Below are 65,896 nucleotides of genomic sequence, written 5' to 3'. Positions count from 1 at the left end.
CACACTCACTCCTGGTATTTGGGAGAGCACACGATGGCGATGGACTCCGGCAGCATCATCTGGTAGGAGCAGTGGGTGTGCAGGTCCACGCTGGACAGGAAGGCTGTCTGGGTGGGGTGGGTCTGCAGCAGGGACAGGGGACAGCACTGAGAGGCTGGGAACCCTCCCAGGGGATCCCGTGTGCCAAGGGAAGCTTGGCAGAGCAGGCACAGCTCCCTGCAGGGCACAGGGGACACAGCTGGGGTGTCATTCATGGAGCTGTGGAATGCTTTGGGTTGGAGGGACCTTAAAGCCCATCCAGTGCCACCCCTGCCATGGCAGGGACACCTGGCACTGCCCCAGGCTGCTCCAGCCTGGCCTTGGGCACTTCCAGGGATTCAGGGGCAGCCCCAGCTTCTCCGGGAACCTGTGCAAGGGCTTCCACCCTCACAGGGAACAGTTTCTAACCAGTATCTCATCTAAACCTCTCCTCTTTCCTCACAGGGAAGAGTTCCCTCAGTATCTCATTTAAACCTCTCCCCCTTCCTTCTCAAAGGCCTTGATGCTTTAGGAAGGGACCCAAACACGGGGCAGGCCTGGATTTCCCCAGCAGAGAAGTGACCGAGGCTGCTGCAGAGAGAAGCAGAGGCTGCTGCCCATTCTCTGCCACCTCCTGCAGTAACTCCTGCTCCAGCAGCCCTTCCCCTCGGGGCTGGAGCCCGGCGGTGCCAGGGCAAGGAGACTCACGTGGATCCAGCCCAGGGTGACGAGGCCGTGCTGGTCCTGGATGACAAAGAGCTCCTCCTCGCTCTCCGTGGTGCAGGAGTCGGGGCCCCCCAGCTGCTTGGGGACGATGACGTGGGTGACGGTGAACTCGTTCCTCATCTGCAAGGCAGGGCCACCAGGGGCAGCTGTGACCCCCAGGTGTGAGGGACCTTCCTGAGCCTTGGGAGCAGCCCATGGATGATGCTTTTCTCTTGGAGCTAGGAGCTCTGAGAGAACTTGTCACACCTGAGAGTTCAGCTGCCATGAGTGGCGTCAGATGAGCAGGATGGCTCTCGAGGTAGTGTTGGAAACAGGAAAGTTTTAAAAAAAGGCAAAATAACAAAGCTCTCACAGAGAAACACTGAGCTAAGGGCGAGAGCTTTTTGCTCTTGCTAAAACACCCCACAAAAGGGATTATTTCCACAGTTCTCTTCTTTTTCTGGTGAATTACCTAGGCCAGAGCTCTTGGCCTCTGCCCAATCAGGCAGCCCCAAGTTTGAAGTGAAGTCTCAAAGGTCTTATGAGGTGTCTTTGTACCAAACTGAGGGGAAAAACTTCTGGGGTTCTTGCCTTTTGAAGGAGACAAAGAATAATTCGGCTACTCCCTCAACAGAGGGCACATTCCTACACGGGGATGCATCCACCACCCATCTGCAGCTGCAGCTCCACGCAGTTCCAGGATTTTTTCCTAAGGAGTTCCAGGATTTTTTCCTAAGGAGTTCCAGGATTTTTTCCTAAGGAGTTCCAGGATTTTTTCCTAAGGAGTTCCAGGATTTTTTCCCCGTTTCATTCTCCCTGCTGTGCAGAGCACCCCCAGGAGCTCAGAGAAGCCCTGGACACCCCCAGACCCAGCTCTCCACTCCAAAGGGACCATGCCTCATCCCTAAAGCATCCCCAGAGTCTGGAAGCAGCTGGACTGCAGGAAGTTGCTCCATCAAACGATTCCATTTCAAAGCAAACTTCTGGGAGTGGCTCGGGGCAGATGGGCTGGAGCTGCCAGCAAAACCCGGGCACGCAAAGTCTGGGGGGGACACAACGTCCTGTCAGCCTGAGGGCCACCAGCTGGGACACCAAAAGGACAAGGAATGCCACCAGTGGGACAGAAGAAGCTGAATGGGGACTCAGGGTGGAGAAACCCTAACCCAAAAATGAGGAAAGGGAGAGGCACATCATCCCAAACATTCCTGACACCACACTGAAGAACCCAGGACAAAAACCAGGCTGCCTGAGCCACTTCCAAAGCCGTGGCACTGTGACAAGAGCCCCTGTGCCACTTTTGGGTCCCCACAGGGGCTGTTTCCTCACAAGTGACAAGAGCCCCTGTGCCACTTTTGGGTCCCCATGGGGGCTGCTTCCTTACGAGTGACAAGAGCCCCTGTGCCACTTTTGGGGTCCCCATGGGGGCTGTTTCCCCTGTGCCACTTTTGGGTCCCCATGGGGGCTGTTTCCTTACGAGTGACAAGAACCCCCTGTGCCACTTTTGGGGTCCCCACGGGGGCCGTTTCCTTACCAGCTTCCCACAGAGGATCCCACAGGTCTCCACGCCCCGCACGGTGTTGGCATCAGCCAGCTGCAGGAACTTGTGGCACAGCTCCCTGGGGACAATGACCTGGCGAAGGACATCCACAGCTGCACCTGCGGGGAGCAGGGAGCACGGTGAGCAGAGGCAGGAACGCTGCAGGAAAAGGTCCCTCAGGGCAGGATCTGAAGGGATGACACGGGGAAAATCCACCCGGGGTGACAAAGTCACCTTCCAGTGGTGGCCTCAGGGAAACGTGTCACTGTGACACGGTGTGACGCTTGGTAAAGGACGGGTGGCACCTCTCAGAACAGGGAAAGGGAGGTGGAGAGGGGCAGGATCCTCTGGCAGGGGGTTAAAAGCAGTGTTTGGTTACTAAACATGAAACCACACACGCTCAGAAATGGTCATTTCAAGCAGGACGTGTCACGGGGCAGCACTCAGCCCCTGGACGCGCCTGGATCCGTGGTTTGGAAGCACATTTAGTGGGATTTGGTCAGGAGGAGGATTCACTCAGCCCAGCCAGGAGCTAAACCCCAATCTCCAGCAAGTATTAGCATCAAGGAGAGGCAGACAGGCTGCAGACCCTGCAAGAGCAGGGAGGACAGCACCCAGTGAGCCAGGAGAGCAAACCCCCACCCATGAGCAGGAAATTCCAAGAGCTTCCCAGAGAAGCTGGCCGTGTTTGGCTCAGCCCCAGCAGGGAGAAGAGCTGCCCCAAGGGGTACTAACTGTTCTCTGTGCTCCCCAAAGCACTGGGCTTCAAAGATCTGTCCACAACAGGAGGTTTGGACGGCACAGTCCTCGCTGATGGACTTGCTGGGTGAAGCGGAGAGACCGGAACCTTTGGGGCTAAATCTGTCGGGGGCTTTTCCACGCCAGGGATGAGGGGTCCATCCACAGACTCCGGCTCTGGCTTCCCAAACTCCTGCACTATCCTCAGGCGCTCCTTCTCCAGCTCCTGCTGCCGGATCATCTCCTCGAAGGCGTGGAACTGCTCCTGCTCTGCCTGCTGCTGCTTCATCAGGGCTACCCGAGTCTTCTCCTCCTCCAGCTGCTGCTGCAAGGCCAGAGGGTGTGCAAATTACCCTTCCCCCTGCTGCTGCAAGGAGGAACACGCCCAGGGACAGCAGCAGAGAGAGGGACGCCAGCCCAGGGCAGACCCCCAGCCATTCCCAGGTTATTCCTAAAGGACACCAGCAAAGGAAACTTCAGCTTGCAGGGCACAGATCCAGAGCCAGCTGCAGCAAGGGCAGGAAAAGCGCTGCTTTACCCTCCCTCTTCCAGGGAATTACAATCCCAGGTCGAGTTCCCTCTATCCTCTCAAGTCAGAGCCAAACTGACTGCACAGGCGACTGCTCTGCCCACACAGATCCCAGGGTTGTGGTGGAATTACAGCCCCTCCACCCTTCCCCTTTTTAAATTGAATTTCTGCTCCTAGTTTTTCATCACGGGGCAGAGAGAACAACCCAAGCCCACAGCCCCAGCTCAGGCTGCCTGGGGATGCACGGGCAGCAGAGCCACGGCCAGCTGTGCCAGAGCCACCTGCAGTGACATTGGGGCCACCCAGACTGGACATTCCCGAGCACCCGGGGAGCCCTGGAGCTGCTGAACCCTGCAAGGCTGAGGGGCTCCAGGGGAGCACAGTCTGCTGTCACTCACCTCCTGCTCCTTGTACTTAGCATAGTCCTGGGCGTACCTCTTTAGCAGCTCCTCCTTGAGCTCTTCGGCTCGGGGAAAGGCTACTTCCTTCAGTTTCTGGAGGAGGAAACTCAGCATCAGCCTGGGGCAGCCCATAAGGCAAGGAAAACAAAACCTGAGCGGCTGAAGAGTCCAAAAAGCACCACCAAAATCACTGAGCAATGGCTGGGGCGGTGCTGTCCTTTCCTCCTCTGGCTGCAGCTCCTGGAGGCTGGGAGGGATCTCCAAGGATTCCCTCGGAGGAAAGAAAATCCCCAGCCACCGCTCGTGGTCTGTGGAAAGCAGGGAGTTGAACAGGGAAGGAAGGAAGGACACCCCAGCTGGGCACCACAGCCAGTCCAGTGCAAGTGCAACGGGGTGAGAACCCCCCAAAGGGTAACTCAGACAATCCTGGACTTGTTTAGGTTACAAAACACCTCCAAGATCATCCAGTCCAACCTTCCCCCAGCTGTCCACCACTAATCCATGTCCCCGGGTGTCCTGGAACACTTCCAGGGACAGTGGAAGCCAGGGACAGGACTGGACAATGCTTTGGGGGAAGAAATTTTCCCAATACCCAACCCAAGCCTCCCCTGGTGCCAGGTGAGGCTGTGTCCCCTTCTGTCCCTGTTCCCTGGGAGCAGAGCCTGACCAGGAGTTGTGCAGGGCCAGAAAGTCCCCCCTGATCCCCCTTTTCTCCCTCTGAGCCCCTTTCCCAGCTGCCTCAGCTGCTCCTGTGGCTCCAGCCCCTTCCCCAGCTCTGGACATGCTCCAGCCCCTCAATCCACAAGGGACTTTTTTGGAGTGAGTGGCCCAGAACCAAACCCCCGAGGGCTCAGCACTGCCTGGCCAAGCCAAGGCTCCTCAGCATTGGTGTGGATCCCTCATCCCAGAGGCAGGGAAGCCCCGGGCTGATGCCCCTGACCACGCTCCCACTTACTCTGACCGTCTCCCTCTTCTCAGGGATGGCGGCGTTTTTGTAGTCGCGGTGCTGCGGCAGCTTCTCGATGAAGAGCCTGGAGAGAGGGACAGAAGCTGCAGGTCAGGGGGACCCCTCTGCTCCCCCCGTGGGGCTGCAGGAAGCCTCCATCCCTCAGCAGCCCCTGGAGCTCTGCATGGCTCTCAGATCTCACCCAAGCCCTCTCAGGCTCTCCTTGCACCTGGCCTCTGGAGGTGACCCTGGGGGACAAACGTTTCTGTTTGGAAGGGAACCCTGAACGCATTTGTTTGGAAGGGAACAGACAGTGCCACAGAGAGCAGAACAAACCAACCGAACAAAACCAAGCAGGAAAAACTCAGGAGTCACAGAAACCCTGCAGCAGACCAAGCCAGCACCCCCGAGCCCTCCAGGACTCTGTGTCCCCCTGGATGCTCCCGGGGAGGATGCAGGATCAGCTGGAGGGGAGGATGCAGGATCCCGGAGAGGATGCAGGATCCAGGGCACAGCTGGAGCCCTGCAGAGGCCGTGGCTGCCCCCCAAAAACCCCAAAAACCCCAACCCCAGCGAGGTCCCACTGCCAGCTGGGGGTGCCAAGTGGGTCACGGTGCCCGAGGAGACACAGCGAGGCCCCGAGCCCTGCCAGCAGCCCGGGAGCCAAAGGGAAGGGATTCATTAGGCAGGATTAAGAGCAGATGCTGGCCTGGGCTGGATGGAAAAACCAGCAGGGACAGCTGGGTTTCCACAAGTCAGGAAGTGGGGAAAAGACGTGGGCAGGAGGAGGAGAAGAGGAGGGCTCAGGAAGGCAGAGGAAAACCCCGGGGCAGAGGAAGGGCTGGAACAGCTCCTGGCTCCTCTGGAGAGCCCTGCTGGGGCCTGGCAACACCAGAAGCTCCCACAGCCAGCACTTCTGGGCTGCTGCAAAGCCCCGGAGCCCAGCAGAGCAGCAGCTGGGGAGCAGCCAGAGCCAGGACTATTTTTAAGCCCAGTTCTGGTGCCCAGGCCAAGCCGGTGGCTCTCGAGGCCCTCGAGACACCCCCACGAGTCCCTGGAGCTGATCCGAGCAACTGAGGAGCCTCAGCATTACAGAAAACTCCTGTCTTGTTCCTTTTTTCCTTCTTACTTGGCCCAGAATTGTGCCTTATTCCTTTTTTTCCTTCTTACTTGGCCCAGAATTGTGCCTTATTCCTTTTTTTCCTTCCTATTTGGCTCAGAATTGTGCCTTATTCCCTTTTTTCCTTCCTATTTGGCTCAGAATTGTGCCTTATTCCCTTTTTTCCTTCTTATTTGGCTCAGAATTGTGCCTTATTCCTTTTTTATTCCTTCTGATTTGGCTTCACCAAGCCAGCCCAGTGTTCCTGCTGGTGATTCCAACACCCTTCTGGATCAAGGCAGGAGAAGCTGCTCAGGACCACAGGCAAGGTGTTAAAAATCCTGGAGATAGTTCCAGAATCCTGGAACGGCTGGGATGGGATGGGAAGGGACCTTAAAGCCCACCCAGTGCCACCCCTGCCATGGCAGGGACACCTGGCACTGCCCCAGGGGGCTCCAGCCTGGCCTCGGGCACTGCCAGAGCTCCAGGGGCAGCCCCAGCTGCTCTGGGAATCCCATCCCAGCCCTTTCCCACCCTCCCAGGGAGGAATTCCTTCCCAAAATTCCATCTTTGGGCAACCCAGGGCAGGAGCTCACACTGGGCAGGGCTGCGGAAATCCCACCAGGGCAGGGGTTTCCCAAAATCCCATCCAATCCATCCCTGCCCTCTGCTGGTTTAAAACCATCCCCCGAGCCTGACACTCTCTGCCTGTGTAAAAATCCCTCTCCCTCCTTTTCAGAACCCTTCTCTGGGCAGTCAAAGGGACCCTCAGGTGTCCCCAGAGCCTTTTCTGCCCCAGGCTGAACCCCCTCAGCTCCCCCATTCCCAGGGAAGGGAGAGCACTGCAGAAATCCCACCAGGATAAAGGTTTTTCCTGGTGGAAACGATAATTTCCCTGGTGGAAACAATGATTTCCCTGGTGGAAAAGATGCTTTCCCTGGTGGAAAAGACGATTTCCCTGGTGGAAAAGATGATTTCCCTGGTGGAAACAATGATTTCCCTGGTGGAAACGATGATTTCCCTGGTGGAAAAGATGATTTCCCTGGTGGAAAAGGTTTCCAGCCAGGCTGGAGATGCCAGCAGCACCATTTGAAAGCAGCTGGGGACACAAGCCAGCACCTCAGGCTGCTGCAGTGACCCAGGCACCAGCTCATTTGTTTAGTTAAAACGTTTCTCCTCCGGCCCGGGCTGCGTGAGGGGCCTGGAACCCTTCCCAAAGCTTTGCTGGGAACCTTTCCCGAAGGTTTTCCACTCCCCAGCTCCCGGAGCAGCCTCCTGGCCTCGCCGCCATGCCCATAAAAGCTCAGCAAGGGCGAGGCAGGGAGCAAAGCTCATCGGAGAAAAATGCGATGGGTTTGAGGGGCAGGCAGGGAAGGTGCCCACGGAGATGCCAAACGGTGCCCGTGGAGGTGCCAAACGGTGCCCAGGGAGATGCCAACCCCGCCCGGGAGAGTGGGCACAGCACAGAGCACGGCAGGGGGAAGCAGGAGGGGCAGCTGAGGGGAAAGCCGACAGGAAGAGCCCGCTGCCCCCTCGGGATCAGAGGTTTTATCCTTTTAAACACCACAGCTGCGCTGAGGGGGCAGGGAGCGCCTCCCTCGGGAGCAGGGGCCTTTTGAGGATTTATTGCCTTTACAACTTTTGGGTTTATTTATTTTTACGCCTCAGCAGCTGAGCACCCCAAACCCCTCAGGGCAGAGCACCCCAAACCCCTCAGGGAGCAGATCCCTGGCAGACCCCAGACCCACAGGGCTCTCCCACCTCTCCCAGCCACCCCAAACCCCTCAGGGCAGAGCACCCTAAATCCCTCAGGGAGCAAAGCACCCCAAAACCCTGAGGAGCAGCAGAGCACCCCAAACTCCTCAGGGAGCAGATCCCTGGCAGACCCCAGTCCCACAGGGCTCTCCCACCTCTCCCAGCCACCCCAAACCCCTGAGGAGCAGAGCACCCTGAACCCCTGAGGAGCACCAGAGCACCCCAAACTCCTCAGGGAGCAGATCCCTGGCAGACCCCAGACCCGCGGGGCTCTCCCACCTCCCCCAGCCACCCCAAACCCCTCAGGGAGCAGAGCACCCCAAACCCCTCAGGGCAGAGCACCCTAAACTCCTCAGGGAGCAGATCCCTGGCCAAACCCCAGTCCCACAGGGCTCTCCCACCTCTCCCAGCCACCCCAAACCCCTGAGGAGCACCAGAGCACCCTGAACCCCTGAGGAGCACCAGAGCACCCCAAACTCCTCAGGAGCAGATCCCTGGCAGACCCCAGACCCGCGGGGCTCTCCCGCCTCCCCCGGCCCCCGTCCTTACGTGATGTACTTGTGGTAGAGGATGAAGGCGTGCTCCAGGTTGCCCTCCTGGCAGTAGACCGTGGCCATGCGCAGCATCTCGACGCCCGAGCGGAAGTAGCGGCGCGGGGGCACGTCCTCGCTGACCTGCACGCTGCTGCCCGCCCGCACCAGGCGCCGCACGCGCTCCTCGGGAGCCAGGCTGGCACCGCCCGCGCCCGGCATGGCCGCGCCGGGGACGCCACCGCGGCTGCGGGGACACGGGAGTCAGGGTGGGGATGGAATGGGGAGTTGGGGATTGGGGGATATGGGAATCACTGGGTCAGGGAATGTCAGAAACATAGAAATCGGGGAATCGGGGAAATCTGGGAATCACTGAATCGGGGAATTGGGGGATCTGGGAATCACTGAATCGGGGAATTGGGGGATCTGGGAATCACTGAATCGGGGAATTGGGGGATCTGGGAATCACTGAATCGGGGAATCGGGGAAATCTGGGAATCACTGAAACACAGAAATCAGGGAATCAGGGAATCGGGGAATCACTGAATCAGGGAATCAGAAAAACAGAAATCAGGGTATCAGGGAATTGGGGAATCAGGGAAATCAGGGAATCACTGAAACACAGGAATCGGGGAATCAGGGAAATCTGGGAACCACAGAAAAATAGAAATCGGGAAACCGTGGAATTGGGGAGTCGGAAATCAGGGACTCACTGAAACACAGAAATCAGGGAATCAGGGAATCACAGAAATCACTGAATCTGGGGATCAGGGAATTGGGGAAATCAGGGAATCATGAGTCACAGAATCAGGGAAACACAGAATCACTGGGTCACAGGAATCACTGAATCAGGGAATCGTGGAACTGTGGAAATCAGGGAATCACAGAATCACTGGATCACGGAATCATGAAATCAGATAATCACAGGGCTCCAGGATCCTCCCAAATCCATCAGGATCCTCCCAGATCCACCCTGACCCAACAGGATCCTCCCAAATCCTCCCTCCACAACGGGGCAAGGGGAGCCCCAAAAGGAATTCCCCTGTTCTGAGGAGAAGCATCCCCCAGCCCTGAGCAGATCTCAGCAGTTCCTGGCAGAGATGGCGCTTAGAAATTAATTTAGGCTAGAAACTAATTTAGGATTTACGACAGGAACCTAAAGCGAAGGTTCCCACAGCCAGACCCCCCCTCCCCGCGATGGGATCCTCCTTCCTGAAGGGAATATCGCCCCGCCGGAACGCCCCGGGGCGGGCCCCCCCTGCTCGAGGGAAGCTCCCAGCCTCCCCTGGCCTCCCCTGCCCGCGCCGCCATACCGGCCCCCCCCAGACGGAGCCCTCCTGCCGGGGTCTCTCGGGGGAGCTCGGCACGCCCCAGCACCGCGGCCCTGGCGCCTCCCTCGGTGCTCAGAGGGCCCCCCCGGCAGCGGCGGGGACCCCCCCATCCCGCAGGGCCCTCCCAGCCCGGCCCGGCCCTGACCTGGCGCGGGCGGCCGCCGTTTCCCCTCAGCACTTCCGGGTTCTTCCCCACCTGCCGCGGCCTCGCTCTCGGCTGCCAATCAGAAGCCGCCTCAACGTCCGGGTACGCGGCTTCCGCTTCCTTAGGGGGGAACGCCGCGCGTCGTGACGTCACGGCGGCCGCTCTTAAAGGGGCAGCGTCCCCGAAAAGGGCGCGCTCCGCCCAGCCCAAACCCGGCCGGTTTCACCCCAAAACCGCGCCCGACCCCCGAAATCAGCGCTCCGCAGCCAGGCTGGAGTTTGCACAGCGTGGAAATTTACTTTAGCAAAAGTAAAAATGTTTTCACTTGAGTAAAAACGTTGCTGAGTTACCCACTGGCAAAAAATGGGTAAAAAGGAGAATAAAAATCAGAGTTTTCATGGTCAGTCCCGTTCCTTGCCCTGAGAAATCAACAAAAACCCGTTTTGTTGAAGGTCCAGGGATACCTGAGGACGTTTCCTTAGGATAATTCCAGCATCCCTCACAGCACCAGATTCAAACGTTCCTGCGAAAGCCCCAGAGCTGCGAGGAAAAAACACTAAAAACCAGCCCTGGTTTTGTTAAAAACCTGCTGCCTGGCAGCTCCTGCTGCGCCCTGAGGGGCTCTCCTGGTGGAAAAGCACCAGAGCTGTGGGCAGCGAGAAAAATAGGATTAAAAACGAGATTAAAAATGGGATTAAAAGCGGATTAAAATCGGATTAAAAGCGGCCCCGCGCGGCTGCTCCCTGCAGGGCTCTCCCGGTGGAGCTCCCCCGTCAGGACACGTCCCGCTGGGCTCTCCTGGGCTGGGGGCTCTGGGGGGGACACAGCTCCCGGGGCTGCTGCTTCTTCTTCTTGGGGGGTGGGGAGAGGCAGCAGCTCCCGGGGGTCCCCACGCTGGGGGGCAGCTGCGGGGGCTGCTGCTGCTGCTCCAGGCAGCTCTGCTGCTTCTGCTTCCTCTGCTCCACAGGATCCTGCTCCTGATGACCCTGCTTCCTCTTATCCAGCTTCTTCTGCTTCCTCTGCTCTACAGGATCCTGCTCCAGATGATCCTGCTCCACATGATTCTGCTGCTTCTGCTTCTTCTGCTCCAGATGATTCTGCTCCACATGATCCTGCTTCTTCTGTTTCCTCTGCTCCACATGATCCTGCTTCTTCTGTTTCCTCTGCTCCACATGATCCTGCTCCTGATGATTCTGCTTCCTCTTATCCAGCTTCTTCTGTTTCCTCTGCTCCACATGATCCTGCTCCAGATGCTCCATTTCCAGATGATTCTGCTCCTGATGATTCTGCTCCTCCTGCTCCTGATGATTCTTCTTCCTCTGCTCCTGATGATTCTGTTTTCTCTGTTTCCTCTGCTCCAGATGCTCCTGCTCCTGGAGCTCCAGCTTTCTCTGCTTCCTCCCCTCCAGATGCTCCATTTCCAGATGTTTCAGCTTCTTCTGTTTCTTCTCCTCCTGATGCTCCACCTCCAGATGATTCTGCTCCAGATGCTCCAGCTTTTTCTGCTTCCTCTGCTCAAGATGTTCCACCTCCAGATGATTCTGCTCCAGATAACTCTGCCTCTCCTGCTCCAGATGTTTCTGTTTCTTCTGCTTCCTCTCCTCCAGATGCTCCATTTCCAGATGATTCTGCTCCCGATGCTCCTGCTCCTGATGTTTCAGCTTTTTCTGCTTCCTCTGCTCCTGGTGCTCCATTTCCAGATGATTCTGCTCCAGATGCTCCTGCTCCAGATGATTCTGCTCCAGATGACTCTGCTTCTCCTGCCTCAGATGTTTCTGTTTCTTCTGCTTCCTCTGCTCCTTCTGCTCCATTTCCAGATGCTCCAGCTCCGGATGATTCTGCTCCAGACCATTCTGCTTTTTCTGCTTCCTCTGCTCCTGGAGCTCCATTTTTTCCTGCCTCCTTTGCTCCAGCTGTTCTACCTCCAGATGATTCTGCTTCTTCTGCTTCCTGTGCTCCACATGCTCTCCCTTCATTTTTTTCTGCCTCCTCTGCTCCTGATGCTCCATTTCCAGGTGATTCTGCTCCAGATGTTCCAGCTTCTTCTGCCTCCTCTGCTCCAGATGTTCTACCTCCAGATGATTCTGCTTTTTCTGTTTCCTCTGCTCCAGAGGCTCCTGCTCCTGGAGCTCCAGTTTTTTCTGTTTCCTCTGTTCCAGATCATTCTGTTCCTGACGTTCCAGCTTTTTCTGCTTCCTCTGCTCCAGATGCTCCACCTCCAGATGATTCTGCTCCAGATGTTTCATCTTTTTCTGCTTCCTCTGCTCCACATGATTCTGCTCCAGATGCTCCATTTCCAGATGTTTCTGCTCCAGCTTTTTCTGCTTCCTCTGCTCCTTCTGCTCCAGCTCCAGATGATTCTGCTCCAGACCATTCTGCTTCTTCTGCTTCCTCTGCTCGAGATGTTTCAGCTTTTTCTGCTTCCTCTGCTCCAGATGCTCCACCTCCAGATGATTCTGCTCCAGATGATTCTGCTCCAGCTCCTCCAGCTTTTTCTGCTCCTTCTGCTCCAGTTTTTTCTGCTTCTTCTGCTCCAGATGATTCTGGTCCAGATGATTCTGCTCCTTCTGCTTCCTCTGCTCCAGATGTTCCGGCTTTTTCTCCTGTCCCTGCCTCTGCCTGGCACTGCCAGCGTTCCTGCAGGGAAACTGGGGATCAGCACCCCAAAAAAGGGCTGGGGGAGCACCCAGAGCCCCTCTGGGAGCACCCAGAGCCTTTCCTGCAGCCTGAACTCCCAGAGAGGCTCACTCCTGATTTCCGACAGGATTTCCATCAGGAATTATTTCCAATCTCCATCAGGGACTGGGGAGGAGGGGAAGGAGCCACAGCTGTGCCACAGCTAGCACTGGCTCCCAGATGTGTCCTGCAGCTGCTTTGGGAGCTCCCCCAGAGCCAGGAGGTGCCAGAGCTCAGACCCCAGCTGGGGGAAGAGCAGCCCCGTGCCCAGCTGGCTCCCCTGGCACTCCATTCCCGGCGATTCCCGGCTGGAAAATCCAGCTGGGGTCGCTCCCAAAGGGAAGGAGCGGCTCCTGGAGCAGGGGAAGGGGCAAACACCTACCTGGGCACTGCCAGGGTGGGCTGGGGGTGCTTCCCCAGCTGCTTCTGGGGCTTGGCTGGGGCGCTGCTGCTCTTCCTGAGCTCCGAGCCCGAATCCTTCAGCTCGCAGCGGCTTTTGGAGGGGATTTGAAAGAGAATTCCAGATGTTCCCAGCGGAAAACACGGAGTTTTTCACCCGCTGAGGGATCCCACCAGCTCTTCCACACCCTGAAAGGAGGCCTGGGGGGGGTTTTTCCATCCAGCTCCAACCCCCAGAGTGGTTTGGGTTGGAAAGGATCTTAAATCCCAGCCAGGCACACCCTCCCCCAGCCCGGGCTGCTCCAGGACATTCCCAGGGATGGAGCAGCCCCAGATTTCCTGGGAATTCCATCCCAGCCCCTTCCCAACCCTCACAAGGGGGGGATTTTCCCCCTCAACCCCACCAGCCCTGCCCCTCTGTGAGTCCCCAGCCCCAGGGGCTCTCCCGTTTCCCCTCTGGAGCCAGCCTGGGGGTCAGGAGCTGCTCCAGAGCCCCCAGCTCACCCTGCTAGCCCTGAACCCCAGCTCACCCTGAGCCCCAGCTCACCCTGCTCACCCTGAGCCCCAGCTCACCCTGAGCCCCAGCTCACCCTGGGCCCAGCTCACCCTGAGCCCCAGCTCACCCTGAGCCCCAGCTCACCCTGCTCACCCTGAGCCCCAGCTCACCCTGAGCCCCAGCTCACCCTGAGCCCCAGCTCACCCTGAGCCCCAGCTCACCCTGAGCCCCAGCTCACCCTGAGCCCCCAGCTCACCCTGAGCCCCAGCTCGCCCTGAGCCCCAGCTCACCCTGAGCCCCAGCTCACCCTGCTCACACCCTGAGCCCCAGCTCACCCAGCTCACCCTGAGCCCCAGCTCACCCTGAGCTCACCCTGCTCCCCAGCTCACCTCGGGGCTCTCCTCTGCAGGTCTCGGATGTAGTTGGGTCTCTCCATGGGGTGCCCTCGAGATGTGTTGAACACTGGGGACACACAGAGTTACCCCAACAAGAGTTACACAAACCCTGTGGCTGCTGAGAGCTGAAAATCCTCCAAAAATTCCATTTTCACTTCATTTTTAGTGAAATAAAACAAAAAAAAAAGTCCCCTGAACTCTAATTTTTCTTTTTCTTTAAATTGTTCAAACCTACTCTAAATTAAAACCCAAAAAAGCACCTACAACCCACCAGAGCCTAAACCACTGCACTCCAACACCAAGAAAATAATAATAAACGAAGCAAACCAAACTACAGCCCACAAACAACCTTCTAAATTTAAATTAGCTCCTCTTGAAAACAACAAAAAGTTCTATTGTTGAACATTATTCATTTCTCATAAACACTTTGTTAAATCAACAATTTTCCCACTTTTCTCAAAAAAAAAATCCCAAATAAAAAGAAAAGCCACTTAAAGGTACTTTTTTTTTTTTTTTAAAAACCTGTTTCAAAAGTTTCCTCCTAAAATTTTCCCTGCACATTCCGCCCCCCGCAGCAGGATGCTCACACTCTATGGCAGCATTTGGTTCCATGCCTTCAACTTCAATCAGGTACCTGAAAGAGCAGCAAAAATAAATTAATTAAATAAATAAATAACATCTCTAATTAATAAAAACATCTCCAATTAATAAAAACATCTCCAATTAATAAAAACATCTCCAATAAAATCAGGGTTATGAAAGCACTGCTGGGTTGGTGATGATTCAAACAATAATAAGATTGGGGAGGTTTTAATATTTTATTTATGGAGAATCAGCTTTTAATGCTGGGTTTGGGGATGAAAAATGCCCCCTGAGAAAAGCTGGGGATCCTTGCAAGGTTGGGGTCAGAAATCACTGCACGATGGCTTGCTCCTGGAGTGCCACCACGGAGCCCACCGGGGCAAGAACACACCTGGAGTGCCACCAAAACTGAGCAGGAATTGCCACCAGGAGAACTGATCTGGAACTGCCACCACTGAGCCCACCTGGGCAAAAACGAACTCACCTGGAGTGACACCACTGAGCCCCTCTGGCAAGGAGAGCTCACCTGGAACTGCCACCAGAACTGACCTGGAATTGCCACCACTGAGCCCACCAGGGCAAGAACTCACCTGGAATTGCCACCAGAACTCACCTGGCATTGCCACCAGGAGAAGTCACCAGGAATTGCCACCGCTGAGCCCCTCTGGGTAAGAACTCACCTGGAATTGCCACCAGAACTGACCTGGAATTGCCACCAGGAGAACTGACCTGGAATTGCCACCACTAAGACCACCTGGGCAAGGAGAACGCACCTGGAGTGCCACCAGAACTGACCAGGAATTGCCACCAAAACTCACCTGGCACTGCCACCAGAACTGACCAGGAATTGCCACCAAAACTCACCTGGCATTGCCAGCAGAACTCACCTGGCACTGCCACCAGGACTGACCTGGAAGTGCCACCACTGAGCCCACCTGGGCAAGGAGAACTGGGAGTGCCAGAGCAGAACTCACCTGCAGAGCAGGTAGCCAGTCCTGTTGAGGCCGTGCGTGCAGTGCACCCCGATGAGTTTATCTGCAACACACACAGGGCACCCCGAGCTGCTGCTGCTCCCCAGTGTCCCCAGAACGAGCCCCCGTGCCCCAACCCCCCCGGTGCCACCAGCACAGAGCAACACCCTCACACACCCCCGTGCCCAGCTCTAATTAACACCCAGCTCGTTAATTCTGGCTCAGTTGGGGGGGGAGGGACCCCAAAGCCCTCCCAGGTGGGTTCTGCCTCCATCCCTGCCCGGGAGCAGCAGAGCCGAGGGAATTCCTTCCAGGAAAATGCAATTGATTGCCTGGAGGAGGCCGGGAGAGGAGGGGGAGAGAGCCCAGCCGGGCCGGGAGGGGACGTGCAGGCTCACCGTTGTCCTTGTTGGCCATCAGGAACCTCCTGACGAGGTATCTGAACCTCAGGAAGGTTTTCCTGTTGGGGATCTCGTGGCCCATGGTCAGGATCTTGCAGTAACGCAGCGTGGGGGGCAGCTCCTGAGGGGAAAAGGCAGTCATTCCCAAAAAAAGCACAAAATTCTCATTAGTTACACAATCACTGGGAGTAGACCAGAAAAAAACAGTTTTTCTCACAAAAAAATGCTTATTAGTTAAAGAATCACAGGAAATAAACCAGAAAAAGATGAGTTTTCCTCACACAAAAAAATCCTTATTAATTACACAATCACTGGTAGTAAAAGATGAGCTTTCCTCACACAAAACTTCTCATTAATTAAAGAATCACAGGAAATAAACCAGACAAAAAGCAGTTTTCCTCACACAAGGATTCCCATCTCTCCAGTTCTGAGCTCTTCTCTCAGGAGAGCCCAAAACCCCACCTGAGCAGCACCCCCAAACCTGGGCTGCTTCAGAGGATTTGGGGTTGGAGAATTGATCAGAAACACCCCACTGGCCTGAAAGACTCCAGCTCAGCCCCTGGCAGAGGATTCCAGCCCTGCCCCTCTGCAGGGAGGTGTTTTTGAGGAGAATTCCCCAGTTTTGAGCACTCAGCTCTTCTCTCAGGAGAGCCCACAAACCCAACCTGAGCAGCACCCCCAAATCCGGGCTGGTTCAGAGGATTTGGGGTTGGAGAGCTGGATCAGCCCCTGGCAGAGGATTCCAGCCTTGCCCCTCTGCAGGGAGCTGCTTTTGAAGAGAATTCCCCAGCTTTGAGCTCTTCCCTCAGGAGAACCCACAAGCAGCACCCCCATTTGAGCAGCACCCCCAAATCCGGGCTGGTTCCAGGAAGATCTGGGGGTCGGAGAGCTGGATCAGCCCCTGGCAGGGGACTCCAGCCCTGCCCCTGTTTCTGAGGAGCGTTCCCAGCCCCGCACCGACCTCGCGGCCGTAGTAGCGCGTGGTGTAGGTCAGGTCGATGATCAGCCCCAGCTCCTCCTTCCTCTCCTGCACCTTCCTGAGGAGGTCTCGAGGGGAAAATCTCTCCTCTGGCAGAAGGTTCTGCTCAAAGCTCTGCAGGAAACCATGGCTTGGAGGCTGCTTCCTCTCTCCTGTCCCTGTCCCAACCCTCCAAGGAATAAATCCCTGCTGGTGCCCACCCTGGGGCTGTTCTCTCTCTCCTGTTCCAACCCTCCAAGGAATAAATTCCCCCTGGTGCCCACCCTGGGGCTGTTCCCTCTCTCCTGTCCCCATTCCCTGCCCCTCCAAGGAATAAATTCCCCCTGGGGCTGTTCCCTCTCTCCTTTTCCCTTTCCCTGCCCCTCCAAGGAATAAATTCCCCCTGGGGCTGTTCCCTCTCTCCTGTCCTGGTTCCCTGCTCCTCCAAGGAATAAATTCCCCCTGGGGCTGTTCCCTCTCTCCTGGCCCCATCCCTGCCTCCCAGCCCCAGCTCTGGATTCTGGGATCAGGAATTCCCCAGGCAGCCCTGCCCCCGGCCCCCTCACCTTCTTCAGGGGCACCTTGAAGGCCACGAAGCGCGTGCCCGGCATCCTGCGGCCCAGCGGGGTGTACTCCGTCCACCTGAGCCCGGGGGGGGTCACCCGGGGCAGGGACCCCCGGCCCGGCCCCCCCAAAGGCGGCAGCACAGCTCCCCCAGCCCGGGAACCCCAAATTCAGCAGCACTGACAGCCCCCAGCCTCCCCCTGCCGAGACGTCCCCCATGGCCAGGGACCCCCCCCACCCAAATCCCAGCCCTGGGGACCCCTCAAACCCAGGGACCCCAAATTCCTGCCAGTCCTAGGGACCCCTCAAACCCTGTCAGCCCAGGAACCCCAAATTCCTGCCAGTCCTGGGGACTGTCAAGCCCACCCTGGCCTGGGAAGCACGGCCCTGGTCTGGGGACCCTCAAACCTCCCCCGGGCCCGGAATTCCCAAATTCCCCCTCAAACCCCCACCGAGCCTGAGACCCCCCAAATCCCCCCAGGCTCAGGGACCTTCAACTCCCACCCTGGTCAGAGATCCTCAAGCGTGCCCAGGCCCGGGGACCCTCACACCGTGTGGCCCCTCACACCGTGCATCCCCAGAGCCCCTCACACCGTGCATCCCCTCACACCGTGCATCCCCTCACCCCCTGCATCCCCTCACACCGTGCATCCCCTCACACCGTGCATCCCCAGAGCCCCTCACACCGTGCATCCCCTCACACCCTGCATCCCCAGAGCCCCTCACTCCCTGCATCCCCTCACACCGTGCATCCCCTCACCCCGTGCATCCCCTCACACCGTGTATCCCCTCACACCGTGCATCCCCTCACACCCTGTATCCCCTCACACCGTGTATCCCCTCACACCGTGCATCCCCTCACACCCTGTATCCCCTCACACCGTGCATCCCCTCACACCGTGCATCCCCTCACCCCCTGCATCCCCTCACACCGTGCATCTCCTCACCCCCTGCATCCCCTCACCCCCTGTATCCCCTCACACCGTGTATCCCCTCACACCGTGCATCCCCTCACACCCTGTATCCCCTCACACCGTGCATCCCCTCACACCGTGCATCCCCTCACCCCCTGCATCCCCTCACACCGTGCATCTCCTCACCCCCTGCATCCCCTCACCCCCTGTATCCCCTCACACCGTGTATCCCCTCACACCGTGCATCCCCTCACCCCCTGTATCCCCTCACACCGTGCATCTCCTCACCCCCTGCATCCCCTCACCCCCTGTATCCCCTCACCCCCTGTATCCCCTCACACCGTGCATCCCCCCCACCCCGCGGCCCCGCGCTCACCGCTCCGGGACGCGGCAGGCCCCCCTGCCCGCCATGATGGCGACGCCGTCGCGCCCGCGCGTGACGTCACTTCCACGTCCGCCGCACGCCGCCGCGGAGCCGCACTAGTCACGCCCCCCACGGTGAGACCACGCCCATCGCAGAGAGGCCACGCCTCCCCGCGCGGCGCTTCGGGGTTCTCGCGCCGCGTAGCGGTCACGGGCGGTACTGCAGCCACAGAGCGACACCGGGCCGGGACCGGACCGGGAACGAACCGGGAACGAACCGGGACCGAACAGGAACCGAACCGGAAACGAACCGGAAACGAACCGGGATCGAACCAGAAACGAACCGGAACCGAGCCGGAAACGAACCGGGATAGAACCGGAACCGAGCCGGGAACGAACCGGGACCGAACCGGAAACGAACCGGGATCGAACCAGAAACGAACCGGAACTGAGCCGGAAACGAACCGGGATCGAACCGGAAACGAACCGGAACCGAGCCGGGAACGAACCGGGACCGAACCGGAAACGAACCGGAAACGAACCGGGACCGAACAGGGACTGAACCGGGAATGAACTGGGAATGAACCAGGGCCACCGAATCGGGGCCACCAAACAGGGGCTACCCAACTGGCACCGAACCGGGACCGAACCATTGCCACCACACCAGGGTCACGGAACCGGGGTCACCGAACCAGTACAGAACCAGCATCACTGCCCCGGTACCAGAACCAGCATCACTGCCCCGGTACCAGAACCAGCATCACTGCCCCATTCCCACAAATACCCCATAAGTGAGACCCCATAATGGCCACATCGTCCTGGTGCACTTCAAACACAGCTGGGAGCAGCAGCTGTCCCACGGGCCAGGAAGAGAGAGAACAAAAAAACCCCAAAACCATCCCAAAATCATCCCAAAATCATCCCGTCCTAAGACTAGGCAGGGTGGGGTGGCACGCAGGGTCACTCACTGGTGATGCTCCATCCCTTCCCCTTGGACATAAAAATCACCTCCGGCCCCAAAAATATCCTTGTTGGCCCTGCAAAACATCGTGGGTGTGGGGAATCGCGGTGGGAAATCGTGGTGGGAGAGGGGGAATGATTGTGGGGATGGGAAATCATCCTGGGAATGGGAATGAGGAATCCTCGTGGGGATGGGAAACGACTGTGGGGATGGGAAATCATCGTTGTGGGCATTTAAGTCAAATGGGAATGGGGATGGGAAATCATCGTTGTGGGCATTTAAGTCAAATGGGGATGGGAAATCATCGTGGGAATGGGGATGGGAAATCATCGTGGACGTGGAAGTCACGGTGGGACGAGAAATCCTCGTGGGAATGGGAAATCCAGGCTGGGGGTTAGGAAATCACCGTGGGAACGGGAAATTTTAGGCCGTGGTTGGGAAATCACGGTGAGAATGGGAAATCGTGGTGGCAAATCAGCCCTGGCATCCCTCACTGCCCAGCACCAGCCGGGGCTCCCTTGCCGGGCACAGAAACCCTGAAGAGCCCAGGATTTCCTGGCCTGGCACGGGACAAACCCAGCCGAGACGGGATTTTTCCATCCCCAGCACCCCATTCCCAAGCGGGTGGTGGGGATGAGCCTGGAAAAGAGCCGGCGGCGCCTCCAGCTGGGCGGAAAGCCCCTTTTCCAGAGGCGGGGGGGCAGCGGATTAGCATCAACGCCGCGGAGACCGGGCGTGGGCAGCGGGCGGAGGGGAAGGGCCGGTCCGACCCGCCCGGCCGAGCCGGGTCGCGGCTCTCGGGATGCCCCGCGGCCGTCTGGGCACAGCGGGGCCGCTCCCCCCGCGCACACCGAGAGATCAGGTTGGACCTCCTGCGCTGCGAGCCCAGCCTGTAATTAGAGCCCGAGCCGTGCCGGCGAGTGGGATCCGGGCCCTGGGAAGGAGCCGCGGGGTGCGGGACAGGCGCTGGCTGAGGCTGCAGAGCTCCTCTCACACCCGCCTGGGCCCCTGAGCCCCTCTCCGCGTGCTCCTCCTGATTCTGTCGCCCTGGTGCTGCCCCAGCTCTCGGGATGCTTTTCCAAAGCGCGATTCTGACCCCCCGGGTGCCCCATCCCCACACGAGCGTCCCCCCGCGAGGGCATTCCCGCCCCCCAGGCGATGCCCCAAATCCCAAATCCCTCCTGCCAAGCTGTGGTGGGGTCCAGCCCAAGGAGAGGGGGTTCAGCACCCCCCCGTCCCCCTCCCCAAAACCCCGGGGAGGCTTCGCCGCGGCTTTGGGGACATGCCTCGACAGCGGGGACCCCGCGGCGGTGACTCAGGGATGCCGGGGCTTGCGAAACAAGCCCGGGATGATTTGGGAGACGCCTCCGCGCAGCCCCGCCAAGCCCAGCCGCCCCGGGGAGCCCGTCGGGGGGGGGGGAACAAGCCACGGCAGCGTCTGGGCTTTGCTGACCCGTCAGGCAGGTTTCCCGCAGCTGCAGCCCAGCCGGAGCGAGCCGTGCGGGGCCGGCGATGCCGCTGCTGCCGCTCGCAGGCTGAGCGAGCCCCGGCTGCGCGCTGGCCACCGCCGGAGCCATGCGGGCGGCCGGGCTGCTGCTGGGCTGGGCGATGCTGCTGCGAGGGGCCGGCGGGCAGCAGTGCCAGGCGGGCAGCCCCGCAGGGGTGCTGCGCTTCACCGACAGGCACGCCGAGATCCGGGTGCCGGCGCTGCACCGCGTGCCCAGCTCGCTCGATCCCCTCTACGGGCTCGTCCGGCGCTGCCTGGACCTCATCCAGCAGAACCCGCTGCCCACAGGTGAGCGCCGAGCCGGGGGAAAGGACTCCGGGGTCGTCCAGTCCAGTGGGGCTGCGAAGAAACGGGATTAATTCGGCCGCGTCTTCTTCCTGAGGTTGTTGCTTGTAGCCGGGCCACTCTGAATGGCAGATAAATAATGAATGGCAGATAAATAATGAATGGCAGAGGGATTCGCCCCAAAAGAAATGTTTGTGATAGGTCCGTGAATGTCCCCGTTCCCTGCCTGGGATGTGGATGGGTTAAAAACGGGAGGATCGTTGAGCTAATGGCAGATCTGGAATAATCCAGAAAATTGTCCTGAACCAACTGCAGGGCACTCTGTTTACCAGGGGAAAAAATACAAAGTGAGCATGGGCTGGATAAGGATTCCTCACCTCAAGCAAAGCAATCCCACTGCTGCCAGGACTGTGGGTGCTCTGCTGGCTGCGATCCCCACATCCCAGAGCAGCTCCAGGGGTCCCCAGGGTTCAGAAGAGGGTCCTGCCCCTGTCCCAGAGCGGCTCCAGGGGTCCCCAGGGTTCAGAGGAGGGTCCTGCCCCTGTCCCGGTGCTGCTGCCCCGGGAAGGTTGGGGATGCACCGGGTGGGGCCTCCTCTGCCTGTGCCGTGATTCATTTTTTTGCAGAGCTGCTCAGGACAGCCCTGAACGACCCCGGCTCGGTGCGGACATCGCAGGTGAGCCGGGCCGTGGGGCAGGGGATGCCACGGGGACGTTTTCCGCCTGGCACGGGGCGCCTGGAGCTCGGTGCAGAGGTGCCAGCGAGGCTCTCCCGTTGGCAGGTGGTGCAGTACGAGCTGGGCTATGTCGTCTGCGCCGCCGTGGCTCTGCTCTTCACCGTGGCCGTGCCGGTGGCCGGGATGTGCTTCTGCTACTGCCGGAGCCGGCGGCGCTGCGGGGGCCGCCTCCGCGCCCACCGGCGCTCGCTGGGCTGCCGCCGCCGCTGCCTGCTGGCCTGCCTGTCCTTCACGTCCCTCGTCATCCTGTGAGTCCCCCGAATCACCCCCAAAACCCGCGCCGGCCGGGGGGAACCGCGTCCCGCCGGGACCGCGCCGTCACCGCCCGCTCGCTCCCCGCAGGGCCAGCGTCACCTGCGCCTTGGTCACCAGCCAGAGGGTGAAGGGGCAGATGGAGCCGGGGCTGGGGGCCGTGCCCTCCACCCTGCGCACGCTGCGCCAGCACCTCGCCAACGTCCCCCAGGTGGGTCCCCGAGCGGCCTCGCCTGCCCAGGGGTGGCCGCGTCCCCCTCAGGGGTTGGTTTGGCAGGCAGGAGGAGGTGACGTGGCTGCGTTAACAATGCGTTCCGAATGGCAACGCGAGGCTCCCTCCCCTCCCGGCGGCCGCTGCCCCCGGCTGACCGGCTCCTCTTTGCCGCCAGGGCGTGCAGATGGTGGTGGACAAGTTCGAGGTGCCCCGAAAGCAGATCATCTCCGACCTGGCCGGTGAGCGCGGCGCTGCAGCACCCCGAGCTCGCCCCGGGGACGGCCACGGTGCTGACGGCGCCGCGGTGCCTTGCAGGGCTCAGCCGGAGCGTGGGGCTCTCCATCCACGCGCAGCTCAAGGCCATGACCTACGCGGCGCTGGCCGACCTGCAGGACAGGGCAGCAGGTACGGCCGGAGCGCCGCAGTCACCGGCACCGCCAGCGGGGCCGAAGCTTCGCCGGGGCTCCGAGCGGAGCGGCGTTTCCTAGCCCTGGGCTTTCTCTTTAAGACCTACAGACCTCGCTGCACCATTTACAGATCGCGCACAGGACGGCGCGGGCGCTGGCGGCGGCGCGGGCCGAGCTGGAGCCGGCGCTGCGGGAGCGGAGGCGCAGCGTGGTCGCGCTCCTCGACGACCCGCGCTGCACCTCCTGCGCCAGCGCCCTGGGCAGGGCACAGGGCCTGCAGCTGGGCGCCGACTACGGCAAGGTGGGCACGGGCTCCCGGTGGCCCCGGTCACCTCCCCACGCCGCCACCCCGGCGCTCACGGGGTCCTTTCTCCGCCCCAAGGTGCCGTCGGTGGAGAAGGTGTTGAAGGCGCTGGCCGGTCTGCCCCGAAGTGACTTTGCGGAGATGATTCGCCAGGTTGGGCGGTCGGGGTGAAGCATGGAGGGGGGTCCAGCACCCGCAGGAGCTGCTCAGCACCCCCTCTTTCCCTGCAGGGCAACGGCACCTTCAACTCCATCCCGGAGCTGGCCGTGGAGAGGATGGCGCGGCTCCTCCAGGGTGAGCGGGGCTGCCACACCGAGCGGGGACATCCCCCACGCGGTGAATCCTTCTGGGGACACGGGGAGGGGTGCGGGGACCACCCAGCCCTCCAGCCCGGCCTTGGCCCCGCAGATCTGCGGGCCGATCTGGCCCGCACGGCGGAGAAGGTGCAGTCCATCGCCGACGGCTTCCCCCTGCCCGACTACACCCGGCCGGCGAGCGAGGCGCTGGCGGAGGCGGAGCAGCGGAGCCAGCCGTACCTGCGGGAGGCGGAGCGCTTCGAGCGCTACAGGTGAGCCCGGGGGCAGCAGAGAAGGGCCCCCGGTGCCTCAGCCCCGCAGCGTCTCGAGGCTGTGCCTCGCCGCTCTTCTTCCCCGCAGGTGGATGGCGGGCACGGTGCTGTGCTCCATCATCCTCCTCATCCTCGCCTGCAACGTGACGGGGATGGCCCTGGGGGCGTACGGGCTTTCCAAGCGGGAGGACCCCAGCGACTACGAGTGCCGAGGAGAGGCCGGCGCCAAGTTCCTCCTGGTGTAAGAGTTTATCGGGGGGCTGCTCCATCTCACACACCCCCCAGAAAAGCCCAAGGGAGGGACTGGGAGAGGTCCCAGCGGAAAAGCTTTTGAAGCCACCGCCTGCGCCGGCAGCTTTGGGAGAAGCTGCTCCTCCCTGGGAGCTGGCAGCTCCCGCTGCCCGGCACTCCCCGCTGCCAGGGCCCTGCCCAGCCCGGCGTGCCCGGGCTCGGGAAGGAGCCGCGGGGCTGCAGCTGGACGGGCAGGTCCCTTCCTGCCCGCTCGGGGCTGCGAAGCCACCGGCCGCGCCTCCTCTCCCTCTTCCAGCGGCGTGGGCTTGGCTTTCCTGTTCTCCTGGCTCCTCATCCTCCTGGTTTTCGCCACCTTCCTGGTCGGGGGCAACATCCAGACGCTGGTTTGCAGGAATTGGGTCAACCAGGAGATTTATAAGGTGGGTGGCCACGCATCCACCCATCGCCCTTGTAAATCTCTCCTTCCGTGCACCCAAACACCTCCAAAGGCTCTGTGTCCTCCCCCTAAACGCAGCTGGAAAAGCCCGGTCCTAGAGCAGAAGATTCAGTTCGGGATTAGCTCCCCGGATTTGCATCATCAGCTGGGAATCGCCTTTGTGCTGTTAATTCACTTCCCAATTGCTGTTCCCCGGTCCTTGGGCACCCCCGGGGTGCTCGGGGTGGGCAGATGGGGGTGATGGGCATGGGAGGGGGATTGGGGCAGTGGGACTGGGGTCAGGACTGTCCCCATGGCAGCGCCACACACGGGGCTGTCCCTCCAAACGCACCTGGCCAGGCTCGCAGTGGGAAATGTCCAAATAACCCCAAAATTAGTTCAGGCTGCCATGAGCTCCCCCAGGATACCCCTGCGAGGGCAGAGCACCCCCAGGATGCCTGCTGGGAGTGCCGCTGCCTTACCCCGGCCCTGTTTTTCCTCCCTTTTGTCGCAGTTCATCGACACCCCCGGGAATCTGCCCCCGTCCATGAACCTCACCCGCCAGCTCAACCTCCGGAGGGACTCCAACCTCAGCTCGGCGTACCGGTGAGCGCCGCAGGAGCCGCCCCGTGCCGCCAGGGCAGCTTTGGGGTCCCTCCGCCGACGCCCCTCTGCCTTCCAGGGAGTGCAAGAGCGGCGCGGGGCTCTGGGAGGTGCTGCAGCTCGACAGCTCCTACGAGCTGGATGAGCACCTGAAAACCCCGCAGGTGAGGCCCGGCTCCAGCCGGAGCTGCTGGCGGCGGCAGGGGGACGCAGGGGCTTTCCTGGGGTTCCTGGGAGCCCCGCAGAACGCCCCGTCCCACCCTGCAGTACACGGCTGACTTCCAAAAACGCCTGGGAGACTTCACGGCGGACCTGGGGGACGTGCGGCTGCTCCGCAGCGAGGGCAGGCAGGACCTGGAGACCTTTGCCCACAGCGGGGTGGACGAGGTGGACTACGGGCGCTTCCAGGAGGAGGTGAGGGTGCTCGCCGTGAGCCAGGCCCGCTGCGGGGCGTGCGGCTGCATTTTGGGCAGCCCCCGACTCCGTTTCCCCGCAGATGAAGATCCCCGTGGTGCAGACCAGCCTGCCCGGCTTGGCGAGGAGCCTGGAGGGGCTGCAGAAGATGCAGGTGAGCGGTGGGGCGGGCAGAGGGGGAGCCCTCGGTGGCCACGGGGCCGGGCTGACCCCGCTGTGCCCCGCAGAGGAACGGCACGGTGGCCGGGCGGCTCGCAGCGGAGGCCAGGGCGCTGTGGCACATGCAGAACTCCACGGTGCAGTCGCAGGAGGCTTTGGTGGTGAGTCCGTGCTGGGCTGGTGGCACCTCCTTGAAGGGGACAACGAGGTTTCTGAGCCTTTCTCACCTCCCCGTCCCGCAGGCAAAGCTGGAGGAAAGCGTCCAGTTCCTCTCCCGCTTGGCACCGCACCTCAAGGTACTCACGCGTCTCTTCCAGCCCCAAAAAAACTCGTGGTGCTCCATGGGTCCCATCTGCCAAAAAAAAATACAGCTGCAGGGTGATGGGAGAGCCAGGAGAAACGCCAGCCAGGAGAACTGGTCTCCTTCAGGGATTAGATTTGCTGCCACAAACCAGAAATCGCCCTATAGAGGGGTTTTCCTGCTCAGGGCACATCCCCTTTCCCTGCCGGGCACCCAGACCCAATTTGGGGCCGCTCCCTGCGCCCCTCGGGCTCCCACCCCGCTGCTCTGGGCCCTGAGGATGCTCTGCCCTCGCTGTGCTTCCCCAGGAGCGGGTGAGGAGGACGCTGGCCACCACGGCTTCGGTGGAAGCCCGGCTGCCCCTGCAGGCCCAGCAGATCCTGCGGCAGGTGAGGCGCGGCTGGGCGAACCGGCGGGGGCCGAATCCCCCGCAGCCGGGAGGGAAGAGGGAGAGGAGGGCACCGGGAGCCTTCAGCCCCCGTTTGCCAGCCTGCGTTAGCCCGGAGAGAGGCTGGAGCTGGGCTGGGGAGTGCGGGGATGGGGAAATGCGGGGATGGAGCCGGGATGGGGAATGCGGGGATGGAGCCGGGATGGGAAAATGCGGGGATGGAGCCGGGATGGAGAAATGCGGGGATGGAGGAATGCGGGGATGGAGCCGGGATGGGGAATGCGGGGATGGAGGAATGCGGGGATGGAGCCGGGATGGGGAATGCGGGGATGGAGCCGGGATGGGGAAATGAGGGGATGGAGCCGGGATGGGAAATGAGGGGATGGAGGCGGGATGGGGAACTGCGGGGATGGGGAGTGCGGGGATGAATCGGAATTGGGAACTGCGCGGTTGAATCCGGGCTGGGAAGTGCGAGGTTCCCTCCACGCTGCCTTCCCTCCCCCTGCCCAGGAGCTCGGCTGCTTCACCAGGAAGGAGCTGCGCTATTTCGCCCAGTACCTCAACTGGGTCGGGCAGACGGTGAGCGCTCCCCGTCACCCCGCGGGGATTTTTGGGGTCCAGGAGCCCCCACGGATCGCCCCCGGGAGCAAAATGCACGCCAGCAGCCCGGCGTGATGCTCGTGTCCTCTCCTCGTTGCAGCTGCGGGAGGACGTGGCTTCGTGCCAGCCGCTGGCCACGGCCCTGGACAACGGGCGGGTCATCCTGTGCGACCGCATCGCTGAGCCCTGGGTGAGGATCCCCCTCCGCGCGGCTCCGGGGAGCGGCTGCGGGACAACCGGGGCTCCCCGAACCCCTCCGGGGCCCCGGGGCTGCCCCTCAGCCCGGTGGCTTCTCCTCGCAGAACGCCTTCTGGTTCAGCCTGGGCTGCTGCACCTTCTTCCTCATCCCCAGCATCATCTTCGCCGTCAGGCTCACCAAACACTTCCGCCCCATCCGCAACCGCCTCATGTGAGGGGCGGGCGGCGACGGGGGACACCGGGGACGGGGGGGACACCGGGGGCGAGGGGGACACCGGGGGCGAGGGGGACACCGGGGACGGGGGGGACACCGGGGGGACGAGGGGGACACCGGGGGGACGAGGGGGACAGCGGGGGGACGAGGGGGACACCGGGGACGAGGGGGACACCGGGGACGGGGGGGACACCGGGGGGACGAGGGGGACACCGGGGGCGAGGGGGACAGCGGGGGGACGAGGGGGACACGGGGCAGGAGGAGAAGGAGGTGGGAGGACACGGGGAGCAGGGGGACACGGGGACGAGGGGATGGGGAGGACACGGGGCAGGAGGACAAGAGGACGGGGAGGACCAGGGGACACGGGGGATATGAGGACGGGGGACAAGGGGATGGGGAGGATACGAGGGTAGGGGACAAGGGGATGTGGAGCACATGGGGCAGGAGGACAAGAGGATGAGGGGGATACGAGGATGGGGAACGAGGGGTTGGGGAACAAGGGGATGTGGAGGACACGGGGCAGGAGGACAAGAGGATGAGTGGGATACGGGGACGGGGAGGACACGTGGATGATGGGGACAAGGGGACGGGGGTGAGGATTCCTCCCTGACCATCCCTCTGGGTTTCTCCTCCTCTGCAGCTCCACGGGGTCAGAGGAGACCTGTCCCTTCCACATCCCCCGTGTCACGGCGCTCAAGCTCTAGGACGAGGCTCTGCCGGGTGCGGCGCCCCAGGAGCTGCCACAAACCCAAAAGCACAAACCCCAAACCCGTGCCAAAGCTCCGGATCCCTCCGGCACCTCTCAGGGCTTTGGATCCCCCTGGCGTCTCTTTCTCGGTGTCCTTTGGGGTCTGGCACCCTTCCCGGGCGTGGGGCACCCAGAGATTTGGGGTCTCTGGGGGGCTCCTGGAGCCTGGCTGAAAGGGGAGGCTCCCCCACCCCTCTCACACCCCACAGCAATCCCCCACTCCCGGCACCCCTGGGCGGTGTGGGGCACATTAAAACCCTCCCCAAAAATCTGCCCCCGGCTCTTTTGTTCGCACCCTCCATGCTCCCGTTATCCACGGGGAACGGTTCTGAGGGGCTTTGGGGTGAGGGGGCTGTAGGGCCGAGGGGATTTGGGGTGAGGGGAGCCCCTGGCTGAGGGGCTTTGGGGTGAGGGGTTTTGGGGTGAGAAGAGCCCCCAGCTGAGAGGTTTTGGGGTGAGGGGGCTGTAGGGCTGAGGGGATTTGGGGTGAGGGGAGCCCACAGCAGCGGGGCTTTGGGGTGAGGGGGCTGCAGGGCTGAGGGGACCCCATGGGTTTGGGTTTTAGGGGGACTTCAGGGTTGAGGTTATGGCCCAGGGGGCTCCAGGACTGAGGGGGGGCCATGGCTGAGGGGGGCTCTGGAGTCGGGATTGTGGCCAAGGGGGTGACAGGGACATGGGGGGGACAGGGCCAGGCCATGGGGGCTCCAGGACCAAGGACATGGATGGCCCAAACCTCACGGGACCCTCATCTCCATCCCCTAAAAACCCCACTGCAGGGGTGGGCGCTCTCCTGGCCTCGAGGTGCTGTTAATTAGAGCTTAATTAGAGCTGGGCGCTCTGGGCCAAAACTGCAGGTGAAGGAGGAGGTTGGCTGTGGGCACAACCATGGAATGGTTTGGGTTGGAAGGGACATTAAAAATCATCCTGATCCATCCCCTGGCGTGGGCAGGGGGTCCTTTCCCCCATCCCAGCGCTTTATCTCCCAGTCTGTGATTTTTTTTTGGAGTGAAATTCCTGCTTTTCATCCAGATCCTTCCCCCCCTGCTTTGTCCAACCAGCAGATCATTCACAGAATCCATCCGGGCGTTTGCAGATCCACCAAACGAGGATTTCCCTCCCCGTAAACTCTGCCCGCTGAGAGAGAAATGCCCCGTTTTGATGCATTATTTATGGTTTTGTTTATTTTATGATAGGCTTCTCCTACCCACAGCCAGCGGCAGTAAAAACACCTGCTTCATGCATTATTCAGGTTATTGCTGCCCGGCGTTCCAAGCAGCTCCTCGGCCTGCAGAGGTCAGCACTGGAAGGGTTTTCTCCAAAGGGATTTACAGGGGGAACCCCAAAGGGATTTCTGCAGGAGCCCCCAGCCCCAGGGATGTCCTCAGCCCACACGGAAACCAAAAATCAGCGTTAAGACGGAGGAATTTGGGGTCAGAGGGGGTTGTGGTGGGGAGAGGAGTGTGGAAAATGTTCGTACCTGGGGTTCAGCCAGGAAATAAAAAGCTCCCAGCTGGATGAATCTTGAAGGCCTAAAGTCACAAAATTCTGAGATAATTAGAAGAAGAGGTTTTCCTTATTTAAAAAAAATATAATAAATTAATGCAATAATAATTTTATAACTTTATTTTATAAATGTATTTAAAATTTTTGTTTTATAAATTTATTTTTTCCTAATTTCTTTTATAAATTCATTTCTTATGATCATTTTTTACACCCTCCACAGCAGTGCCATATTTTAAGTCCTGTAATCCCCACTTGGTGGTGCAGGAGAGCAAAAAGGGATTATGGGCTTGAAATGTTAAATAGCATAAAAGCCATAATGTTTACCCAGTCCATCCCGCTGATTAAATAAATCACAGAGACAAACCTGGAGTTGTTCAGGCTGGGAAAGAACTCTGAGGTCATGCAACCCAGTGGGTTTGCAAAGAAATGGGATTAATTCAGCTGCCTCTTCTTCCTGAGGTTGTTGCTTGTAGCTGGGCCTCTCTAAACTGCAGATAAATAATGAATGGCAGATAAATAATGAATGGCAGAGGGATTCACCCCAAAATAAATCTGTGATAGGTCATGAATGTCCCCGCTCCTTGCCTGGGATGTGGATGGGTTAAAAACGGGAGGATCGTTGAGTTAATGGCAAATCCCCCAGGAATAATCCAGAAAATTGTCCTGAACCAGCTGCAGGGCACTCTGTTTACCCGGGGAAGGAAATAAAACAGAAGGATGAGCTGGATAATGATTCCTCACCTCAGGCAGAGGAGGGTTTATGATTAACCCGCAGCCCCAGGATTTATGATTAACCTGCAGTTAATCCCACCCTCACAGAGGCACCTTGTCTCCTCTTTATTACTCGTGTTGATAAATTAAAGACTGAAATCAGCTCATTAATGGATTTTTTTCATGATTTGGTGTCTCCTCTGTCAGAAGGGTTTGGTTTTTTTCTATCTCAGCTTGGATCTATGTTCTCTGAGGTGTTTTTTTCCTCTATCTCACTTGAACTGGATCTGGGTTCTTTGACTAGTTGTTTTTTTCCTTTTTTTTGTTTTTTTTCTCTCTCTTTTTTTTTTTTTTTTTTTCTCTACCTCAGTTTATCTGGATCTCTGTTCTCTGAGGTGTTTGTTCCTCTATCTCACTTTATCTGGATCTGGGTTCTTTGAGTTGTTTTTTTTTCCTCTATCTCACTTTATCTGGATCTGGGTTCTCTGTGATGTTTTCCCCTCTATCTCACTTTATCTCTGTGTTCTTTACCTTCCAAGCCCTTAACCAACTGGCGTTGATTCAACCACTTCCCTTCTCCAACCCCCCTTGGAATTCAGCCCCTCACCTCACCCCTGCTGCCCCGGGAAGGTTCAATAATCCATAAATAATCAATAATTCAGAGGGCTGCAGCTCTGGCAGCTCTGCTCAGCCCAGGTGCTGCTGCCAGCTCCTATTCCAGGCCACAAATTGTTCATAAATTTGCATTTCAGTGTACAAATTGTTAATAAATTTGCTATTTCAGGGCACAAATTGTTCATAAATTTGCATTTCAGCACACAAATTGTTAATAAATTTGCATTTCAGTGCACAAATTGTTCATAAATTTGCATTTCAGTGCATAAATTGTTAATAAATTTCCTATTCCAGGCCACAAATTGTTAATAAATTTCCTATTTCAGCACACAAATTGTTAATAAATTTCCTATTTCAGGGCACAAAATGTTCATAAATTTGCATTTCAGCACACAAATTGTTAATAAATTTCCTATTCCAGGGCACAAATTGTTAATAAATTTGCATTTCAGTGTACAAATTGTTAATAAATTTGCTATTTCAGGGCACAAATTGTTCTTCTCTATTCCCGGAACAGAGGAGAAATGCAGGAAAAGTCCAGCCAGGATCAGCTCATTCCTGCCATTGTGACAGCACTCAATTTCCCCATTCTTACTCCATTTCCCCTGATTTTTCTCCCTGGTTTTCATTGAGCACCAGCCTCCTTTTCTTCTCCACAAAAAGCATCCGTGACCTCTTCCATCCATTTTTCTCATCATCCCCTAAAAACAGCTCGGGAAGCTGAGACACGAAGCAGCTGCTGGGGGCAGTCGTGAGGAATTTCATCCCCAAAATGCTCCTTTTAAAGCTCTTTCTGCAGAAAGGAGTGAGGGAGGGACGAGATCCCCATTCCCAGCTGGATTTTACTCAGTGAGGGACAAGATCCCAATTCCCAGCTGGATTTTACTCAGTGAGGGACGAGATCCCCATTCCCAGCTGGATTTTACTCAGTGAGGGATGAGATCCCCATTCCCAGCTGGATTTTACTCAGTGAGGGATGAGATCCCAATTCCCAGCTGGATTTTACTCAGTGAGGGACGAGATCCCCATTCCCAGCTGGATTTTACTCAGTGAGGGACAAGATCCCAATTCCCAGCTGGATTTTACTCAGTGAGGGACGAGATCCCCATTCCCAGCTGGATTTTACTCAATCTCAGCTGAGGAGTTGATGGAATTGCACCAAATTCCATTTTTTTATTGATTCCCTGCTGGCTCCTTAACTCAGCTCGGGGAGAAACCAAATCCCAGAGGTTTTGCTGCCATTTTCCTCTGTTTTTAACATCAAAACTCCTCGGATTATCAATGCCACAAAAATGTTCTGGAGGCACGGAGCTTCCAGGCCTGGACAGAGGCAAGAAAACACCCTGGGAAAAACAAACTGAGCTTGATTAATGCTGAATATTAATTGCCACGTATAAATTCCTGATGGGGCTTTGCTTCTGGGGTGATTCTGGTGTGAGCTCGGGATAAACACCCAACTCTGACCCCAAATTTCCTTCATCTTCTGTGCTTTGATCACTGTTCTGAGCCCAAAAATCCCTCTGGGCTCGCTGGGGAAGCCAAACCAGGGGTCGAGGTGGCCAAAGCTGCTGGGGAAAGGTCACATTGCAGCGGTGGCATCACCCAGAGGCAGCTTTAGGGACAGGAAAAACCCTTTTTGCCCATCTCAGCCTGTCCCAAGCTGGTTTTTCCACCCTCGGACTCACAGCCAAGTTTATTTTCACCCTTTACAAACAATTTTCCTCCATCCTCTGGGAGCACCACGAGGAAAAAAATCACTCTTGTGCTGGATCCTTCTGGATTTTTCCTCTTGCTGAAGGAGCCTGAAGAGCCCTGGCCGGGTAATTCCAGCCCTGGGCACAGATTTAAATCGAGTTTAACTGCCCTGGCTGCTGGGAAAGCTGAGCAGATAAAACCCAGGAGAAAATCCTCTGGGAGAATTGTCAGAGCTGCTGCCTCCGCTCAGCCCCTGGATCTGGCGCAGCTCCTCCCTCCGTGCTCTGCTTTTATCCAAAATATTTCCAGCAGGGGAGAAAAAAACCCCAAAAAAACACCCTCATCTTCTCCTGATGCCTGCCAAAGCTGCCTCAGCCTACGTTTCATTCCCAGGGCACAATCCTGGCCCAGGGGCAGGAATCATTTCCTGGGGTTTTCCCTGGGGGTGGCACCGGGGGAGTGAAATCAACTCGGAGGGAATCCACCACGGCAAGGCCTCACAAAATGCAGTTTTTCCTTTAAAAACCCCAATTTTCCTCAATAAAACCCTTTGGAACCATAGCTGCCATCAAGCTCTGAGGGAATCCACCATGGCAAGGCCTCACAGAATGCAGTTTTTCCTAAAAAAATCCCAATTTTCCTCAATAAAACCCCTTGGAACTGCAGCTGCTGTGAAGCTCTGAGGGAATCCACCTCACAAAATGCAGTTTTTCCTAAAGAAATCCCAATTTTCCTGGATAAAACCCTGTGGAACCACAGCTGCTGTGAAGCTCTCAGGGAATCCACCATGTTAACACCTCACAAAATGCAGTTTTTCCTTTAAAAATCCCAATTTTCCTGGGTAAAACCCCTTGGAACCCGTTAAGCTCAGCCTAGCTAAGCCTGCGCGCTGGCTCTGAGCCGGGTTTATCTCCAGCAGCCGCTCCTGCATCCCTCGGTAACCATGGCAACGGCCCAGTGCCCATGGCAACCCCGGAGCATCCTCGGTGGCAAAGCTTTGCCTCGCGGGGCCTGCCAGGATCAAAGGATTTGGGATTTAGTGATGGATTAATAGAAACAAAATAAAATAAAACAAAACAAAATAAAATACAATAAAATAAAATAAAATAAAATAAAATAAAATAAAATAAAATAAAATAAAATAAAATAAAATACCTGCCAGGATCAAAGGATTTGGGATTTAGTGATGGATTAATAGAAATAAAATAAAATAAAATAAAATAAAATAAAATAAAATGCCTGCCAGGATCAAAGGATTTGGGATTTAGTGATGGATTAATATAAATAAAATAAAATAATATAATATAATATAATATAAATGTATAATATGTCATATAATACAATAATATAGTATATATAATTAATTAATTGACTTATTTTTTAAAATTATTACAAGGTTTTAAAATTATTTCCCTTATTTTTAAAAATAATTAATTAATTAACTCATTTTAAAAAATATTACTTAGTTTTAACATTTCTCTGTTTCAGTGTATCTCTTAACTTAAAAAAAAAATTAAAATTTTAATTAAAATCTGCTTTTTTTGGGGGGGGTTCAGCTTTTCCCAGCTCACCCCAAACCCCTTTGTCCCAGGAAAAATCCGATTTTCCCTGCCTTTTTCCTGCCTTTTTTTTTTTTTCCTGCCCAGCCCAAAGTTTCAATTCCGAATTTGCCGGGTCCCCGGAATCCCTGAGCTGCCCGTGACTCACAATCCCAAATAATCCCAGAATGAGCGGCAGCTCCCGGGCCCGCCCCGGGTTATTCTCGGGCTCTGACCTCACCCGGAGTCACCCGATGGCACCCGGATCCTCCCAGGGGATGGCGGCGCTGGGCATCCCAGAGAAACGCCAGGAAATTCCAAAGAAACGCCAGGAAATTCCAAATAAAATGGAGGAAATGCAAAATAAATGGGAGAAAATGCAAAATAAATGGGAGAAAATTCAAAATAAATGGGAGAAAATGCAAAATAAATGGGAGAAAATTCAAAATAAAAGGGAGAAAATTCAAAATAAATGGGAGAAAATTCAAAATAAAGGGAGAAAATGCAAAATAAAGGGAGAAAATTCAAAATAAATGGGAGAAAATTCAAAATAAAAGGGAGAAAATTCAAAATAAAGGGAGAAAGTTCCAAAGGAACGGGAGAAAAGGGGAGGAAAGGAAAGGAAAAGCTCCCTGTGAGTCATGCCCTGCTCCGAGAGGGAAAAATCCGATTTTCCTGCCAAGGAGGCGGCGGGGGGTGGGATTTCGGGGGAGTTTCTGGGATGGGATTTCGGGGGAGTTTCTGGGAATCCCGGCAGTTCTGGGAACGGAGGTTTGTTCCAGCGGGAAAAGGAGATTTCTCAGCACAAGGAGCCCTTCCGGAGGCTTCTCCCAGGCACAGCAGGCAATTGTGGGGGCTCTTGTTCCCAGGCACGCCAGAGTTATTCATTTATTTTTATTTTTTATTTTTATTTTTATTTATAATTTTTTAATTTTTATTTTTATCTTTATTTCATTTATATTTATATTTATATTTATATTTATATTTATATTTATATTTATATTTATATTTATATTTATATTTATATTTATATTTATTATTTTATATTTCTGTTTCTATTTTTATTTATTTTTATTTTTATTTTTATTTATAATTTTTGTTTTTATTTTTATTTTTATTTCTATTTCTATTTCTATTTTTATTTTTATTTATAATTTTTATTTTTTATTTTTATTTTTATTTTAATCTCCAGTGCTGGGCTGGAGCTGGAGCAGCTGCATTTTTGGGGCCCTGCAGGTGATGCCAGGCTGGACGTGGCACCCCGGGTAAGGAGCTTACCCCGTGGGGCAGGGCTCAGCTCGGCCCTAAGCGGATTGGAGCAGCTCCAGGGACATTTATAACCCTGGGGATGAAGATTCCCGACCCTAAAATAAAAATAACCCCAGTTATAACCCCGTGAATAAACATTTCTAACCCTAAAATAAAAATAACCCCATTTACAACCCCACGGATAAAGATTTCTAACCCTAAAATCAAAATAACCCCATTTTTAAACCCACGGATAAAGATTTCTAACCCTAATGAATGAACATTTATAACCCCAAGGAATGAACAATTTTTAACCCCATGGATGGACATTTTAACCCCAATGGATGAATATTTTTAACCCAAATAAATAAACATTTTAAACTCCAATAAATGAACATTTTTAACCCCAAGGAATGAACATTTTAACCCCAATGGATGAACATTTTTAACCCAAATCAAGGAACATTTTAACTCCAATAAATGAACATTTGAACCGCAGTGGGTCAAACATTCACCCTCCCTTTGCCAAGCCAGGGCCGGGTGAACAAAAACATCTCCAAGGAACCCAAGCGACCAAAACCAACCCGAAATCAACGAGAGGCCGCGCGGGAGATGAACTTTCCTCTCTCCCCAGACCACGGGGCAGCGTTTCCTGCCAAGAACCCATCCCGGGAACCCAGCAGGGCTGGCCCAGGGCTCATCTCCCCCTGCAGAGCAGCTCCTGCTCGAGCCTAAAAGGGATTTTACCCTGGTGTGCCAAAAACCCATTAAGGAGCCGCCCCGGATGCGCTGGTGGGGAAGCTTCAGCCCTGATGACTTCCCCAGCCAATTAAAAATTCATTAATGAGCCGTGCTCCCGATCGATGCGCAGCTGGGCGCTCACGGGGTGTCTCCGTTTCTGCAAACAGAATTTCTGCTGCCTGAAAAAACAAACAAAAGCTTTATTCTTCAGCCTCAGCCACGGTTTGCAGTAAATGCTCTTTTCAGATAAATTGTTTGCCCTTGGTGTTGTTGTTGTTCTCCTGGAATTATCACAGTAAAGCCCTGATTTTTAGATTGATGTAGGATTAACTCAGGCCCGCTCATGGTTTCTTCCTTTTCCTGGCATGGCGTTTAAACCCAATATTTATATTTTGAAATATTTGGATGTTTGAAAACAAACAGATATTTAAACCCAAACCAGGCGGTCGGGAGCCGTTCCACGCACAGAATAAATTCCTCCTGTAGGGCAGGCCTTCCCCAGCCCCACGGGGCTCAATCCTGGATTAACATTTCTGTTTTCCCATTTCCCTGCCAGGGGAAAAAAAAAACCCCTTTAATTTATTTAAACATAACCCAGATGGATCGCAGGAGGCAAAATCCCTTTTCCGTCCAGATGTGGCCCAGGATGGTCAATCCTGGCCCAGCTGTTTTGGGGTGTGTCAAAATCATAAAATCTTGGAATTTGGGTCAGAAGGGACCTTAAACCTCCCAGGTGTGCTCCGAGCCGGCCCTGGACACCCCCTGGGAAACCCTAAAAGTTGGGAAAACCCTAAAAATTGGGGAACTCCCCAGTTCTGGTCTCTGTATATTCCACTTCTGTATCCTTACCCTCCAAAAAAAAACCCCATTCTTGCCCTCCCGTGGGATTTTTGGGTTGTTTTCCGTGGCAGTTTCAGGATTCTGGACACAAACTGAGACGGCAGGAGCGAGTTCTGGATAAAATCCAGAATAAAATAAAATCCAAATGCTGCAGCATCCCAAGATTTTGAAATCAGCCTCAACCGTGACAATTCTTCCATAAAACCATCCGTGCTCTGCGGTTCTCCAGGATTTTAACTCAGCCCCAAACCTTGATATTTCTTCCATAAAACCATCCGTGCTCTGCAGTTTTCCAAGATTTATAAATCAACCCCAGGCCCTGATATTCCTCAGAATAAAATCCAGCTGCTGCGATATTCCAAGATTTTAAATCAGCTTCAAACCCTGATAATTCTTCCATGAAATCATCCGTGGGCTGCAGTTCTCCAGGATTTTATAATCATCCTCAAACCCTGATTATTCTTCAATCAAACCATCCAGGTGCTGAGGTTTTCCAAGGCTTTATCACCATCCTCAAACCCTGATAATTCTTCCATGAAATCATCCATGGGCTGCAATTTCCCCAGATTTTATAACCAGCCTCAAACCCTGATATTTCTCCCATAAAACCATCCGTGGTCTGCAGTATTCCAGGATTTTATCATCACCCTCAAATCTTGATATTTCTTCAAAAAAAAATCATCCATGCTCTGCAGTTTTCCAGGATTTTAAATCAGCCTCAAACCCTGACATTTCTTCCATAAAACCATCCGTGCTCTGCGGTTTCCCAGGATTTAAATCAGCTTCAAACCCTGATATTTCTTCCATAAAATGATCCATGTTCTGCAGTTTTCCAGGATTTTATAATCACCCTCAAACCCTGACATTTCTCCCATAAAACCATCCATGCTCTGCAGTATTCCAAGGTTTTATCACCATCCTCAAACCCTGATATTTCTTCCATAAAATCATCCGTGCTCTGCAGTTTTCCAGGATTTTAAATCAGCCCCAAACCCTGATATTTCTTCAATCAAACCATCCATGCTCTGCAGTATTCCAAGGTTTTATCACCATCCTCAACCCCTGACATTTCTCCCGTAGAACCATCCGTGCTCTGCGGCTCCCCAGGATTTTACCTCAGCCCCAAGCCCCGACAATTCCCCGATCCAGCCCCGGAACCCCCCGGTTTTGGGGGCTCTCCCTCGGCTGCTCCGTCCCCCCGCGCCCGGGGATGCTTTGGGGTGACGCCGGGGCTTTCGGGGAGCCGCGCGGGGTTTTCCCCGGGGAAGGGGGCGGATGCCGATGATGATGATGGTGATGATGATGATGGTGAGGGATGCAGCTCCTCCCTCTCGCTATTTATTGCTGCGCGGAGCTGCGCGGCTGGATCACCTCGGAGCGAGCGGGCAGCGCCCTCCCAGCCGGTGAGTACCGGGGAAAAACGGGATGGAGGGGCTCCGGGAGGGATAAACCCAGCGGCCAGGGGGGGTTAAACCCCGGGGGAGCGGGGCTGCCTCTTTTCCTGACCAAAAAAATCGACATTTCCAGCGGCTCCTTAAAAGCCAGCGCCCTGCTCCTGCCCGGCTCTTGTTTACTCAGCCTTTACTCAACATCGGGAATTTCTTCTCCGAGGGTTCTGCCTTCCCCTGGCCGCCGGCTGCTCCCCCATTGTCCGGGGAAGTGAAAAACAAAGGGGCGAGGGGGACATTTCTAAACCCAGGGGTGACATTTTGGGCGAAATTCCGATTTAATTTCCATTTCCCAGAGCCCCAGGCCGGAATTTTCAGCCCTGGAGGGTCCGGACTCCCCCATCCCCGAGCATCTTCCCACCTCCACCTCCCCCACCTCCCCGGGGACGTCCCCAGGGTTATTTCCAGGGTTATTTTGGCACCTGGGTGTTGGTGTTTTTTTTCCCCTCCGAGGCGAAACCTCCTCCTCGCCAGGGCTGAGTAATTGCTGCTCGCAGCCTCCATTTTCCGCTGGGGGAGCGCAGGGCTCCTCCAGCGCCCGTGGAAATCGCTCCTGCCACAAACCGCCCGAATTAATTCCTCATTTCCAGCATCCGCCGGGAGGGCGAATCTAGGGGCAGGAAGGTTAAAGAATAAAAATAAAAATAAAAATAAATCCCGGCGAAGTCACTCGAGCTGTAATTTAATATTAACGCCACGGCCAGGCCATAAATAGCATTTCCCAGCAGAAAATGCAGCTCCGGGGTTCTCTTCTCCGAGAGAAATCTGGGATCTTTCTGGGGCAAAATCCCCGATTCTCAGGAGGCAGCTCCTCCAGGGCCGATGAAAATCGGTTTTGCAACAAACCACCTGAATTAATTCCTCATTTCCAGCATCTGCCGGGAGGGCGAATCTAGGGAAGGAAGGTTAAAAAATAAAAATAAAAATAAAAATAAAAATAAAAATAAAAATAAAAATAAAAATAAAAATAAAAATAAAAATAAAAATAAAAATAAAAATAAAAATAAATCCCGGCGAAGTCACTCGAGCTGTAATTTAATATTAACACCACGGCCAGGCCATAAATAGCATTTCCCAGCAGAAAATGCAGCTCCGAGAGAAATCTTCTCTCTTCTCCGAGAGAAATCTGGGATCTTTCTAGGGCAAAATCCCTGATTCTCAGGAGGCAGCTCCTTCAGGGCCACCTGAATTAATTCCTCATTTCCAGCGTCTGCCGGGAGGGCGAATCTAGGGAAGGAAGGTTAAAAAATAAAAATAAAAATAAAAATAAAAATAAAAATAAAAATAAAAATAAAAATAAAAATAAAAATAAAAATAAAAATAAATCCCAGCGAAGTCACTTGAGCTGTAATTTAATATTAACACCACGGCCAGGCCATAAATAGCATTTCCCAGCAGAAAATGCAGCTCCGAGAGAAATCTTCTCTCTTCTCCGAGAGAAATCTGGGATCTTTCTAGGGCAAAATCCCTGATTCTCAGGAGGCAGCTCCTCCAGGACTTCGGCCAGGGAGCTCATTTATTTGGGGCGAAGCTCCTGGCTTGCTAATTAGCGCCCGGATCCTGTTTATCGAGCTCTGAAGGCAATTAGAGGAGCGGCTCAGCGCTGCCAGGCGCTGCAATATCTCAAGATCCCCGAATCCGCCCCAAACCCCGTGATTTCCTCCACAAAACCATCGCAGGGCTCTGCCAGAACCTCTCTCCAACCAGGGTTTTTAATTTTTAATTCAAGCCACGGCCTGATTTTTAACCCCTCGGGGCTCACAGCGGGGAGCGACGCCTCCAAAGAAATATTAAATATTTAAATTTTAATATTTTAAAATCCCCAATCCTCTGGGTTTTCCTCCTCCTCGGCTCCTTTTGCCGGGCACCCGAGGAGCCGGTTGTTTTTCCCTGCCTTTTGGGCTATTTTTAACCCCCCTGATCTCATCCCTGCCCCCAGCGGGTGGGTGCTGCGGGGGCGAGGGAGGCAGAGAACCCAAAGCCGCTCCTCGAGCCCGGATTTTTCCACGATTCGAATCCCAGAGCTGGAATTCCTGCCCCTCGCAGGCTCCGTGCATCCCCCCCGAGCTTTTATCAGGGCCTCGAGAACGATCCCAACCCAAACCACGCCGCTTGAAGGGCCTTTAATTCCAACATTCCTGGGCTTAAAACCAGATTTTCACAGGGCAGGGGCGGAAAAAGCGTCGCCGAGGAACCCAAAGAGGTGGATTTGCTTTTTGTGGCCCACAAATCCGTGTCCAGGTGGCACCAGGAGAATTTCCGCCTTCGGCAGGGGCTCCTTTGGCCTTTTTGGCTCTGGAAAGTTCGGCATCTCCTGCCTGCATCCAGATTATTCCTGGGGTAGCTCCATAATCGCTGCAAAAAAACAAATTTAGGGCCCAAACCGAATGATTTCGTGCTGTAGCAGGAGCAGGAAGGCGCATCCAGGGATGCTGAAACACCCACCCACACCGAGGATGCTCCTCTCGGGGGATTTTTGGGGGCAGCTCAGCCTCGGGCAGGGTGGAAAATCCCTTTCTTCCCCTTTTTATCGCGCATTAAAGCCAGGGCAGCAGCGACTCGGTGCCCTTGGCACTGCCAGGAGGCAGCAAAGGGCTGTGGCAGCTCGGCCTTTTTGGTTTCTTTGGTCTTTTGAGGTGTTTTCCAAAGGATTTGTAGCCCTGGTGGTAGGGATTGTCCCTTGTCCGGATTATGCATGCAGGGGTGGGAATGGGATTTATTCCCCCCGGAAATGGGAGAAAGAGGATTTATCCCCCCTGGAAATGGGAGAAATGGGATTTATCCCCTCCAGAAATGGGGGAAATGGGATTTATCCTCCCTGGATTTGGGATTTATCCCCCCTGGAGTTGGGATTTATCCCCCGGGCAGGGTGGGACATGCCCAGAATGCCAGCAGCAAACTGGCACTCACCGAGTCACTGGATGCTGGCAAACTCCGAATCCCAAAAACGCCCGTTGATTAACAGGAATTGGGGTAAAACGCGCTGAATTTGGGAAAAGAACCCCCCGGGCCAGGCTGGGCGTTGCCCTCCCTGCTCTGGGCTTGGGCTGGATCCATCCTGGGCGCGGGTGGTGGCACTGGGTCCATCCCTGGCACGGGTGGTGGCACTGGATCCATCCCGGGCACGGGTGGTGGCACTGGGTCCATCCAGGCCCTGCCCTGACGCTGTCCTTGTCCCCGCAGCCATGGCCCGGCTCCTCGGCACCTCCTGCCTGCTGCTGCTGCTGCTCCTGGGCGTCTGCACCGACCTCGCCTCCGGCAAGAAGGGCAAAGGCAAACCCGGCGGGGGCGGCTGGGGCACGGGGAGCCGCCAGCCCAGCTACCCCCGCCAGCCCGGCTACCCCCAGAACCCCGGCTACCCGCACAACCCGGGCTACCCCCACAACCCGGGCTATCCCCACAACCCGGGCTATCCCCACAACCCCGGCTACCCCCACAACCCCGGCTACCCGGGCTGGGGCCAGGGCTACAACCCGTCCAGCGGAGGGACTTACCACCAGAAGCCGTGGAAGGCGCCGAAGCCCAAGACCAACTTCAAGCACGTGGCGGGGGCGGCGGCGGCGGGCGCCGTGGTGGGGGGCTTGGGGGGCTACGCCATGGGCAGGGTGATGTCGGGCATGCACTACAGCTTCGACAGCCCCGACGAGTACCGCTGGTGGAACGAGAACGCCGCGCGCTACCCCAACCAGGTCTACTACCGCGACTACCGCGACCAGCGCGGCCGCCCCGTGCCGCAGGACGTCTTCGTGGCCGACTGCTTCAACATCACCGTCACCGAGCACAACATCGGCCCCGCCGCCAGGAAGAACGCCTCGGAGGCCGGCGCGGCCCTCAACCAGACCGAGGCGGAGCTGGAGACGCGCGTGGTGACCAAGGTGATCCGCGAGATGTGCATCCAGCAGTACCAGGAGTACCGGCTGGCCTCGGGCGCGCGGCCTCGCCTCGCCGACGCCTCGCTGGCCGCCCTGCTGCTCCTCGTGCTCTTCGCCCTGCACTAGAGCGCCCCGCGCCGTCCCGGTGTCACCCGTGTCCCCGTGGGGTCGCCCCGCCCCGCCCCGCTCTCGCTTGGTTTCGGTGAGGAGCCCCCGGGGCGCTGCCCGGCGCCTCCGGTTCAGGCAGTGGGATGAAAATTTCTTTTTTCTGCCCCAAAAGCGGCCCCGGGATGGTGCTGGAGCCCAGAACCGCGGCCTTCGCCTCCTCCTCCTCCTCGGGGCCACCCCGAGAGGGACCAGGCAGAGGGGAGCTCTCCTCAGCCCTGCAGGAGCTTTTCCAAAAATCCTCTTTGTTGACGGGCAGGGATTGACCTCGGCCCCCAGCCACCCCCTGGGGGTCTCACAGGGGGGGTTCTCAAGCTGCCAGGTTGCAATTTGAACCCTTCCATCCTAAAAAAAAAAAGCCCCTTCCTCATGTACATAAGGAGCTGCCACTCCCCACCCTGCATGCTGCAAAAAGCCCCTGCAGCAACGCACCCCAATAAAGTCATTTTTTACTCCCTGTCCCAGCGAGGCCGAGGCACCGGTCGGTCTTTAGGGGCAGAAAGTGCTGCTGAATGCCCCAAACTCCCCCCAAAACAGTGTCACAGCCCGAGAAAAAAGCTAGCTGGGGTGCTCCGGGTGACAAGCCCCGTTCACGCTTCAGCGCCTGGACCTAAAGGACGTTAAAATGCAGCACGAAGGATTCTCAGGGGGTCGGGCGCGTGGCAAGAGACTGAAAGCTGCTGAACCACGCCGGGAAAAACGGGCCTGGGGAGGGAGATGCTTTAAAAAAAAGTCACATTTGTGAGGGATTCCTTTGCCCTGTGGAAGCAGCGGGTGGAATTCTTGCTTCTCGCGCGGACGCTGGGCTGGGGGCGAGCTGTAACACCCGTGGCGCTGCGTTTAACCTCTCGTGCGCTTTATTTTTGCGAGGCACTGAATAACACTGTCCTAAATGAGATTTATTTTTTTTCTTTTTTTGCATCGGTGTGAGCTAAGTGAGGATCTATATTATATATAAATATCTATCAGCGGAGAGAAAGGAAGCCTTTCAGGACAGCCACCGGCAAAGCAGGGCTTTGAGGTGCCCCCGTCCTTCGCGACACGCGGATGTTTTGTAACCCCCCCCGTCACGCTGCATGCCCGGGATTTGCCGTGCTGAGCCTTTTCTAAGTGTTCCACGTCTGGTACAAATTAAAACGGATCAAGCCAAGGTTGCCCGGCAGCCTCCTTCGTGCGCGGGCCCCGCGGCATTTCCCGCATTTCTGCATTTTCTGCATTTCCTGCATTTCCGCCCTCTCCTGAGGGAGCTTTTGTTCCCTTCCAGCACCAAATGTGGCCCAAACCCCAGGGTCCCGGTTAACCTCTTCTCCTCCCCTGCTTCCCCCCCGTGGCATCGCTGCAGTCCAGGAGGTGTTTTCTAACTTCTGTCTAATTCCAGTTTCTGTTCTAATAAAGGAGTTTTTACATTTGCTGTTTCGGTGGCGTTCAGCCCGACCCAAGCCCTGCTTCCCCGTGGGATCCTGGACGCTTTATCGTGGAATCCTGGAGTGGGTTGGGTTGGGAGGGACCTTAAATCCCATCCAGTGCCACCCCCGCCGTGGCAGGGACAATTCCTGCCGTCCCAGGTGGCTCCAGCCTGGCCTGGGGACACTTCCAGGGATGGAGCAGCCCCAGCTTCCCTGGGAATTCCATCCCAGCCCCTCCCCACCCTCATCCCATCCCAAAATCCCATCAAATCTCCCCTTTCCCAGTGGGAAGCCATTCCCTGGGTCCTGCCCCTCCATCCCTTATCCCAAATCCCTCCCCAGCTCTCCTGGAGCTCCTTCAGGCCCTGGAATGTGCTGGAAGCTCTCCCTGGAATTTCCCTTCTCCAGGTGACCATTCCCAGCTCTCCCTGGATCCAAGTGACCATTCCCACCTCTCCCTTCTCCTGGTGACCATTCCCAACTCTCCCTGGATCCTTCTCCAGGTGACCATTCCCAGCTCTCCCTGGATCCTGGTGACCATTCCCAACTCTCCCTGGATCCTTCTCCAGGTGACCATTCCCAGCTCTCCCTGGATCCAGGTGACCATTCCCAGCTCTCCCTTCTCCAGGTGACCATTCCCAGCTCTCCCTGGATCCTGGTGACCATTCCCAGCTCTCCCTGGATCCAGGTGACCATTCCCAGCTCTCCCTTCTCCAGGTGACCATTCCCAACTCTCCCTGGATCCTTCTCCAGGTGCCCATTCCCAGCTCTCCCAGCCCGGCTCCAGCTCTGGGCTCCCCCCAGCAGCTCCACGTGCTCCAGGTGGGCTCCCAGCCCTGCAGGTGAGGTCTCACCTGAGCGGGGCCGAGGGGCAGAACCCCCCCGGAGCTGCTGCTCTGCCCGGCTCGGTGCAAATGGCTCTCAGTGGGATTTATTTCCATTTATTTGCTGGGTGCAAATGGCTCTCAATGCGATTTATTTCCATTTATTTGCATTTCACCACCGCAGGACCCCCCCCAAATCAGGAAGGAAAAAAAAAACCTTCACCTCATCCAAAGGAAGGGGAAAAAAAAAGAATGGATTTTAAAATCCCACATTTCCCGAGATGAACTCATGGATATTTCCTGGAAGAGGCTCCCAGCACTTGCATGAACTCCCTTGGGGTGGGTTTGACCTCAGCAGCAGCAGAACCACAAATGTCTCATTTTTAACCCCAAACCCTTCAAATCCCTCCCTCCCAGCCCTGGGAAACACATTGGCAATGCTCAGAGGAGCTCAAAAAGAACATTTTCCCCTCCCTAAGGCAGCGCCCCGGTTTTTTAACCCCCCAGGGGGGTTTAGGGTGATTTTTGGAGCTCAGCAGGGAGGTCAGAACTTTCCTGGCTCTGGGAACACCCAAGTGGGGTGACACTCCGAACTCTGGTGTCCTTTAAGGACAGCGGGATCAAATTACCCCCCTGCAGTGAAGCAGAGAAATTAACGAATTATTTAATTAATTAATCAGCTCAATACTCCAAATCCTGCAGCGTGCACAGGAGCCACGCGTGGAGGAGTTCCTGATTTACCAGGATGGTAATGAACACACCCCAAAATGTAAATACCCCCCAAAATGCAAATACCCCCCGTAATGAACACACCCCAAAATGCAAATACCCCCCCAAAATGTAAATACCCCTCAAAGTGTAAATACCCCCCAAAATGTAAATACTCTTCCAAAGTGTAAATTCTCCCCCAAAATGTAAATACAATAAAATCTGAGGGTTTTTTTTTTATAGAATCTTCTCCAAATCTCTCATCACACAGCTCTCAGCATCCCCCAAAACACCTCAAAGGATAAATACAATAAAATCTGAGGGGTTTTTTTGTGGTTTTCTGCAAATCTCTCATCACACAGCTCTCAGCACCCCCCCACCTCCCCAAATAAACGCCCCCCACCCCGGCAGACCAGCTGAACACCTCTTTCCTGCCTGGAAAAAGCCGTAAAAAGAGGAATTTTGGTGCACACCGCCCGGTTCGCAGAGAGCTGGAGCAGGAACAGTCTGATTTAGGGCTTGGCGTGCAAAGCAGGAGCGCGCACCTCGGCCGGGGCTGCTTCCATCTCTCCGGATAAACAGCTCCATCTCCCGTCCGAGCCCGGCCGCAGCTCCAGCCTTGGCTTTACACGGCTGAAAAAACCCAAAAAATCCCCGCTCCAAACCGCGGCTGGGCTTTGTGCCGCTCCGGAGCGGGGAAACGCCTGGATCTGGCTTCACCCCCACCCGGAGAAGCGCATCCCCCTCCGAAATTCCCATTCCCAGCGCCAAGTTCGATGGATTTGGTTGAGATCGGAGCGTGTCTCAAGGCCAAGCTTTTATTGCGGGGCTGAGGCCTCCGGCTGGCAGCCCCACGGCCCCGTCCCCGCGAGTGCCAGCGCTCCTCCGGGGGGAAGGGAGCGGCGTTTGGGGCGGCCGTGCCACGGCAACCCGGAGCCGAGCGGGGCCGAGCTCCGCAGGTCCCGGCAGGGCTGCCTTTGCTCACGCAGGTCCTGTCCCGGGTGGGATCCATCCGGTACCGGGTGGGCTCGCAGGATGCCTCCGGTACCGGGTGGGGCTCGTGGAATCCATCGGTCCCGGGTGGGTTGGCAGGATCTCTCCGGTCCTGGGTGGGTTCGCAGGATCCCTCTGGTCACGGGTGGGCTCTCAGTATCCATCTGGTCCAGGGCGGTTTTGCAGGATCCATCCGGTACCGGCTGGGTTCAGAAGATCCACCCGATCCCGGCTGGGGCTCGCAGGATCCCTCTGGTCATGGCTGAGGCTTGTGGAATCCATCGGTCCCGGGTGGGCTCGCAGGACCCCTCTGGTCCCGGGTGGGCTCGCAGGATCCACCCGGTCCCCGCTGGGCTTCACAGGATCCCTCCAATCCCTCCGGTCCCGGTGGGCTCGCAGGATCCACTCGATCCCGGCTGGGGGCTCGCAGGATCCGGCCCCCGGTGCGCCTCCAGCTCCGGCCTCTCCCACCTCCCCAAGCCACATCCACTCCCCCAGGAAAGTCAATTCTCTCCAAACGCCGTCCTCGTGTGCCCGGGGGTGCCCGGGGGTGCCCGGGGGTGCCCGGGGGTGCCCTCAGCGCTGCAGCCCGTGGCTGAGCAGGCAGGCTGCCGATGCCAGCAGCAGGGCGAGCCCGAGGCCGGCTCTCCTCTCCGCGGGGGCTCTGCTGGGGGCTCCCCGCTTGCCCCCCAGCTCGGGCCAGCCCCCGGCGTGGAACCCCCCCGCTGCCGGCGGCTGCCTCGCCGCCGGGACGCCGTGACCCAGGCGGGACGGCCGCGGGCGACCCAGCAGCCCCACGCCGTACCCGGCGGCGGCGCCGGCCGCGATGGCTCCGGCCACCTTGGAACCGCGGCCCGGGGCGCCGCCGGCGCGGGACACGGCGCGGAAACCCCCGCGGAGCCCCCCGGGCCCGGCGCTCCTCCCGCCGGCCCCGCGGCGGCCGCCGGCGGCGTCGCTGAGGAGGGCGAGCAGCAGCAGCAGCGCCCAGCAGCAGCAGGCGAGGGGCCGGGGCCGCATCCTGCCCCACCTGCGGGACAACGGGGGCGCTGAGAGCGGGGCTCCCTGCCCGGAGAGGGGCTGGGACCCCGCGGGGATGGGGAGCGGCTCCTCGCGGGGGTGGGCGGTGGGAGGTGGGGCTCACGGGTGACCTCAAAGGGCTTTTCCGACCTTTGCGAGGCTTTTTCAGCCGTTCTGTGGGTCTGGGGTTCTGCGGGTGGCACAGGCAGGGATCAAAGCCCCAAACTTGGTGTTATTAGCACCCAGCTAACCTCAGTGGCTTTTATCTCTATATCCTGTCTCTATTTATCTCTATTTTACCTCTATTTATATCTCTATATTATCTCTCTATATGTCTCTATATTATCTCTATATATGTCTCTATATTATTTCTATTTATCTCCATATTGTCTATATATATCTCTCTATATTATCTCTATTTATATCTCTATATTATCTCTATATATATCTCTATTTATATCTCTGTATTATCTCTCTATATGTCTCTATATTATCTCTATTTATATCTCTATATTATCTCTATATATATCTCTATTTATATCTCTGTATTATCTCTCTATATGTCTCTATATTATTTCTATTTATCTCTATATTGTCTCTATTTATGTCTCTATATTATCTCTCTCTATATATATCTATATTATCTCTATATATATATCTCTATATTATCTCTATATTATCCCTATTTATCTCTCTATATTATCTCTATTTATCTCTCTATTATCTCTATTTTATGATTTATTCATATATTCATTTATTGCCAGGTCACTACGCATTATAGACCATATAAAACAGGTACCAGTTTGTGGTCAATAACCACTGATTTCTGATAGAGACCATTAATACATAATGACAGACAATCTTGTGTATTATATAGTATTATATCATTATATTATTAGGTTATATTATTAAATATTGTGCTATTTTGCCATAGGCTATTACGTTGTTACACGAACAACTGTTGCGTTATTTTATTCTACATCGTGACATTAATAAGTGCGCTATTATTTTATTGCATTTTAATGCATTTATGCCTATTTTATAGACGGGATTGATACGTGTTAATGCATTCCAGTGGCAGAAATCCCTCCCCATGACAAGGGGCCGCCCTGGCTGACCCTCAAGCCCCCTCCCCACCCACCCCACCCCACAATTCTGTATTTTAACCCATTATTTCACATTTTTTACCTCATTCCACGCTTCCAACAAGCAGCGAGCGTGCGCCCCCCAAAATCCCCCAGCTCCCCCGGGAGCGGGATGAGATCCCCCCTCCCCGGGGCTGAGCAAACACATCCCCTTTGTGCCGAAGCTGCTGAGCCATCGCGGCCCCAGAGCAGCCCCGGGAGAGCCGCGGCCGCGTTGACAAAAGCCCCGGGACAAAGCAGAGCCACCCCCCCGGGCCGTGGCATCCCTGAGTCAGCGATTCCCTCCCCGCTGGAAGCTGCCAGGCCTGGCCCCCCCTTCCTGCCCCGTTCCAACCCCAGCGCCCCTCCAAAAAAATGGGAATTCATTTAATTTGCCTCGTTTTCCTGCCCCACTCCTCACAGCTTTTGGGGTTTAAAGAAAGCGCTGAGAAGTGCCACCCCCCCTTCCAGCTGTTGGCACAAACACCGCAAAACCGGGCGGGAAATGCCATAAAAAACCCCAAAATGAGGATTTCCCCCTTCTGTTCTTCCCCATCTCTCTAATTCCCCAAACTTAGGGATCCAGGGAAAACCCCGGGGCTGGAGCATCCCGGGACCGCTCTCCCCACCCCAACCTCCAGCTCAGCTTTGCGCCCAACAAACTCCAATTATTTTTCTCCTCTCCCCGCACCCAATTCCTCCTCTTTTCACCCCCCCAGAATGCCGGGGGCTGCCCTTACCGTGCGCCGGGGCCGCCGCTGGCTCTGCCCGCCTGGGCTGGGCTGGCTCGGGCTCTTCCCGCAGCATCGGCCGCCGGTCCTGCCCCCGAGCGGGGAGGAGAGCGGGGAGGGCCCGGGACGGGCCCGGGACAGCCTCCGGGAGGCCAAAACACACCGGGCTTTACCTGCCTGAGGGAAATCCCCGCGGGATGGAGCCTGGATAAAAAATCCCTGGGGATGGATGATCCCTAAAGGGGGGGATAAAACACAAACCTGCCCGGTGTTCCCCAAAAATCCTCCAGAAATTTGGGTGGGGGTCTGAATCTGGGAGGTGAGAACCTTCCACCTTGGGGAACTTCTCCACTGGGAATCAGGATTTACTCTTTTCCCTCATTTTTTACTCGCTTCCATGGCATTTCTAGCCCTAAAGTGATTGATTTTGGACAAGCCAGGCCCTGAACAGATCAATATCCCCAAAATCCTCCAGAAATTTGTGGAGGAGTCTGAATCTGGGAGGTGAGAGCGTGCCTCCTTGGGGAACTTCTCCACTGGGATTTGATGCTTTTCTCTCATCTTATTTTTTATTCACTTCCATGGCATTTCTAGCCACAAAAAGTGATTGATTTTGGACAAGCCAGGCCCTAAACAGCTCCATATCCCCCAAAATCCTCCAGAAATTTGGGTGGGAGTTTAAATCTGGGAGGTGAGAGCGTTTCTCCTTGGGGAACTTCTCATTTTTACTCACTTCCATGGCATTTCTAGCCACGAAAAGTGACTGATTTTGGACAAGCCAGGCTCTGACTCAGGGGGTTTCACTCTGCATGAAGTTGCTACATAATTTATTTTACTTTATTTTATTTCCTCGTCAATCCACGCAGCAGTGCCACAATCATCCTTCAAACACACCCAAAGCTCCTCTCGCTGTACAACGTGAGTTCGAGGTGGAAAAGGTACCATTAAAAATTAAAATTAAAAAAAAAAAATTACAAAGATGCATTGCAAAAACTCAGAGGGAAGGGGGAGAAAGTCAGAGGTTTTAGTTCACATCGAGGTATAAAATGGGTATTGCTGGTTTAGCCTGGGAGGAAAGAGGTTTTTCCAGCTGGTGCTGGTGGCAGAGCCAGGCTGGTCCTGGTTTCACCAGGATAATTTCCTGGCACGGCTGGAAAATTGGATTTGGAAACCAAAAAAATCCTCTTTATTTCTGCCTCGCCCTCCTCCTGCCTCTCCTGGAGGTGCTCGAGGCCCTCAGCCATCCCTGCGAGTGCTATTTGGCATTTTCAGCTCCCGGAGAGGTTTGACATCGTGGTTTTCTTCACCATCCCGAAATATTAGTGCAAATTACAGCGGGGCACGGAGGGGCCGCGGCTTCGGGGAGAAAAGGGATCTTCCCCTGGGCTGGAAATGCACCCGTGAGCCCCCAGTCGGGGTGAAACCCCCCCCAAAAATCTCAGCCAAGCCTTGGGATTTACAGGATCCTCCCCACACCTGGGAATTATTGCGGTGATAGGGCAGGAATGTGCTTTTCTCTTAAAACAAAAAGAGGAATTTTTGTGCTCTTTTGCTGCTTGAGCAGCAGGACCTTCACGGGGAGCCACGCCGGGCATTTCCAACCTGAGCCCTCGAAATTCCAGCTCGGGAATTCTGGCAGCCCTCACCTTGGTGCTGCTCACAGATTTCCTCTTTTTTTCCCCTTTTTCCCCCGTGTTTTCCAGGGATTTGAGGTTTTGGCTGAAGCTGCCACCAGCCAGAGCCTTGCTGGGAGGAGCCCCCCGAGGGTTCTGCGGGGATGAAGGCGTGGGACGGGGGGGTTGGCTCGGGGCCGGAGCCGTCCAGGAACGTTTTGGGGTTGGGATTTGGTGCAGCACATCCCAGGGACGCTCACATGGCCGTGGGGCCCTCGGAAATCTCCTCCAGCCTCTGCTCGATCATCAGCCGCAGGATGGAGTATCTGGGGAGGCACAGAAATTAAAAAAAAAAAAAAGGATTTTTTTCAACCCTGGGATAATTCAAACCCCGCTTTTTCGGCAGCAAATCCCACCAAAAATCCCAAAAGAAGGATTTTTCCCTTCCTATTTTGCACCTTTCTCTACTTCCCCAGACTTAGGGATCACCAGGCAGGGAAAATCCCAGTGCTGGAGCATCCCAGGGCTGCACAAATTGAGGTTTTTTAGGGATGTTCTTCCCTCCCAGCCCCACGTACTTGTGCTTCAGCTTCTTCACTTCCCGGTCCTCCTCCTCCTCCAGCTTCTGGATGAAGCTCTTGAGGATGGGCATCTCGAATTTGATGTACTGGGCCACCTGGGCGGACAGGAGCAGCAGGGATTGGTGAAGGGAGGAAGAACTGAGCCACCCCCCTCTTCCTCTCCTTGGATTTAACCAAGGATCCCAAAATTCTGCGGCAAACCCCAAGAAGGAAATGACGCTTGCGACGGTCAGCTCGTGCAAACGAGAGGATGACGATGGGAAGAGGATCTGCCTGGGGTTGATTTATTTTAATCACCCACTCTGGGCGTCCCCAGAGTCCCGGAGCTGCTCGATCCCAAAGTGACCCCGAACGTGCGGGGCTGCAGAGCCCGGAGCCGGCAGATGGCACCGGGGAGCCGCTGCCGCCGCTGGAAAAACAACAACTGCCAAACCCTGCTGCCAGCGGAGCCGGGGCGGCTCAGAGGGGCTGGGGACAGAGCCGGGGACACGCTGGGGACAGAGCTGGGGACACGCTGGGGACAGAGCTGGGGTGGCACTGAGGACAGAGCTGGGGACACTCTGGGGACAGAGCCGGGATGGCTCAGAGGGGCTGGGGACAGAGCTGGGGACACGCTGGGGACAGAGCTGGGGACACGCTGGGGACAGAGCTGGGGACAGAGCCGGGGACACGCTGGGGACAGAGCTGGGGACAGAGCCGGGGACACGCTGGGGACAGAGCTGGGGACACACTGGGGACAGAGCTGGGGACACTCTGGGGACAGAGCTGGGGTGGCTCAGAGGGGCTGGGGCTGCCCTGGGGACACTCTGGGGACAGAGCTGGGGACACACTGGGGACAGAGCTGGGGACACTCTGGGGACAGAGCAGGGGACACACTGGGGGCAGAGCTGGGGACACTCTGGGGACAGAGCTGGGGTGGCACAGGAGGGCTGGGGCTGCCCTGGGGACACTCTGGGGACAGAGCTGGGGTGGCACAGAAGGGCTGGGGCTGCCCTGGGGACACTCTGGGGACAGAGCTGGGGTGGCACAGAAGGGCTGGGGCTGCTCAGGGGTGGCACCGGACGGGCTTTGGGGTCCCTCCCACCCAAACCTGTGCCTCCCCATCCTCCGAGCACCCCAAACCTCCCGTGATCCCCATCCCGCGATCGCCGGGGCCGCACTCACGTCGTAGGTGACCTCCTCCACCTGGTCCTTCTCCATGAGGAACACCTTGGACACCTGCTCGCAGGGGCCCTGCAGCACGCGGGCCAGCAGCGGGAAATCGCTGCCGCGCAGCCGCTGCTTCTCTGCAACAACAGCGGCCTTGGCACGGCGGGGCACGGTGCCGGGGGGGTACCGCCGGTGCCAGGGGGGTACCGGCACCGCCCATGGGGTACTGGTGGTGCCAGGGGGGTACCGGCACCGCACATGGGGTACTGGTGGTGCCAGGGGGGTACCGGCACCACACATGGGGTACCGGCGGTGCCAGGGTGGTACCAGCACCACCCATATGGTACCGTCAGTGCCAGGGGGGTACCGGCACCGCCCATGGGGTACTGGTGGTGCCGGGGGGGGTACCAACAGGGCACAGTGGTACCAGCACTGCCCATGAGGTACCGGCAGTGCCAGAGCAGTACCGGCAGTGCCTGGGTGGTACCAGCACTGCCCATGTTGTACTGGCAGTGCCAGGTTGGTACCGGCAATGTCCAGGTGGTACCAGCAGTGCCCATGAGGCACCGGCAGTGCCAAGGTGGTACCGGCAGTGTCTGGGTGGTGCCAGGACCGAGGTGGCAGCGCTGCAGGAGTTTGGGGCACTCCTGGTCAGGGTTTGGGGCACTCCTGGTCAGGGGTTTGGGGCACTCATGCCCAGGGGTTTGGGCACTCCTATCTGGGATAATTTGGGGCACTCATGCCCAGGGGTTTGGGGCACTCCTATCTGGGATAATTTGGGGCGCTCATGCCCAGGGGTTTGGGGCACTCCTATCTGGGATAATTTGGGGCGCTCCCAGCCAGGGGGTTTGGGGCGCTCACCTCCGCTCGTGTGCACCATGTACAGAGCAAACTCCTCTGCTGAGTTCTCGATCTGGGGGAGACACAAAGCTCTGAGAAAGGGACAGGTTCTGGGTATAGATTTTATATATATATATACAAAATCTGAATGTAGATTTTGTACATATACCATAAAACAAATATTTCTATTTATTTTAGAACAACACAAACTGCACTCAGAGCTCTGAGGAGGGGGGTTGCTGCCCATACCTTGAATTTGTTGAGCAGCAGTTTGAGCACCTGTGGCGTGGTCATGGTGCTGTTGATGCGCACGTTGGTGACGGAGCCGTAGGCGGGCGTGAACACCGAGGTCTGCGGGGCACAGCGGGCACTGAGAGCCCTGCCCGGATCCCCCTGGACCCCCCCGGATCCCCCTGGATCCCCCGGATCCCCCGGATCCCCCTGGAGCCAGGCTCACCTTGTGGTTGTAGAAGTGGCCGTTGATGGAGAAGCGGTGCCGGCGCAGCCGCCGCTGCTCGCCGGGCGTGCGGGCGCTGCCGCGGGGCCGGACGCCGACGTCGCTGCGGGTCCGCATCAGCTGCGGGGCCTCCTCTGCCACCCGGGGGGCTGCAAAACACCCGGGGGGCTGCAAAACACCCTGGGGGCTGCGAAACGCCCCTGGCACCCTGGGGGCTGCGAAACGCCCCTGGCACCCTGGGCACGGCGACAGCGGACAGCGGGAACGGCCCTGGTGGCACATCCCAGGGAGGGATGGTTGATTTTTGGGTAACACTCCCAGGGTGGGATTGCTGGTTTTTTGGGGCAACAATCCCAGGGTGAGATTGTTGATTTTTGTCCAATAATCCCAGCAGATGGTGGGAGTGTTGATTTTTCTCCAATGATCCCCGGGTGGGATTGCTCATTTTTGTTTGTTGATTTTTGGGTAACAATCCCAGGGTGGGATCGTTGATTTTTGGGTAATAATCCCTTCACACAGTGGGATTGTTGATTTTTGGGGAACAACAATCCCATCATACGGCGGGATCCTTGCTTTTTGTCCAATAATCCCAGCAGATGGTGGGATTGTTGATCTTTTTCCAATGATCCCAGGGTGGGATGGTTGATCTTTTTCCAATGATCCCAGGGTGGGATTGTTGATCTTTTTCCAATGATCCCAGGGTGGGATTGTTGATTTTCAGGGAGCACTCCCAGCACAGGGTGGGATTGTTGATTTTTGATTGTTGATTTTTGGGTAACAATCCCAGGGTGGGATCCTTGATTTTTGGGTCATAATCCCAGCACACAGTGAGATTGTTGATTTTTTTGGCCGACACTCCCAGGGTGGGACTGTTGGCGTGTTGGATCACAGATCCTTGTGGTCCCTTCCCACTTAGGAGAATTCTGTGATTCCAGAATTTTCCTGCTCCAAAACAGCCGCTGGGAGGATGCAGAAATCCTCACCCCAAACTTCCTCACCCCTACAAAACTTCCCAGGACGCGTTTGAACCACAGCAACTGTGGGTTTATTCTCCCCCAGCCCCCGAGGAAAGTCATTAATTCAGAATTAACTGCCTAAATCCCTGCTGCTACCTGGATAAAACCCCTTCTCCCGGGAGCTCCAGCATCTTCTCTCTCTTTTCCATAATTTAACTTCCTCTGCTCCCCTTTAATGAGAGCAGGCAAACGAGGGCAGAGCCTCAGATCTCGGCATGAAAACTGGCCTGGATCCAGATTATTATAAACCAGCTCTTCATCCATTTTTAATGAAGCTCTCAGGCTCCAGCTCCGGGTGTTTTAATTCAGGACGTGTCTGCAGCAGGGAGGGATCTCCAGCAGGAGCTGCTCCAGCTGCACGAGCGGTGGCTGAGCACTCCCAGGCACTGATTTTTACTGGATTTTAGGGGGAAAAATGGAATAAAAGGCTTTTTTTCCTCGTGTGCTGGCAGAGGATTGAGGCCATAAAGCCGAGGGGAATCGTGGTGGGGTGGGCGCTGCCTGGGAGAGATTTAATTCAAGTGGGAAAAGTGTGGAGAGTGGGGAGAACAAAAAGGAAAAGGGGAAAAATTGGAGGATCACGGGTGGGGCTTCCTGGATCAAGCTTTGCAAGGGCTCAGCCCCTCTCAAAAGGATGAGCTCATCCCAAAAAAAACCCCCAAAAAACCAGAACATCTGCCAGGGCTGAAGGAGCAGAATGCATCCAGCAGGTGGAATTCCCGGTGGGACGGCTCCTCACAACAAGGGGTTAACCAAGCTCTTCCCCCTGTGCAGAGGAGGAGCCGGGAGGGGACAAACGCTGGGGACAGGGTGACTTCCCCATGGTAACAGGATCCCAGTGTCCCCATTCTTCTTCCCAAAGCGGAAGGGGAAGCTCCAACATCCTCTTTTCCCCCCCCTTTTCCTCTTTTTCCTCCTATTTCTCCTTTTCCCTCCCTTTTTCCTCCTTTTTTCCCCCTTTTCCCTGCAATCCCACCAGGGATCTCTGCTCCATCCCCCGTTCCTTTCCCAAGCCCCCCCACACCTCAGAGCCGCCCCTTCCCCGAGAAACCCCCCCGGGAATCGGGGAATCCTTGGCCTTGGAAGGGACCTCTGAGATCATGGAGTTTTGGGAAAACACAAGAAAAGGATTCAGGGAGAATTTGGGAGGGCTGAGCTGGGGCAGGATGGGGAACTGAGTCGGGCTTAAGGACAAAGCCTGGTCTGAGTTTTCCCAGATAAAACCGGAGCTGCTCCTGAGCCCCGGGACTGATCCTGCTGGATCCGAGCCCCATGGATTCGAGCCCCAGGACTGATTCCAGTGGATCCGAGCCCTGTGACTGATCCTGGTGGACCCAATCCCAGTGGATCTGAGCCCCGGGACCAATTCCAGTGGATCCGAGCCGGATCCTGGTGGATCTGAGCCCCAGGAGAGCCCTGGGACCAATCCCAGTGGATCCAAACCCAGTGGATCCAAGCCCTGGTTCCGTTCCTGGTGGATCCAAGCCCTTGGACCATTCCCAGTGGATCGATCCCGACGGATCTGAGCTCCGGTCCTGCTCCCAGTGGATCTGCTCCCAGTGGATCTGAGCCCTGGTCGCACTCCCGGTGGATCTGATCCCGGTGAATCCAAGCTCGATCCCGGTGGATCCAATCCCAGTGGATCCAAGCTCGATCCTGGTGGATCCAAGCTCAATCCCGGTGGATCCAAGCTCGATCCTGATGGATCCAAGCTCGATCCAGGTGGATTCGATCCCAGTGGATCCAAGCTCGATCCTGGCGGATCCAAGCTCAATCCCGGTGGATCCGATCCCAGTGGATCCAAGCTCGATCCAGGTGGATCCGATCCCAGTGGATCCAAGCCCCGGTCCCGCTCCCGGTGGATCCGAGCCCGGCTCACCTGTGCCATTCCCGGGACTCTCCGCGCCGGTGGCAGTGTCCACATCTGTCACCTGGATGTCCGGCAGGGTGCTGGGCTTCAGCACGGACCTGGGGGGACAGAGAGGGTGGGTGCCCTGTCCTGGGGCCCTGTCCGGGGTCCCTGTCCCTGCGGGGCTGCAGAGGGAACGGCAATCCAAGGAATCTCCATCCCTCATCCCTGATTCCAGCTGGGACAAAACACCTGGAGGAGGCACCTGGGGGTGCAGCCTGCACAGCCTGACAGCCTGGGGGCGTTGGGGGCTGTTTGTGGGGGTCTGGGGCTGTGTATTTTTGAGGCTGTGGTTTTTGGGGCTGCCTGTCCATTTTTGGGGCTGTGTTTTCGGGGCTGTGTTTTTGGTACCGTGTTTTCGGGGCTGTGTTTTCGGGCCTGTGTTTTCGGGGCTGTGTTTTTGGGGCTGTGTTTTTGGTCTGTGTTTTCGGGTCTGTGTTTTCAGGGCTGTGTTTTCGGTGCTGTGTTTTCGGGGCCGTGTTTTTGGGGCCGTATTTTTGGGGCTGTATTTTTGGGGCTGTGTTTTTGGTACCGTGTTTTCAGGGCTGTGTTTTCGGGTCTGTGTTTTCGGGGCTGCCCCCCCTCACTCACCCGTGGGCGCCCAGGTTGCAGCCCGAGTGCCAGGAGGAGGAGGAGGGCGGCGGGCGGATGCGCTGGTTGTCGTCCTGCATCTGCAGGCGGATGGGGCGGCGCAGCCCCCACGAGATGTTCAGCAGCCCCTCCACGATCAGCTCCCCTTCCTCCTGCAGCCAGATTTGCACACAGAACACAGGGGTTTTATACACAGAATATAGGGGTTTTACACACAGAATATAGGGGTTTTATACACAGAATATAGGGGTTTTACACACAGAATATAGGGATTTTACACACAGAATATAGGGATTTTACACACAGAACACAGGGATTTTATACACAGAATATAGGGGTTTTATACACAGAATATAGAGATTTTATACACAGAATACAGGGATTTTATACGCAGAATATAAGGATTTTATACACAGAATATAACGATTTTATACACAGAATATAAGGATTTAAGATGTAGACTTCAAGGATTTTATGCATAGAATATAAGGATTTTATATATAGAATATAAGGATTTTATATGTAGAATATAAGGATTTTATATGTAGAATATAAACACATAAATAATATAAAGGTTTACATAAAAAATTATAGAATGGTTTACATAAAAAATATAGAAAAATTCAGATATATATGTATAACTTGAATGAAGATTTTATATGTATAATGTAAATATTTTATATATATAAAGTAAACATATATATAATGTATATAATGTAAAGATTTATATATAAAAAGGCATTTATATATAATCTGAATGCAAATTACATATATACAATATAAAGATTTTTAATATAGATATAAATCCAAGTGCAGATTGTATATGTGTATATGTAGTGTAAAGATTTTATATCTGATATAAAGATTTAGATGTAAAAATCACATATATAATGTGAATGCAAATTACCTACATATACAAAAATATAAAATTATAATAGAAACACAATATCTATCATATAAATTTGGAATTCCCAGAGGAGCTGTGGCTGCCTCTGGACCCCGGGCAGTGCCCCAGGCCAGGCTGGAGCCCCCAGGGACAGCGGGAGGTGTCCCTGCCATGGCAGGGGTGGCACTGGACGGATTTTGGGTCCCTTCCCACCCAAACCATTCCACATTTCCCGTCTCTGTCCCCCGGGCTCTCACCTCCCGGTGCCGCAGCTGCAGGTTCTGCCCCTCGTAGTAGATGTTGTAGGTCTTGAGGTGCAGGAGCAGCTCATTCCTGGGGGGAAAAATGAAAAAAAATGGGAATAAAACGGGGCTGAGATGGGTTTGGGGTGAGGGGGAGATGCTGCAGGCAGCACCCAGTGGCCCCTGAGCTGCTGTGGGAAATCAGGAATTGCTGCCCTGGCTGAGGAACCTCCTGTGCTGCTGGGGACCCAAAAACTGCTGTATTTGAGGCAGATTTGGGTTTTTCCCTCCTTCCCTCATGGAAGGTTTTGCTGCGGGTCCAACATTTTGCAGCACAGTCGGGGGGAGAAGCTCCCCGGGAGGGTGTCCCCCATAAATCTCCCTAAAAGGAAGAAGAAACCCCGAAGGAGCTCGGGGCAGTTGGTCACGAGGCTGGAAATGAAATAATTTTATCATTTATTGAGATTTCTGGGGTCACGCTGGAGTCACAAGTGGTCGCAGGCGAGGCGGTGACGCCGGCCGCCTCCAGCTCAGAACAAAGCTCTGAGGGGCCAATTGGTGACAGAAAGAAATGAAAAATCAAAATCAAAACCAAGGACAAAATTGAGATAAAAACAAAGATTTTAAAAGGTGGGAATAAAGAGGTGTGCGGAAACAAAAATAAAATAAATGAAAGACAACGATGGAAATCATTGGAAAATCAAAGCCAGGCCTCCGGGCTGCTGAACCCAGGCACGGATCAGCTGATTAATTAATTAATTAATTAATTAACCCCCAGCTCCCAAAGCTGGGCTGCCTGAGAGAGGTTCAGGATGCTGAGCGGACAGAAAGCAGCCCGAACCATGGGAATTGTTAGATATTATTAGAGATTTTACACATTATAGAGTGATGCTATATGGTGCATACATTGTGATATGTTATGCATTAGATAGTGTTGGTATATATTGTATATATTGACATATATTTATATTTATATTCATATTCATATTCATATTCATATAGTTATATATTGTATATATTTATATTTACAGATTCATAGTTATATACAGTATATATTGATTTATATTTATATTTATATAGTTATATATTGTATATACTTATATATTTATATAGTTATATATTATATATATATTATTTATATCTATATCTATATCTATATAGTTATATATTGTATATATTGTTATTTATTTATATTTATATAGTTATAAATTGTATATATTGTTATATATTTATATAGTTATATATTGTATATATTGTTATATACTGTTATGTTCTGATGTATATGAGATATTGTATATTTTAGGTTCCGGATAACACATTCCACACCACACTGCCCATTTCAGGTTCCAGCTGAGCCATCCCCTATCCCACATCCATCCCGTATCCCACATCCCATAACCCACATCCCATAACCCATATCCACCTCCCACATCCCATATCCCATCTCCCATCTCCCACATCCCACATCCATCATCCCCTGAACACCGGGAACGCCCCAGCTCCATGTCCCACCCGTGTCCCACCCTTTTCCACCTCGTGTCCCGTGTCCCCCGTGTCCCCGGGTACCTGGAGATGAATCTGTCCTTCCCGCAGGGCACAGCGTCCCCTCCATGTCCCACCCTTTTCCCCCATGTCCCCCTGTGTCCCCCCGTGTCCCCCGTGTCCCCCTGTGTCCCCCGTGTCCCCCCATGTCCCCCTGTGTCCCCCGTGTCCCCCCGTGTCCCCCGTGTCCCCCCGTGTCCCCCCGTGTCCCCCGTGTCCCCGGGTACCTGGAGATGAATCTGTCCTTCCCGCAGGGCACGGCGTCCCCTCCATGTCCCACCCTTGTCCCCCGTGTCCCCCCGTGTCCCCCCGTGTCCCCCGTGTCCCCCTGTGTCCCCCGTGTCCCCCCATGTCCCCCTGTGTCCCCCGTGTCCCCCCGTGTCCCCCATGTCCCCCTGTGTCCCCCGTGTCCCCCGTGTCCCCCCGTGTCCCCCCGTGTCCCCGGTGTCCCCAGTACCTGGAGATGAATCTGTCCTTCCCGCAGGGCACGGCGTCCCCTCCATGTCCCACTCTTTTCCCCCATGTCCCCCTGTGTCCCCCGTGTCCCCCCGTGTCCCCCATGTCCCCCCGTGTCCCCGGGTACCTGGAGATGAATCTGTCCTTCCCGCAGGGCACGGCATCCCCGGCCGGGCTGAGCTCCATGGCGGGGCCGGGCGGGCATGGGCGGGGGCCGGGCTGGGGGGACACGGAGGGGTCAGGGGGGCCCGGGAGAAATCCAAATCACAATCAAAATGGAAATCAAAATAAAAATAAAAATAAAAATAGGAATGGAAATGGAAATAGAAATTAAAAAATAAAAAACTGAAACAAAAATAAAAACGGAAGTGTAAAAATGAAAATAAAATCAAGGAAAAGAAAGCAAATTGAAAATGAAAATATAATAGAAAATTGCAAATTAAAATACAATGAAGAGAAATAAGAGATAAGAATAAAGGTAAGAATAAAAATTAAAAATAATAAAATATAATAAATTAGAAGTAATAAAATTAATGCATAAAAATAAAAAAATAATAAAAAAATTAATTAAAGAAATTTTAAAAAGTAAATAAATACATAGATAAAGAAAACCTAAACAAACAAATAAAACTAATATAAAAATAAATATAATTTAATGAAATGTAATAAATTAATAGATAAAAATTATAACTAACACCAGAACTAACTAAATAAAAATGCCCCCCGGAGGGGCGGGGGAAGGAGGGAGATCAGATAAGGGCAGAGGCGCCGAGCTCACTGAAAATTTAATCCCCGCCAGAGATATCCTGAGATATCCTTACCGGAGATATCCTTACGGGGGATTTGCATTCGCAGCACCCGCGGGAGTCCCAGCGAGCCGGGAGGGGGCAGACGGGAATTATTCCTTTTTTGGGATTTTTTGACTCTTTTTCCACCCCGCGGGGCTCCTCGGGGGCTGCTGCTGCTCCCCCGGCCCGGCCCCGGGAGGAGTTTCCCAGCAGGCAGAAATTCGGGGCTGGTCCCTCAGGGGTTTGGATCCTGGCTGGGTTTGGGGTCACCCGAACACTTGGGAATCCCAAATCCCCCTGGGAATCCCAAATCCCCCTGGGAATCCCAAATCCCCCCCTGGGAATCCCAAATCCCCCCCGGGCCGGCCCTGGAGCGGAGCTCAGGGGGATTTTTTGGTGCCGCAGGGTGGAATCGGGGTGGGATTCGGGGCTGATCCCTCAGGGGTTTGGATCCTGGCTGGGTTTGGGGTCACCTGAACGCTTGGGAATCCCAAATCCCCCTGGGAATCCCAAATTCCCCTGGGAATCCCAAATCCCCCCCGGGAATCCCAAATTCCCCTGGGAATCCCAAATCCCCCCCGGGCCAGTCCTAGCGCGGAGCTCAGGGGGATTTTTGGGTGCCGCAGGGTGGAACCGGGGTGGGATTCGGGGCTGATCCCTCAGGGGTTTGAATCCCAGCTGGGTTTGGGGTCACCTGAACGCTTGGGAATCCCAAATCCCCCCTGGGAATCCCAAATCCCCCCCGGGCCGGCCCTGGAGCAGAGCTCAGGGGGATTTTTGGGTGCTGCAGGGTGGAATCAAGGTGGGATTTGGGGTGAAGCCCTTGGGGGGCTCAGTTTGGAAATCAGACCCCAAAGAGCCTCGGGATGGGGAACTGGGGTGGATTTTAATGACGAGAAAAGGGATTTTCGGGCTCGTGCTTTTCCTCGGAGGGCAACATTTCATTTTTGGAGGTCTTTTTTCCTCCCTCCCCTGCTCCTGGAAGGGAAACTGAGGCAGCAAAAGGCGCTTGCTCCTCCAGGCGCTGATTTCCTGCAGCTCCCACCCGGCCATGTGCTTCCTCCCGGGCCCCTGGGACACAGAACCCCCTTTTCCTGAGGGAAAACCCCCAATTCCACCCCAAAATCCGCCCCAAAATCCGCCCCAAAATCCAGGCCAAGGCGGTGAAACCGTCAGGGGAGGCACCCGAGCCCTGCGGGGCAGCGATCCCGGGGGCTCCATCCCAACCTTGGGGTAAAAACGGATTTGCAAGAGCAAAAACTCCTCGGTGCAGGAGGGGAAGGGCAGGAAACCGGCCCAGCCCTGCCCGGGGCTCACAGAAAAAGCAGAAGGAGAAGTCGGAGGCGAGGAATCGCGGAAGAGCTGACGAAGCTCGGGGTTTCCTGAGGAGCTGCGTGAGCAGTTTGGTGAAATCTGGTAAAATTCGGCAGAATTTGGCCAAATCCGGCAGCCATCCCCCTCCTGCGGCCGCCTCCGTCCATCCTCCCCCAGCAATGACCTCATTTAGCCACCAAAAGTGGCTCCAGGAGGGGATTCTGCAGCCGGCTCGAGGGTTTGGGGCGAAGCCGTGGGGTTTTGGGGGCAGCAGCTGCGTGAGGGGGCCCCAAATTTGGGGTGAGGTGCAGGAGAGGCAGGAGGAGCAGGAGGTCCCCTGTCCCCTGGCAGGAGGTGAAAAGCTCTGGGGACGTTCAGGGAGGATTAAAGGACAGGGCAGGTGTGGAAATGGTGCCATAAGAACTGAAGGGAGGGAAAAAAACCATCCTGGAGCAGGAAAAACAGAAAAGGGAGTGAAAAAAACCATCCTAGAGCAGGAAAAACAGAAAAAGGAGGGAAAAAAACCATCCTAGAGCAGAAAAAAACAGCAAAGGGAGTGAAAAAAACGATCCTGGAGCAGCAAAATCCCCAAAGGGAGTGGGAAAAACCCTCCTGGAGCAGCAAAACCAGAAAAATGAGTGAGCAGAACCCTCCTGGAGCAGCAGAATCCCCAAAGGGAGTGAGCAGAGCCCCCCTGGAGCAGCAGAATCCCCAAAGGGAGTGAGCAGAGCCCCCCTGGAGCAGCAGAGCCCGGGCTGGAGCCTTGGCTGCCCCTCGCAGCTTTGCTCCAGAGCATCCCGGAGATGCCCGGGGGCTGAGCCGCAGTCCCGACCCCTGGAAGGGGACGCGGGGGGGAAGCGGAGCCGCACAAGAGGGGCCGGGGCGGGGTGGGAGCGGCGCTCCGAGGCGCAGGTTCGTCCTCCCGGGCCGAGGAGTTTCCTGTTTACGCCCCGGCTCTGCCACCTTGGCCCCGTCATCACATCCCCTTCCTCCGAGGAAAGGGGCAAATTCTTCCTTTTTTGGGGCCGGGGAGAAAACCAGGCTGGGAGAGGGGGGAGAGGCGGCTCCGGGAGATCCCCGGCACTGCCCGACCCCGACATCGCGGCGTGGCTGCGGGAAAGGCCGGGGATCACCCGGGACAGCCGGGGATAACCCGGGACAGGCCGGGGATCACCCGGGAAAGGATGGGAATCACCCGGGAAAGGCTGGGAATCACACGGGAAAGGATGGGGATAACCCGGGAAAGGATGGGGATAACCCGGGAAAGGATGGGAATCACACGGGAAAGAATGGGAATCACCCGGGAAAGGCTGGGAATCACACGGGAAAGGCTGGGAATCACCCAAATCAAAGCGCTGGGGAAGTGGAAGTGGCTGCATTGCTCAACCCTGGCAGTTTGGGGCCGTGTCAGTTCCCGGCACCCCCGTGCCTCAGTTTCCCCCTCGGAGCTGGCGCGGTTCCGCCCGGCCCCGCCCGGAGCCTGTCCTGGCGCTTCGCAGGGCGCTTTTAGCGCAGCTCGGGGTCACACCAGGGAGGGTTCCGGCCCTCTCTGCCTCCCCTGCCCAAAACCGGCCCCCCCAAACCCCGTCCCGCACCCGCGGGAGCCCGGCCGCATCCACCCCCGCAAAACACAACGAGACGAGGAAAGAAGCGGCCAAACCCCCCCGGAGCGCGTTCCCAGCGGGGCAGCGACGTCCCGCAAAGAAACCCGAGGTTTTTGGGGGGTTTTGCCGCTCGGTCCCAGCATCCCCGGCATCCCCCGCTGGGGCGGGAGGCGCGGCCGGGGCATTGTGGGAATATCCCGCTCCCCGCGATGCTCCGGGCCGGCCCGAGGGGCGCTCCGCCGCCCCGAGCATCCCCCGGGAGGCGGCGCCGGGCCGGGGCGGAGCGGACAGACAGGCGGACAGCGCTCGCCCAGCCCGGGGCGCGGATCGTGCGCCAGCGCCGGGCCCGCAGCGCTGCCCCGCGGCATCCCCGGGCGGGGAGCGGCTCCATTGTTTTCCAGCGCCGCTATTGTTCTCCTGCCCCGCCGCTCCGTCCCGGAGGGGACAGGGGAAGGAGGCAGCGCTGAGCGCCCGCCGAGGGGTCCGGGTCACCTGGGGACAGCGCTCGGGGGGAGCCCCCGGGAGGAGCCGGCGGCCGCCGGGGGCTCGGGGGGCTCCGGGGCAGCGCGGGGGCCGCGGCCGGGAGGGAGCCGCGGGCGCTCCCGGCCGTGCTGGGGGCGCTCGGGGGGAGCCGAGGTGACAGCGGGGGTGCCAGCGGATCCCGGGGGTCCCGGAGGTTTACCGTGAGCTCCCGGCTGCGGGGGGGGGGCGCGGCTCAGCGCCCGGGCCGCTCCCGGCGCAGGGGACGGGGACGGGGAGCGGGATGGGGATGGGGACGAGGATGACGAGGATGATGCCGCAGCCCGGCCGCACTCACCCGCTGCCGGTGCCGCTCCGCTCGCAGCCGGTGCCCCCGGAGGGCCGCCCCTGGGCGGGGCGGGCGGGACGCGGCGGGGAGGGGCGCGGGCGGGGCCGCGGAGGCAGCGCGGGGGACACCCCCTCCCGCATCCCGGAACCCGCATCCCGGGGCACGTCCCGGCTCCCGGAGCCCCTGCCGGCTGCCAGGGCTGGCGACCCCAAAGGGTGGCACCTCCGGGAGCCGCGTTGTCCCCGCCCGGACATCCCGGGGGATGCTCGGGAGCAGGTTCTGGGGTCCCCGAGGACACCCTGCTCCAGGCGGGTTGTGCCTCAGGAGCGGGGCCTGGAGGGATTCTCCAGCTCTGGTGCCAAGAGCAGAGACCCAAAGGACGCCCCGTCCCCACTGCCACAGCCAGGATCCCCAAAATGCCCAATTCCCGATGGCAGGAACTGGATCCCAAAAGATCCCCCATTCCCGATGGCAGGAACAGGATCCCAAAAGATCCCCCATTCCCGATGGCAGGAACTGGATCCCAAGGCATTCTCCAGCCCCATCCCCATCCCGCTCCCCATCCCCGTCCCCGTCCGTGTTTGGGGGAGTTTGGAGGAGTTTGGGGGAGTTCGGGCTGTCTGGGGCTGTTTGGGGGAGTTTGGGGGAGTTTGGGCTGAGTTTGGGGTGGTTCGGGGTGTCTGGGGCAGTTTGGGCTGAGCTTGGGCTGAGTTTGGGGCAGTTTGGGGTGCGTTTGGGGTAGCTCAGCGTGTCAGAGGAGCAGCAGCCGCGTCCCTCCTCCTCCTCCTCCTCCCGTGCCCTGACCTTTCCAGCACTTTCTGCCTCCTCTGGGCTCTTTTTCTTTTGGAGGAATTTGCCTCCCCAGCCCACACGAACGGGAAAAATCCCAAAAGCCAAGCCCCAAAGAAAGAAACAACCAAAGCAGCTGCCCGAGCAGGCAGG

At 56.3% G+C, this 65,896-nt stretch overlaps 6 protein-coding genes across 7 annotated transcripts; 2 read left to right on the top strand and 4 right to left on the bottom strand.

Annotated features, from left to right (window-relative positions):
* Positions 1 to 5: 5 nt before the first annotated feature.
* Positions 6 to 9,894, bottom strand: LOC119710957 (STAM-binding protein-like). The gene is made up of 8 exons (XM_038160517.1): positions 9,735 to 9,894; positions 8,278 to 8,505; positions 4,884 to 4,959; positions 3,926 to 4,021; positions 2,996 to 3,323; positions 2,255 to 2,379; positions 727 to 864; positions 6 to 122 (listed from the first exon to the last, which is right to left on the bottom strand). Exons 2-8 carry the CDS (start codon positions 8,478 to 8,480, stop codon positions 6 to 8), a joined length of 1,083 nt encoding a protein of 360 aa, XP_038016445.1. The 5' UTR covers positions 8,481 to 8,505; positions 9,735 to 9,894.
* A 339-nt stretch (positions 9,895 to 10,233) lies between these two features.
* On the bottom strand, positions 10,234 to 12,819 carry LOC119710770 (trichohyalin-like). The gene is made up of 4 exons (XM_038160170.1): positions 12,793 to 12,819; positions 11,506 to 12,382; positions 10,628 to 11,388; positions 10,234 to 10,257 (listed from the first exon to the last, which is right to left on the bottom strand). The coding sequence occupies exons 2-4, from the start codon at positions 12,026 to 12,028 to the stop codon at positions 10,234 to 10,236; spliced, it is 1,308 nt and encodes a 435-aa protein (XP_038016098.1). The 5' UTR covers positions 12,029 to 12,382; positions 12,793 to 12,819.
* On the bottom strand, positions 12,798 to 18,597 carry LOC119710961 (RNA/RNP complex-1-interacting phosphatase-like). 2 transcript variants are annotated; one of them, XM_038160525.1, is made up of 8 exons: positions 18,467 to 18,597; positions 17,179 to 17,254; positions 16,616 to 16,747; positions 15,652 to 15,775; positions 15,257 to 15,317; positions 14,288 to 14,334; positions 13,695 to 13,767; positions 12,798 to 13,010 (listed from the first exon to the last, which is right to left on the bottom strand). In XM_038160525.1, exons 1-8 carry the CDS (start codon positions 18,499 to 18,501, stop codon positions 12,890 to 12,892), a joined length of 669 nt encoding a protein of 222 aa, XP_038016453.1. In that variant the 5' UTR covers positions 18,502 to 18,597; the 3' UTR covers positions 12,798 to 12,889. The 2 variants fall into 2 exon arrangements, with proteins under 2 accessions (XP_038016453.1, XP_038016454.1); XM_038160526.1 differs by having other exon boundaries at positions 12,798 to 12,998.
* Positions 18,598 to 20,836: 2,239 nt separating this feature from the next.
* On the top strand, positions 20,837 to 27,935 carry LOC119710851 (prominin-2-like). Its single transcript, XM_038160315.1, has 23 exons — positions 20,837 to 21,209; positions 21,833 to 21,882; positions 21,988 to 22,190; positions 22,285 to 22,405; positions 22,584 to 22,647; positions 22,724 to 22,813; positions 22,917 to 23,116; positions 23,198 to 23,272; positions 23,350 to 23,413; positions 23,528 to 23,687; positions 23,776 to 23,928; positions 24,235 to 24,358; positions 24,869 to 24,960; positions 25,037 to 25,121; positions 25,225 to 25,371; positions 25,454 to 25,525; positions 25,599 to 25,691; positions 25,773 to 25,826; positions 26,140 to 26,220; positions 26,730 to 26,798; positions 26,920 to 27,009; positions 27,122 to 27,228; positions 27,872 to 27,935. Exons 1-23 carry the CDS (start codon positions 20,990 to 20,992, stop codon positions 27,933 to 27,935), a joined length of 2,478 nt encoding a protein of 825 aa, XP_038016243.1. The 5' UTR covers positions 20,837 to 20,989.
* Positions 27,936 to 37,966: 10,031 nt separating this feature from the next.
* On the top strand, positions 37,967 to 42,701 carry LOC119710904 (prion protein). Its single transcript, XM_038160433.1, has 2 exons — positions 37,967 to 38,273; positions 41,502 to 42,701. Exons 1-2 carry the CDS (start codon positions 38,186 to 38,188, stop codon positions 42,314 to 42,316), a joined length of 903 nt encoding a protein of 300 aa, XP_038016361.1. The 5' UTR covers positions 37,967 to 38,185; the 3' UTR covers positions 42,317 to 42,701.
* Positions 42,702 to 49,956: 7,255 nt separating this feature from the next.
* Positions 49,957 to 65,019, bottom strand: LOC119710945 (ras association domain-containing protein 2-like). Its single transcript, XM_038160506.1, has 11 exons — positions 64,964 to 65,019; positions 60,568 to 60,659; positions 58,458 to 58,533; positions 57,315 to 57,466; positions 56,694 to 56,782; positions 53,799 to 53,947; positions 53,591 to 53,692; positions 53,363 to 53,414; positions 52,517 to 52,638; positions 51,350 to 51,447; positions 49,957 to 51,097 (listed from the first exon to the last, which is right to left on the bottom strand). Exons 2-11 carry the CDS (start codon positions 60,624 to 60,626, stop codon positions 51,028 to 51,030), a joined length of 969 nt encoding a protein of 322 aa, XP_038016434.1. The 5' UTR covers positions 60,627 to 60,659; positions 64,964 to 65,019; the 3' UTR covers positions 49,957 to 51,027.
* Between the last annotated feature and the right edge of the window lie 877 nt (positions 65,020 to 65,896).

This window comes from Motacilla alba, chromosome 22 (assembly GCF_015832195.1).
Source record: "Motacilla alba alba isolate MOTALB_02 chromosome 22, Motacilla_alba_V1.0_pri, whole genome shotgun sequence".
Classification (NCBI taxonomy): domain Eukaryota; kingdom Metazoa; phylum Chordata; class Aves; order Passeriformes; family Motacillidae; genus Motacilla; species Motacilla alba.
This window is presented reverse-complemented; position numbering and strand designations above follow the sequence as displayed.

Coding starts and splice junctions, on each gene's coding strand:
- LOC119710957 (XM_038160517.1), bottom strand. CDS start 8,480: ATGCCGGGCGCGGGCGGTGCCAGCCTGGCTCCCGAGGAGCGCGTGCGG. Junction 4,022..4,883: donor AGAAGAGGGAGACGGTCAGA/GTAAGTGGGAGC, acceptor TTCCTCCTCCAG/AAACTGAAGGAAGTAGCCTT. Junction 2,380..2,995: donor TTTGGGGAGCACAGAGAACA/GTTAGTACCCCT, acceptor TGCTCCCCGCAG/GTGCAGCTGTGGATGTCCTT.
- LOC119710770 (XM_038160170.1), bottom strand. CDS start 12,028: ATGGAGCATCTGGAGCAGAATCATGTGGAGCAGAGGAAGCAGAAAAAG. Junction 11,389..11,505: donor GAAGCAGAAGAAACAGAAAC/ATCTGAGGCAGG, acceptor AAAAGCTGAAAC/ATCAGGAGCAGGAGCATCGG. Junction 10,258..10,627: donor CCCCGCAGCTGCCCCCCAGC/GTGGGGACCCCC, acceptor GGGCTTTCGCAG/GAACGTTTGAATCTGGTGCT.
- LOC119710961 (XM_038160525.1), bottom strand. CDS start 18,501: ATGGCGGGCAGGGGGGCCTGCCGCGTCCCGGAGCG. Junction 15,776..16,615: donor CGCGCTACTACGGCCGCGAG/GTCGGTGCGGGG, acceptor TTTTCCCCTCAG/GAGCTGCCCCCCACGCTGCG. Junction 15,318..15,651: donor GATGGCCAACAAGGACAACG/GTGAGCCTGCAC, acceptor TGTGTGTTGCAG/ATAAACTCATCGGGGTGCAC.
- LOC119710851 (XM_038160315.1), top strand. CDS start 20,990: ATGCGGGCGGCCGGGCTGCTGCTGGGCTGGGCGATGCTGCTGCGAGGG. Junction 22,648..22,723: donor GATCATCTCCGACCTGGCCG/GTGAGCGCGGCG, acceptor GGTGCCTTGCAG/GGCTCAGCCGGAGCGTGGGG. Junction 24,359..24,868: donor TCAACCAGGAGATTTATAAG/GTGGGTGGCCAC, acceptor CTTTTGTCGCAG/TTCATCGACACCCCCGGGAA.
- LOC119710904 (XM_038160433.1), top strand. CDS start 38,186: ATGCAGCTCCTCCCTCTCGCTATTTATTGCTGCGCGGAGCTGCGCGGC. Junction 38,274..41,501: donor GGGCAGCGCCCTCCCAGCCG/GTGAGTACCGGG, acceptor TTGTCCCCGCAG/CCATGGCCCGGCTCCTCGGC.
- LOC119710945 (XM_038160506.1), bottom strand. CDS start 60,626: ATGGAGCTCAGCCCGGCCGGGGATGCCGTGCCCTGCGGGAAGGACAGA. Junction 56,783..57,314: donor TGCAACCTGGGCGCCCACGG/GTGAGTGAGGGG, acceptor CTGTCCCCCCAG/GTCCGTGCTGAAGCCCAGCA. Junction 52,639..53,362: donor CATGGTGCACACGAGCGGAG/GTGAGCGCCCCA, acceptor CTGTTGTTGCAG/AGAAGCAGCGGCTGCGCGGC.